Genomic DNA, 63,541 nt, shown 5'->3' with positions numbered 1-63,541 from the left:
ACACTATCTTTCTTTCTATACTTTGAATTCTTTTTCTTTTCTTCTTCCTTCAAAGTCTTTTTCTCTTTTTCTTCCTTCAGATTTCCCACTATCATCCGCTCACAAGACATGAAAGTTAGACAGATACACATTCGTTATGGCTACGTTGTCTAGCGTGATGAGACTGTCACTCTCATGTTAACGGATCGGAAGGTGTGACAGGGGTAACGAGTTACGTTCAACGAGGAAGGGGTGTGACAGAGTAACGAGTTGCGTTCAACGAGGAAGGGGGGTATGACAGGGTAACGAGTAAAGTTCAACGTTGTGTGTCTTTCACTGCAGTGTTACGAACCAGCTTTCAACTTTCAAGTGTCGTTTTTTGTGTAAATTACTCTCTCTCTCTCTCTCTCTCTCTCTCTCTCTCTCTCTCTCTCTCTCTCTCTCTCTCTCTCTCTCTTCTCTCTCGTGAATAAATGAGTTTCGGGGGTCATGTCTTTGTGTGTGTGTGTGTGTGTGTGTGTGTGTGTGTGTGTGTGTGTGTGTAGTACAATGGGTGTCGATAATGAATGGGTTCAGGTAATGGGTCAAGGGTTGCAGCATTTCGTGGTGAATAGTTTTCAAGGGCGTTTAAGTCGTGTTCATGAGGGGGTGTTGTGTGGTGTAGTGGTCATGGGGGAGAGAGGGTCTTCTGTGTTCTTTGGGTGGCTGGTCACATGAAACTCAATGTCCTCTCACTCCTGCACCCCTTCCTTCCAGGTGAGAGAGAGAGAGAGAGAGAGAGAGAGAGAGAGAGAGAGAGAGAGAGAGAGAGAGAGAGAGAGAGAGAGAGAGAGACAGACAGACAGACAGAGGAAGGGTGTGGCCTATTCCCTTCCATCAACTCATAAGACAGACAAACACTTCACATTTTCCTCAACAGTGGTTAGGTTATGACACTCTCCCATGACCTCTTGAGGCTTCATCACCACTCAGCCACCACTGCCAGCCACCACTGCCAGCTACCACTGTCAGTCACCACTGTCAACCCCCCACTGTCAACCTCAACTGTCAGCCCCCCCACACTGTCAGTCACCACGAGATCTCTTCGGTGGTCGTCCAACATTATCCTCGTACCATCTTCGCCACTCCACCACCCCCTCACCCCCTGGTCCCTTATCGGCGACGCCATCAGTAGGAGCAGCGGGCGACAATGATGATGACCTGTCAGCCCCACACAGTCTTCCTGTAAACACAATAAAGATGACCACCTGATAGGCTCTCGAAGTCAAACCCCGATACCGCGAACGTCTCCATCAACCTGAGCTAATGCTTCCTCTTTCTTTTTTTCTGTTTCTTGTTTTTCTTTTGGAGATGTGAGGAAAATCCTCGACCACGGCCGGGACGTGTGTGTTATGACTTCTTTGTTCTTCCCCGTTGAGGCCAGTTAGTGTCGGTGTCGGGAACCAGAGGCACGAAGTGATCCAATCCTGGAACTTCAAAGGCTCGTGTTGTCTTCGGGACTTCGAAGACCTGGTTGGTGGATCTGAGTGGCCACAAGATGGTGTCAACAACAGTTTCCCCGAGGATCTCATGATGAGCCATGACAATGTTTACATTTCGTGGGTGACGTCACCAACGGGAAAAAAGGGGAAAATATGGCCGAGTTTTCCTATTTGAAGAACTTCATTTGTTGATGTCTTTAGCGTCTCAAGTTCTTTCGTTGTGACGTCAGTTGAGATCATAATCACCAGAACTGTAAAGGTCAACAACCACCTGGTCGTTTGAGGGTCATCGGTATGTAGAGGTCACCAGGATCTCATGACATCACTATTGGGGAAGGAGGTTGGGAGGGGGTCACAGCTACCGAGAGGTCAACATGAGGGGTCAAAACTAACAAGAAACTAGGTCATGACTGACCTTTACCAGTAGTAACGGGGGGTCATTACGGGAGGGTCACGAACTACCCGGAATCACCAGCACTGCACGGGGGGTAGGTAAGGAGGCGGGGGGGGGGGGGGGGGGGGAGGAGGTACGAGGGAGGGGGAGGGAGGGCAGGTCACCAGTACACACAGACACACGACTGGTGATCACAGAGAGAGGTGTAGTGCTCAACCCAGGAGAGAGAGAGAGAGAGAGAGAGAGAGAGAGAGAGAGAGAGAGAGAGAGAGAGAGAGAGAGAGAGAGAGAGAGAGAGAGAGAGAGGCAGCAACCTGTTGAATTGCAATGTGTACAAATGTCTCGTGGGGGTGAGGGATTGAATTCCATCTAGTTAACTCGTAATGAACCCCGGGGACGCTCAAGGCGCCGTTGGAATCTCTTGTTTTATCCTCTTGTTGCCCCGTCCCTAACGCTGGTCTGGCGGCCTCTCGACTGAACCAGAGACACAGCGATCATTCATCTACGCCTCAAGGGCCTCGTGAGCTATGTGTGTGTGTGTGTGTGTGTGTGTACGTACGCTATATCTAAAGATAAGAAATGTAACGTGAAAAGATAAGCTGTATATCTCTTGCAATGTCCGAGGCAATATTAATGTTAGCTTTGCCCTGTCATAACTTCTGTTTACCGACGCTACATGAAAGGAATATTGATCAGGCTCTTGCCAGTACAAAGAAAAGTCTGGAAAGCTTGACAGTGACTTAAAAATAAATATATTTGTGACATGGAGAGGAGAAGGTGGCGACAGCGAATGGTTGGAGAAACAAGTACATATCGGTGTTTGGCAGCGCCGGCCCCGCCCACCCGCTGGTGACGTGAGGGGCGGAGCTTGGCCCCTAGCGCTGCCAGGCGTCCGCTCCCAACCAGCACGTACCAAATATAACCAATACTCTTTTCCCCCTGTGTTGTTATTATGCTAAAACTTTTTGGAGGTAACTTTGTCCTAACTCTAAACATGCTACTTGTGTATGTAAATAGGAAAGATTTATTTCTCCGCTGCTTCTTAGAAAACGTATATCTTTATATATTTTGGCCTGTTTCAGAGAATCATTAATATTTCTCATATACCACAGTTATCTTGAAGGACTGTTAAAGCATATCGAGCTGTGAATATTTCTTGTAGGTGAGATATACCTGAATTACCATAAAGATCTTAGGAAACCACCATAAAAATCAGTTTGATAATTTATGCATGGTACCTGCTTTGACAGCGGACGACTCTCTCTGCTCAGTGTCCTGGTAGGCGGGATTTAACCCCTCAGCCAATCAGGTTGGTGTATCTCCGCGCCAATTATCCAATGAGCGTTATCCTAGCGGGCAGATGCATCCCGCTGATTGGTCGTCGGTACATTAAAGTGCTCCATCACGCTTTGACGGGATGCCAGGAATAAAACCTTCCATCGTGTTCCCAGTACCACCGTGGCGGCCGTCGCACTAACTGCTTGTAATTGTGATAATTGTGTTGTGTCTGGGCGCCCCCAGTGAGTGAGACGTACTAGCCATGCTGGACCAGGAACTACTAGCCAAGGGGGGGTTGTCGGATGGTCAGCAGCAGCCGCCGCCGCCCCACCTGACCAACCCATACTCACAGTTCCAGCAATACCAGCAGAGTATGGCGGGGTATAACAACATGGGATACGGTTTCCCGGCCATGTACGCCCAGAACGGCTATGGCTACCCGCTCACGGGCTACCCACACGCTCCCAGCCCTCCCTCCGACGGTAAGTACTGCCCACCCACCCCTTACAACCTCCTTAGCTAACTCTTGGGCCGCTAACACGGGACAGGCCCGAGCGGTCCCGTCCCGTCCCGTCCGCGCGAGGCGTGATCTGCCACACTACCACCACCTGTCACTCTTCCCGTCCCTCGCGACCGCCACCCTGGCACAAGACGGACCAACACCTCCTCCCGCCACACCTGGAACCCACTGCTCCTCCGGTTACCAGAGGAGGTCTGGAATCACGGCATCTGGAGGGTGGAGCGTGCTGGAACAGCGGGAGCTGCCGCCAGGACGGGCGGTCAGCGCGCCCAGCCCGCGACCCGAGAGCCTCCGCGCTGTAAATCAAGGCGAGCGACACCTGCAGCCCCCAGCGGTCGTGGAGAGACGCAAGGACGCTCCTGTCGTTTTTCCTTTCTTCCCCCGCCCTTCTCTCTCTCTCTCTCTCTCTCTCTCTCTCTCTCTCTCTCCCCGGCTCTCCCTCCTCCTCCTCCTCTCTCTCTCTCCTCACCCCGGGGGGCGAGTCTTCCTCCTCATTACAATAACGGAAACATTATCATCATTATCTCTCATTGCCGTAAGTGTGGCGTAATGACCCCAGCACCCGTCTCCCCCACGTGAGTTTGTTTACACTCCGGCTCGTCATCAATACCGACTCTGGATTTACGGAGGATTTCCCTCCATCATCCAGGCATTGATGACTGTTTATCTTATCGCTGGGGAGGAGGTGGCGGCCTAGCGCAGTGTGCGCGGCCCAGGATGACGCACAGCTTCGCCCGCGACACAAGACTAATATCCCTCTCGACCTCTTGGTATATTACGTCTTTTAACCATTTTTTTCTTGGACTTTTTCTGTTTGTGATCAGTTTTTTTTCCTGTTGGACACCGAGTGCATCAGGTTGAGGCTTACCTCAAGGGTCAGCCAGTCAGTCTGGAAGTGAGACACTTGTGTAACGAGGTGGATCACAATGATTTCCATTCCTAATTCCATGAAAACCTTCCAGGAAATGGACTTGAACGCTGAAAACGACCATAGGTCGTGGCTGTCTGTATTTTCACTAACGGATGTTCTGTTTATTTTCTTGTGTGAAACGAATCACAGAGAAACAAAGACCATCTTCTGTTTGAGGATGTAAATAATTATCTAACGGTACATTAATTAGCCTTACATGACTGAGGAATACGGGAGACTTCTGCAAGGGAACCTTGAGCCGCTGTGGGGGTTCTTAAAGACATTTATTCCCTTGATGCCCTTATGAGGGAGTCTCCAGGCGGCGACGCTGCAGGGGAATGAATTCACGAGGGCATCCTGTTGCAGGAGAGGCCGACGTGGTTCCCATTACCCGTCGCAGCTCCTGATTAATGGTGGGCGACGGCAAGATGGTGGGCGGCGGGGCGCAGGGGTCCTGCGCTCCGGTGGTCGGCTTCGTCCGCCTCGCTCCTTGATGGATGCCTTGTGTCCCCAGATTCTCTCTGGTCTTAAGACGAACATTGAGAACAATGAAAGAACACTCTTCTTCATAACTGTATGCGTCTCTTTTCCCCTTTTTTCTCATCTTGAAACATACATGTTCTTCGTCATGAGGTCATGATGTGTTCCATACGGCGGGTCTGTGGCCAAGTGGGGCGCTCTGGCTCTCTCTCTCAGCGACACTTGACAAATAGGTCCTGGCTCGGTGTCTCCGCTCCCAGAGGTTCGTTATTAGTATTAGTCATGGCGTCTGTCACTTGCTATTTTATTTACGGAGCCGAAGGAGAATATTTATGGCGTCTCTTGCTAGACATGTGCGGCTGAGTTATGGCCAAGTGAGCAACCCAGGCTTGTCGGAGCTTCGGCAGTTGGCTTGTCGTCTTCTATCACGATCAGATTTAATTTCTTAATGGAGGAGAGTCTCATAAATCTCCCCAGGATAATTTTTTTTCCACGCCTCGAGTTACTTCGGAGGTTGAGGAATATCAGCGCTCTTAGTCCGACCGATTCCTAAGATTCCATTTCAATTTTTTCTCAATGATCTTTTTCTCCACCGGCTGGTCGCCTGGCCACCGAGGTGACCAAAGCGTCGTAGGTGAGTATCCATACCTTCTGCAGGATGTCACATTCCATGCTGATCTTGTCTCATCGTAATCCAAAAATGTAATAATATTTTTTTGTACAATATTTTGAAAGTTCATGATCCTCAGGTCTGCCTCTGAGCTAACACCCTGTCCTATTACCCTCGCCCACCTTGAGACCAGCGCCTCGTGAAGGAATCGTCCCCGATCTTTCACGGCCCCGCAACCTGACCCCCTCAATACAGCACGACTAAATCCCTCCTTCTCTTGCAGTGACGGAGAAGACTGAGGGAGGCGAGGTTCGCGTCACAGCCAAGGGCAAGAAGGTCAGGAAGCCCCGCACCATCTACTCCTCCCTGCAACTCCAGCAGCTCAACAAGATGTTTCAGAGGACCCAGTACCTCGCCCTGCCGGAGCGCGCTGAACTCGCCGCCAAACTCGGTCTCACACAGACACAGGTGAGGCAGGCAAGCAGGCAAGGGGACTACGTGACGCGGGGATATTCTGTAGGAAATTTTGACACATCTGGTTACTGGAAGCGTCTGGTGCCCTGGTTTCTTTGTGACCGCAATGGCGGTCCACAGGTGAGAAGCCATTGGAGATGATCAGAACATTGCTGAAGTAATGATGGATCTCAGACGAGGTGAAGACGCTTAAGTAATACGTTTTGTTTGTGTTTGTAAGAGCTGGAAGAAAAACCAGCATGGCGATAACCTGGGTGCTGTAATTAATTCATTCTAGTTTTTATAACAGACGATTAACAGTTTCCGGTATTTGAGTGAACAGATTCTCTCTCTATCGATCAACAGCGTCGGGTATTTTTTGTTTTAGCACATTACTGGAGGATCGTTCTGGCAGACAGATGTGTGCTAATTATAACAGTTATTTATTACTTGGGAAATGTATTATTTACGAATGATCTGTGTGAATGGTACCTAAATGACGACATGAATAGCCTGTGAATGGCACCTAAATGAATGATTCATGAATGACATGAGAATGGGGTATGAATGACCCGTGATTGGAACATAGATTACAAACAATAACATTAAAGATCTGGCTTTAGTAAGAAACCATCGTTGACCTCAATGACCAGACACACTGATATGTCTTAGACCTAAGCTCATCACGACCTTTGAAACATGTAACAAGAAAATGACTTTTATTGCACATTAAGGATGAATGATATACTCATGTTATATCATACACTCCTTACGTGTCTTTATAGCATATCAACGGTGCTTGATATACCCAAATTATATCATACATTCCGGTAGTATGTTTACAAAATATTAAGGTGGTTGGCATACCCACATTATATCATAAATTCTTGATGTATCCTTGTAGCAGTTTAATGGTTGTTGATATACCCACTTAGAATCATATATTCCTGGAGTATATTTTTGTCTTGAGTATACGTCATACCCAAAAGACCTTGCCTGTTGGCGCTTGATGGACCATCGGTTATATTGCAAGGGAATATAATTCTTCCTGACACAAAATTCTTGCAAATCAAAAAGTGAATTTCTTTTTTTTTTGTTTCGTCTCGACGTGCGATTTTTTTCCACCTCTAATTTTTTTGGAGAATTTAATGATACATTTTTCTTTAGCGCTGACTTGTCTTTAGAGGTGGCTTAGCAAACTGAAGTGTATGGATTTCCACACATGATGGCGTGGGTGGTTCCAAGCTATTTAGCCGATTCGAAGAACTGTTAACAGAGGAAGTAATGTGTTCATATAAATTCTGTTCCGTAATGTGTTTGTATTCCATTGCTTCGTCTTCAACAGTGCGTATGTTCACATAGAAATATATATATATATATATATATATATATATATATATATATATATATATATATATATATATATATATATATATATCTTCATACCATGTCACCTTTCCCGCATTAGCGAGGTAGCGTTAGGAATGTACGATTGAGCCTTTGACGAAAATTCCCCTCTCGGCTCCTCTCTCCGTTCCTCGTTCTAGATGATAATACAGGAGGGGTGGATATATCCAGTCCCCTCCGTCTCACTCGCTTTCTACGACACGCTTTCTCTCTCACCACACACACACACACACACACACACACACACACATATATATATATATATATATATATATATATATATATATATATATATATATATATATATATTATCATTATATATTTCTATTATACTTTGACGCTGCCTCCCGCGTTAGGGAGGTAGCGCAAGGAAACACGAAAGAATGGCCCAACCCACCCACATGCATATGTATATATATATATAAACGCACATATACATACCTATACATTTCAACGTATACATACATATACACACACAGACATATACATGTATACACATGTACATATTCATACATGCTGCCTTCATCCATTTTCGCCGCCACCCCGCCACACATGAAATGACACCTCCCTCTCCCTCTGCATGCGCGCAAGGCAGCGTTAGGAAAAGACTACAAAGGCCACATTCGGTCACACTCAGTCTCTAGCTGTCATGTGTAATCCCCCGAAACCACAGCTCCCTTTCCACATCCAGGCCCCACAAAATTTTCCATGGTTTACCCCAGACGCTTCACATGCCCTGGTTCAATCCATTGACAGCACGTCGACCCCGGTATACCACATCGTTCCAATTCACTCTATTCATTGCACGCCTTTCACCCTCCTGTATGTCCAGGCCCCGATCGCTCGAAAATATATAATATAGATATCCCAGTACCTCTTTCTCTAGGCATCTGCAGCCTAATGCTGCGCTACGTCCACTAGCATGGGTAGGTGGACTCCTTTGGTGAGATAAATTCTTTGACGAGATTTGTACTCCCAGTGATACAATCTCGGCAAAGGTGGTTTTTTGTGCCTGGTGTAACCTCCTGTAGGCGGAGTCCGGTAACACACACACACACACACACACACACACACACACACACACACACACACACTGAGCGTGGATTGCATGGTTTCGGGAGTGAGGCTCCCTGATGACAGAGCGTAGAGTGCGTGGTGGTGAGGGAACATGGAATACGTAGTGTGGAGTGCGTTGGAGGAGCGTAGAGTGTGTGGTGACGGAGCGCGTGGTGTGTGGAGTGTGTGACGGAACATAAGAGCGAGCGGTGGTGCTGAGCGAGCATTGGGTGCGCACTGGTTGTGAGGGAGCGCAGAGTGCGTGGTGGCGGCCAGGAAGCATAGAGCGCTTTGTGCTGTTGTCCATCCTCCCATAAATATGTGATTGACATTTTCCCGCGTCAGCGAGGTAGCGCCAGGGACAGACGAAGAAAGGCCGCATACGCTCACATCCATTCCCTAACTAAATGTAAGAAAACGTTGTTGATTCACGAAGCAAGGGTGAGGATTCTATACCTCCCTGGACCTTGGTGTGTGGTTATGGAGCTGTTTGCATGGGGAGGGCCGAGCGCTTTCGCAAAGAACTGAGCGCTATGCAAACTGTACTAAATGTATTCTTACTTCGTTGTGTAGGTATTCATGGTTTGTGAGCGATCTGTTTTGTGTGACTCGTTGTTTTGTTAAGTTTGGTTCTGAAAGGTCTCATGACCGGAAAGGTGAGGCGTAGTTTAGGGTGGAGTGGACGATTTGTTTGTAGAGAAAATGGTAACTAATTTTTTCATCAGATCTTGTGACTGAGTGTTGTGAGGACATTTGGTTTGTTTATGGCCGTTGTGTCTATCCTGGTGTGGGTCGTAAATGCCTTGTTTGCGTCGTATGTGATGGCCAATGCTGTATGAATGGGAGTGATTAAGCATCCAGGGCTGCAGGATGGATTCATATCTAGTTGGAGTTAAGATGGTGACACTAGGATTCTATGATGATGCAGACATAATGTTTAGGGATGAGTCAGAGTTCTGGTTGTGTGATGCAGTCTCAGTATGAAGTCATCTTCACATGAAAGAGGAATTTCAAACTGTGGTCCTCAGGAGGTGAGGGTAGGTTAAGTAGGAAGAGACTGAGTATGGTTGGAGGTAGAACTGCTCCCTGGGGAACTCCGTTGTAGAGCTTGAGTGTCAGGTCCTTGTGGGTGACTCTGGCTTGGCGGTTGTCTGTGAAATTGGTAAAACATTTTTGTTTGTCAGTGTTGTGCATGGTGGTGTCAAGTATCATCTGCTGGACGATCTGTCGCGGGACAGTGTCACATGCTTTGTTGAAATCTATTGCCACTCGTACTGTGCTAGAGGGGGACTGTGGTCGGTTGAAGCCATGCAGGATGTGGTGTGTGGTGTGTTTTTGCTGTGTCGTGATGGGGCGGCTGGGTCTAAAGCCGTGTTGTGAGTGCGGTATCTAGGTTGATTCTGCTCTCTCTCTCTCTCTCTCTCTCTCTCTCTCTCTCTCTCTCTCTCTCTCTCTCTCTCTATATATATATATATATATATATATATATATATATATGTGTGTGTGTGTGTGTGTGTGTGTGAGGGTAGTGAAGAGGCCATCATGTGCTGGCTGGTACAGCTGGTCTGACCAACACGGTAATATAACCCCAAAAAACCAGCCCGTCGAGTTACCACTCCGTACCTGGTTTATATCACTCGTGGTTTACTGGGTTTAGCTCAGGTTTATCTCCATCCCCGACGAGACTGTGTCGTGTTTTCAGTCCCGAGGGCGCTGGTTTACCCAAAACAAGTCTGTGGATAAGCTCGGGTTAGTTGGAGGGTTTTATTGGTTTAACAGGTGTGTGGGGGGGAGTAGTGGGGTGCCTGGGGTGCGGTCCGTGGAGACCCCGACCAGCTCTGACACTATCCGTCTTCCAGTGTCACTTTCACCACTACTGGTGCCTGCCTGCCTGGCTCCCCCCCACCCCTCCATCACCACTACTGCTGCCTGGCTCCCCCCCCACCCCTCCATCACCACTACTGCTGCCTGCCTGGCTCCCTCCCCTCCATCACCACTCCTGCTGGCTAGCTTCCCCTCCATCACCACTACTGCTCTGTCTCATTTCCATCATTATCAAACAGGAAATTTTTTTTTTTTTTTTTTAAAGTCCTAATGGACTTATCTTATTGCTCCTGGAAGTTCGTATCAATCATCTTTGCTCCAGTGAGAGAGAGAGAGAGAGAGAGAGAGAGAGAGAGAGAGAGAGAGAGAGAGAGAGAGAGAGAGAGAGAGAGAGAGAGAGAGTGGTCACCACCACACGTACCTCTCCTAATATCTTGTTATCAACTTAAAAGGGGCATGGGGAAGTATCCAGCAACCTTTAACAGCTAACAAGGCTGGCATTACCTAAGTTAATTAGGCCAAAACACTAATTACCATTAGTGTAATCTGAATCTCCCTCATGGATAATCACCTTAGCTTGCAAAAGACGGTCTGGAAAGACCCATCTAATTCCCGCTTTGAATTAGCAGAGAAGCTCATTGCTACAAGAAGATGAGGTGGTCTCTTAATTAATTACCCTTCTATTGTAGAAACTAATTAGGGTAATTAGCTAGACACAGCATATTATTCTCTTTTTTTCCCTCCAGTATGATTAACTCTGTAATTATTGCACTACTGAATGTCTTGTTGGTTTTCTGTGCTTAAGCCTTAGCGTTAAGCTTAATTTTCCTGCCTTGTGTTTAGGCTTTAAGTGCCTTAGTGGAGAAGGTAAGCTTGGTCTGCGGCTCCATCTTAGTTCCCGTTGCTCAGGAGCAGATTGGAAAGTCGTCAAGGCTTTACAGATGATAGGAAAAAAAAAGTTGAAGTGCGTTGTTTTCAAGGCCTTAAATCATCGTGGGAGTTGGAGGCATTTTTTTTCTTTTTTTTGTACAGGTGATCTTAAATGAGTTTCTAATATGTAAACAATTGCCATAAGACTTTGAAGGGTTACCCTTAACTCCTTTAGTTTGAGGGTGTGAGCACGACAGTACGACCCTTGAGCATGACGGTACGACCCTTGAGCATGACGGTACGACCCTTGAGCATGACGGTACGACCTTTGAGCATGACATTACGACCCTGGAGGGGATAACCCTTGAGTATGCTGGCCTAAGTTTTCATCAAACCCTTCAGGGTTTAAGGGTAACAACTGTACATACAGTGACCTTTTATCGTAACAGACTCACACACTGTGTTAGGGACTGACCTCCAGTCGCATGCGAGTGACGATTCTTGAAAGCAAAATATCATGTACGATATTTCAAAAGGCAGATCCACGTGACCTTACGTTGGCAAGACGATATGGGTCACTATCAACATAGATTGACGATGTTCACCACGTCCACGTCTTTCAGAGATGGGTAACCTTTTTTGTGTGCGGATCATTCACCCGATGACTTCGTAAGGTCTGGACACATAGGGCATTGTAGGTTAATTGACAATGATGGGAAATCATCTATTTCAGTGTCAAGATGTAGCTCTTTAGAGTTCAACGTTGCTAACAGCATTATAACCGTACTGAACTCTACAGTGGAGTCACCCAAGGAGCTGTTCTTTCTCCATCTCACTTCAATTTCTTCTCACGACGTCCCAAGACCCACCATATCTTAACTGTAACCCCCAAACTGTGTATAGGGAAGAGTAACTCCTACATTGTCTCACACTCACCTCACGTACACACACAAACACACACACACACACCACACTCTGTGATCCGTGGTCGCGCCCCTTGGATTTGGCTGGTTTCTTGAACGCTGCAGGAGCTCCATGGAATGGAACACCCTCCTATGTCGAGCACTTGGGATCACCACACAAGGCCAACACTCGGGGGACGGCGGACCTGCCAGGCCCCAGACCCCGGGGGAAGTTGACCTCCCAATTATTTCTTTCACTTACTCTCCCTGGCCGAGGTCTTCATCACCCAGGGACCGCCCACAGCGACGCGGCCCACAGCTACTGCCTCCGCTGCCCTTCCTAATGGGCTGTGAAGCCCTCAACCAGACACGTCCTCACCTAGGGAACCTGGGGACCTGTCCGGGCCCGCGGGAGGCCTTGTAGGGGTCTACAGGGGCTGTCTGGGAGAAAGAGGCTTGGGGATGTGGGAGAATAGTTAGGGGACTTGTAAGATGTATGAGAACAGTAGACTTGGGCCTTGTGAGGCGAGGGAGAGGGGATGAGGGACTTGTGAGGTGTAGATAAGTGGAGAAAGGATTTATGAGCTCTGGAGTTGACGTAGAAGAACGGCTAGGAGTGGGTGTGGGAGGATAGAGAGAGGGACTCCGCAGGGGACGGAAGGATAGGTGGATGGATAGGGGATGTTTCACTATTCACAGAAGAGATTCGAGATACTACACTACCAAGGATCTTACTGAGACTTCCGTAGAGATAGTGGTTCTCCTGTCTCTCAAAGGACAACTGTACCTTGTGTCTTTTAGAATGGTGGATCCTACGAGATACTGAGAGACTGATTGTTCCATGGGAGAAGACCTGAACTGTTGGAGATAGAGATGTGTCCAGGACGGTGAGACCCTTTACTATGCAGCAGATAGAGATGTGTCCAGGTCGGTGAGAACCTTTACTATGCAGCAGATAGAAGATACATTTTCTTTCTTTCACAAGGGCAGACGTGTGTCCAATATGGGGGACCTCATGCAGGTCTAATGAGTGTATGTGTGTGAGTGTTGTGTGAGTAGACTGTGAGGTTCACAGAGGCTCTGTACTCGGAGTTGGTGAGGGGCCCGATAAGATTTATCAATGAGTGTATGTGCTGTGTGAGAGTTGGATTATGAGGTCAACAGTGGCCTGTGTATTCCCGAGATTGTGAGTATGAGAAACAAACTCATTTTCTGGAGATTAGTTGGTAGGAGGAGGAAGATCTGTTGGCTCATGATTACCTGGAGCGGGACGGGACGGAACCCCCTCCCCCCCCATGCTAATGAAGCGTGGCCCCATGGCTGTTAAATGGGGTGGAGAAAGCAACAATTTAAAGGGAGTTCATCTGTAACTGGCTGGAACAAGGGTTCTGTCTGCCCCTGTAATTGGCTGGAATGGGATTTTAAGCTGAGGTCCTGGAAATGGATTCGTCATGGAAGAGATGTGTTCAGGGGCGAGAGAGGATGTCTGGTGGTATTAGGGATGTCTGGGGAGCCACAGCTGGACTGAGGGATTAGGAATACGCCAATGGAATAAGACAGAGGAACAGAAAAACAAAGAAACTGAAGAAGATAATTTGATGATGATAGTGAACAAGAAATCAGAAATGGTGACAGGACAAGACAGGCAAAGTGCGAAGGAATTCATGCAGAGAACGAGAATAATGAGAAGATGTAAGAGAATAGGAAAAATAAAGCATACAACAATAACTTCATTGTGAAGGGAGAAAACATACAAGAAACGGTAGGTATAAGGGATAGGAAGAGAGATGATATTAAGGAAAGATAAAGCTAGGCTGCAAAAAAAGAAATGTATAGGGAATATGGACAAAGAAACAAAGTGAGTGTCCACGGAGAGAGAGAGAGAGAGAGAGAGAGAGAGAGAGAGAGAGAGAGAGAGAGAGAGAGAGAGAGGAGTGTGTGTGGGCTCTATTAGTTACATGTTGGGGAGATTGTATTGGTAGCCGCCCAGCGGGGAGTCCAGTGGCCGCCAGCGCCACTAACCCCGTGTCCACACACCTCTTAGTGTGGGTTTCGCCCCTCCCCATGCCCTCCTTAACCGCCCCCAAGGTTGTAATCCTCCCCATTCACCCTATCGCCCCCATGATCCTCACCCCGCTCTGCTCTCTCTCTCTCTCTCTCTCTCTCTCTCTCTCTCTCTCTCTCTCTCTCTCTCTCTCTCTCTCTCTCTCTCTCTCTCCAGTTTTTATTCTTCTGTCTCTCCCCCACCTCCTCCAAGCTCTTTATCTCCCTAACTTACACAGATTCATGTCTCCCTCACATTCCCTTCTGTCCCTTCAACTCACACTCCTCTGTCTCTCCCCAGATTGCACACTTTATCTCCCCATATTCCATTCAGCCTTTTGTTCCCCCCCCCCACACACACTATCTCCCCAAGTTACAGACTTTTGTCTCCCCCACACAGTCCCTCCATCTCCCCACGTGGTCGCCATTATTGCCAACTCAGACGTCAATGCCTTACAGTCTGGTCTCACCTTTTATCGTGTCTGACACCATTGTCTTCTCCCCCTGTCTCTAGGGGTAATTTAAATATCAGTGGTTTATCGGTTTTGTAGAATTGTCTCCCAGTCTTTTATCTTTTCGCTCTAGCTGGGTCATTGTGTGTGTGTGTGTGTGTGTGTGTGTGTGTGTGTGTGTGTGTGTGTATGTGTGTGTGTGTGTGTGTGTGTGTGTGTGTGTGTGTGTGTGTGTGTGTGTGTATGTGTGTATGTGTGTGTGTGTGTATGTGTGTGTGTGGGGATAACCATATTCGCTTTTTGGAATCGTTGCCAAAACGAATCACTTCAGATGATGCTCCTTGTTGCTCACTGTCTGATTGGCACATGTGACTGGTACAGTGTCTGATTGCTGTAGGTGGTGGGCACAGTTTCGATTTTGGCATAGGTGCTGTGAGGAGACTCTGATTGGCGTAAGTGGTGGTTCGAGAATCTGATTGCCATGTGATGCGTATACATTCTGCTGATCTTCCAATCTGATAACCAAACTGTATTATACTTGGAAGTTGACATTTTCTGATGGTCATCACACCAGGGATTGGTCGTCGCTTCTGATAGGCTTACTTGTGTCTCTGATCGTGACCCACATAGCCTGTGACACAGCACTTAACCCATCCTAGGAGGAAAAACCACGAATAGATAAACTATCACAAGGAAGGGAGAGGAAGACGCGTACCTCTTGTGTCTTGGGAAAAGAAAGAAAGGAAGTTACTTGTTATGAGACGGAGGTGGAATGGTATTAGAATGTGGGGAGTATGTGGAGATGGTCGTCATATCCTTAATTGGAAGGGAATAATGGAATGGGTAGTTGGAAAATGACGGAAAAGAGTATGTATAAGAAATTAGACGACCTAAGACTAGTAATCTGAATTTAATTATTTTTTTCATTAATCACGTTCGTCAGAGTGAGATAATCGCATTATCTCACTAATTTTAGACAAGATAAGCCTGAAGTATACCTATGTATTATCTATGCTAATCACTTCATCTAAGAATTCTATATACTTTTCTATGATTATATTTCTATTTCTTTGTTTCTCAATCATTTTAGACAGACGTCCACACCTGAAATTCCTGGCCTCACGTTTCCTTCCTTTGCTCTATGACCTTTTGACCCTCGCAGTCCTCTCCTTTGTCCCAGGAGGAGTCCAGCATCTACTGGAACAGTGTCTAGCGACACGCATCTGTGGGCCCACTCCAGACGCCTCCTCAGGGGCATTTCCAGGTCTGCCACAGTGGCCATCACTGGCGGAGGGTGATGCATCTCCGGTGTTGTGACAAGTGTCATGCATGTTGTGCCATCGTTTTCTCTCATCTGGACATCAGTGTTTTTGCCTGTAACATCATCCTGTGGTAGGGTACCCATCATCCTGGGGTAGGGCAGTCATCATCCTGTGGTAGGGCAGCAGTGATCTCTTCTTACAACATCATTATGCTTGCCGTTGCAAAGAACTTTCCCCTCTCTATAAGACCACATCTATTTTCTTCAACACCACTCGCTTTTGCAACATCTCCCCCGTGATCGGCAGCACATCACCACAGCCTCCCTCCCTCACTCTCTCTCTCTGACAACAACATCTGCCAACACCCTCCTTAGTCACTGTTTCAGGGCGACATCATTAAGCGTTAATAGAGCTTTTGAAAAAAGGTAATCGAGTGTTGTGTGTTGTGTGACACAGACGTGTTGTCAGTGGAGCCATTGTCCCCCTTGACGCGAGGACCAGCACGATTTATGACACTTCCATTCACAGGAGAAAATTCCCCGTCATGGCTGAAATGCTCGAGATGTTCTCGTCTTGGATTCGCCCTCACCATAGGGAGCTCGCTGCTTGTGGGGGTTGTTCGAGGGAGTGATCGTTGTTAGAGTGGGGATAGCTAGTTTGTTATGGGGTTGTAAGAAGGGGAGGGATGTCCGCGAGTGTTTTGGGTGAAAGAGTTGTGGTTATGCAAGAAGTGGTTTGCAGTTATGTCAAGGTATAAGGGAAATGGTCACCCCTACAGAGAACCAATACAATAGGCGATGAAATGATGGGTGAATGGAAGGGGTTGTTTATTATCGTCGTGGGTGGCGTCCTGAGGTCGGGCCTGTGGTGGGTGAGGTGAGGTGGAGGTGGAGGTGGAGGTGGAGGGTGTCCAGGGTCGGGGGAGGGTTGTGGGAAGGTCGTGTGGCTGGGTTGGTGGGTGGGTGAGGGGGAGAGGGAAGGCTTTGGTGGTGGTGGGGGTGTGGGAGGAGAGGGAGACCGAGATGTGTGTGTGTGTGTGTGTGTGTAGGTGGGTGTGGATGTTTGTTGGAGAGATGGTAGTGTTGGAGACAACTGTCGAGGTTCCAGTGTTTGTTGGGGGTGGGGGGGTTCGTTGTTAATGGTAAACACCTGTTTGGTCTCTCAGAATCTGGTGGAGGAATGAATGAATCATGATAATGATGAAGGTAGGGGATGAATGAACCACCATAATGCAGGTGGGGAATGAATGAATGAATAATCTCGGTAGTGATGGTGAGAACACCGACATGAAATACTGCGAGTGGTTTCCAGCGTAGGAAATACGCAATAGAGGAAATACGCAATTGTGACAACAGTAAACGCCAGCCTCTGGTAATGACCAGGACACGAAAGACAAAACAGCTTTACCGACACACAATAAGGAGAAACTGGGCGACAATAAGCGGATGAGTGACTGTGGAAGTGAATGACGTCTTCATAATTATTCATTGTTCACGACCCTGGTGATGGGAGAGTGATAAAGTGTGTTCTGTCTGGTGTGGTGTTGGATCCCCACAACCCGCTGTGTGGTGTGGTGTTGGATCTCCACTACCCGCTGTGTGGTGTGGTGTTGGATCTCCACTACCCGCTGTGTGGTGTGGTGTTGGATCCTCTTCCCTGTCGTGTGGTGTGGTGTTGAATCCTCTTCCCTGGTGTGTGGTGTGGTGTTGGATCCTCTTCTCTGGTGTGTGGTGTGGCGTTGGATCCTCTTCCCAGATGCGAGGTGTGGTGCGACTGACAGGGGATCACCGCCTCTAACACTTGGGTTCAGAGTCCATAAAGATTTAATCAGTCCATCTGTGGAGGCGACCCTACGCAGAGAGAGAGAGAGAGAGAGAGAGAGAGAGAGAGAGAGAGAGAGAGAGAGAGAGAGAGAGAGAGAGAGAGAGAGAGAGAGAGGGGGAAGGGGGGTTCACCTAGAATGGGGAAGATTTCCTAATGACTTTAGATAACAATAATGATAATGATGACTGTAGGTACTAGCCAGGAGGATGGAAAGACTTGGTAGATCCAGAGTGAAGATGATGTTGGATGTAGATAGGAACTGTGATGTTTTCGCTATGGTACCGTCATGACGTAGATGATGATGGCTACGGTACCATCATGACGTAGATGGTGATGGTTATGGTACCATCATGACGTAGATGACGTGATGGCTCCGTATCCCACCTGGAGGCTTCTAGTACTGTGGTGAACCATAATTCCTGCTGGCAAAACACTGTCTAACTTTCTAGCAAGTCTGGAACGATCAGTCTTACAAGACGGTACTTAGTAACCAGTGTTTGCTTAACAGTGTTTGTCATTGTACTTTTGTGTGTCACACGTCACGTGATAATCATTACTGACCAGACGAATTAGGTCACTAACAAAGGACTAACCATTAACAACAGTACCCCTCAACAAAGCACAAACTATTATAGAGAGATGACGATAAATAAAACGGTCCATAACTACATACATACATACATACTTACATACATACATACATACATACTTACATACATACATACATACATACATACATACATATATACATACATACATCGTGCTAACAAACAACACGAGCCACTAACAAAGCCCACTGTCATCTAGCGAAAGAGTCTCTACTGAGAGTCCCCACCAAGACTCTCAAACAATCCACTAACCACCAAACAAAGTCTCTATGAGGGAAGGTCTCTCGCCCACACACACACAAACACACAGGACCGTCACCCGGGGGGGGGGGGAGTCCTGTGCGGCGTTGTTTGCCATTTAGTTTGCCGGGTTCCTTAGTGGCTTTTAGGAAGACAATGGGAATTGGTCAGTTACCTGTCTCATGCGTCTTGCCCCGGCTCCCTACCCATCCCCCCCCCCCACCCCACTTCCCTCTGCACACTCTTCCCCCTCCCTCCCTCCCTCCCCTTCCCCCTCCCTACTCTTCCCTCCCTCCCTATTCCTCTCCCTTGTTACTCCCATGGCTACATAAACCCCCGAAAAGTTTTCTTTCAACTTGCCGACGTCAGGTTTCAAGTTTAATTTACGACTTTATGTATTTTTTTCTTAAGTTCGCGGTATGTGTTCCTTCCGTGTTCTGTGTATGTCTGGCTACAAGGATTACAGACACATTCACTGTAAGTGTAGTGAAGACGTTACATGAAAATATGCGACATACTCGGTATGCTCCCCAAGGTATACTTTTACTGTATGAGCGTTTATACAGTAGGCGAGTTGTGAGCCTCATAATGTATTCAGCGTCTTGTATACCCATACATGAACCTCTGTCGTGGGTTGTATAACGCATACATTACAGGTATGCTGGATAAGAGCTGACACAGGGGTTACCACAGGGGCCGTATATGCTGTATTGCATGTACGATTCTTTTCATGTCTTTCATTTTCGACATCTTGATGCTGACGTGGGCTTACCGCTGGGACATGTTGCCAGACGGTGGCCCCCACGCCCTCCCGCCCACCACCCATCCCTAGGGGCTCCTCCTCCCTAATTTCATATGCGACACAGTAGCCTTTAGAGTTTAAAGGAGTTGCAGACGCTGGGGAGTTCCAGGCAGACGCTGGAGCGTTCCCGGCAGAGAGGAGAATGCCCACGTATGCAAATAACCATCTAGTCCTTGGCTCCCTCCCACCCTCCCACACTCCTTCGTCTCCCAGAGCCCAGGTTGGAGGAACACATTAGCTTCATCTTTCTCTTCCTAGTTATCTCGTGTTTCTCGTATCTCCTCTGTTTCCATACGGTGCAAGACGATACATTGTCGACCTGGATTTCCAGCTCCGCGTCTGGTCATTATTCCTTTTCCCTGGACGAAGTAGATCGTCTCTAGGGTCATCTTCAGGGGTGTTTGGGAGACTCGAGGCACTAGAAGGAGAAGCTAGAATTCTAGTCTCCGAGACCTGGAAGATTTCCAGGAAGGGCTTTCGACCGAGCCAGCGCTGGAAGACCTGCAGGAAATAACCCGGGTCGTGAGTGTAGGCAACGCTGCGCTCGCGCGCGCGCGCGCGCGCCTCTCCTGCAGCGCTACCAACCAACCGCCTGGCCACAAACCGCCAACACGTCATGGTCGAATCTTCCGTGCGAGAGCCACTGCCCTCATCTTATAGTCCCTCCTTCGATCATCTGGTGATCTATGAGAAAGTGTCTACGTCACGGGAGAGGGAAGCGGCGATCAGGTCGGCCAGGGAGGGTTTACTGTGGGGGGTATACGTAAGGGGTGGTTGTGGTGGGTGGGTGGTAGAATGGACATTGGTAGGTCTGGCATCGGCGAAGGGGCGGGGCTGGACAGACTCGCTGAAGGATAAATGGCCACAGAAACAAAAGGCGAGCGAACTGCGTCTCTGACCGCCCGCCTGGAGGGCAGAGTCTCTCTCTCTCTCTCTCTCTCTCTCTCTCTCTCTCTCTCTCTCTCTCTCTCTCTCTCTCTCTCTCCATCTATCTATCTTTTTCTCCTTTTCGTCTCCAATTGTTTCTCTCTCTCTCTCTCTCTCTCTCTCTCTCTCTCTCTCTCTCTCTCTCTCTCTCTCTCTCTCTCTCTCTCTCTCTCTCCATCTATCTATCTTTTTCTCCTTTTCGTCTCCAATTCTCTCTCTCTCTCTCTCTCTCTCTCTCTCTCTCTCTCTCTCTCTCTCTCTCTCTCTCCATCTATCTATCTTTTTCTCCTTTTCGTCTCCAATTCTCTCTCTCTCTCTCTCTCTCTCTCTCTCTCTCTCTCTCTCTCTCTCTCTCTCTCTCTCTCTACCGTCAAACAGCTGTGCTAAAACTTTTACTCCCCCTGTACAGCCACCACTGGTTACCGCTGTGAAAGTAGAAAAAAAAGAAAACTTTCTCTTGCCTCCTTTGGCACATGTGTGAAGGAGAGTCTGTGGTATGTCTGTCTGTCTGTCTGCATGACTGTTTGTCTGTCTGTCTGTCTGGGGTATGTAGGTGGCCTTCTATCATTCATGTAAAAAAAAAATAGTAATAATATCTTCTCTTACATCATCATGGTAATTGCTGTCTCTGTTGATCTATTGTTGGCGATCTCACACAGAAGTACAGCTCTAGATGTTTGATTTATCAGGAATGATGGATTTTACAATATAATGTATATGATTTATGAGAATATTGATACTGAAACTTCAGTTTCTTTCATGAGGTTACCCGTGGTTCCGGATGATCCATCTCCCTCTTCTATATTTCTTATCCACATATCTCATATCACATACTCCTCTTCCATTCTCCTTGCATTTCTCTTCCTTCCCTCTTATATCCTCCTCACTTCTTTCCCCACCTCTTGCCCCCCCCCCTTTCTCTCTCTCTCTCTCTCTCTCTCTCTCTCTCTCTCCTCCCCATTATTACTCATCCTGTTTTACTGTCTCAGCGCCCGTTTGCCATACCCACCCTCCCGACATCGGGGGAAATCCTCGCCCACTTCGTTAGTCCGACTACCGCTTTTCTCTTCCCTTCTCTGATAAAGCGAATGCATCACGTGGACGGACAGTGTTTACACTCGGAATCCCCCATTGTGGACTCTGATATAAAGATGAGATAAGGCGGTGGGCAGGAAGAGTCGTGAGGACAGGATTTAGTTTCAGACGTCTCGCGAGGGGGAACTATTTTGTTTTCTGTCGACCGTGTTCGCCTGTCGCACCCCCAACTCCAAGTTTTTTTTTTTTTTTGTATTGGTTTTATTGGCGTTTTTGCTGGACTGGCGTGACTTTCATATTGTGTTCTGTGTGTTTGTGGTCAATGAGGTGTGTATCAGGTGTTGTGTTAATGAGATACGCTGGAAAGTTGTGGTTCTAACAAGGGTTATAATCTTACGGATGGCAGCAAGTGTATGGCCGTTCATAGTGAAATATTAAGTTATCATCTAAAACTCTCAATGGAAGTTCTATACGCAGTACTCACACATTTACTGCACACAAAGTTTTACAGTTTTTTTTTTACACACATTTACACGGATATACTTTTTTACATCCACAACAATACACTGTGAGCCACCTTTATCTTCCTCCCTCTCTTTATCTGCATGCAATCTTTTTGCTTCATTAATTGCTTTAATTTCTTCTCCATGTCTACATATTCTGCTTCCTAGCTCTTCCTTAGGTTCTTTCTCATTTCTCCTTAAAGACCTACTTCCTTACACACACACACACACACACACACACACACACACACACGCGCGCGCGCGCGCACACGCACACACACACTAACATCTCTCCACCCACATCACAACATATCATCATCACTCCCACGCACCTCTCTCTCTCTCTCTCTCTCTCTCTCTCTCTCTCTCTCTCTCTCTCTCTCTCTCTCTCTCTCTCCCCACGCTCATAAACATTCTTTTCCACCACCACTCCACACTGGCGTCGACTTCATCCACCCCTACGCCACTTCCCCTCTGCACACCTCGATGTAGACCTTCTATACCCCACATCCATACATAAAACCCATCCTAATAATTTTCTTTGACCCATACATGTCTCCTTCACCCTTCCATCCACCAAAAAAACCCCACAGTCACTTGAACACTGTCGCCCCTCACACACTAACCTCGCCACCCCCTACACACTCACCTCGTCACTCCCCTACACGCTAACGACCCCCTCCACACGCTTACAAACCACCCCTCTAGATATGCCCTTCTACGTTCTCTCCCACTCCCTTCCCTATTCCGTCGCGCACGCCGTCCTCAGGTAAGGAGGGAGGGGAGATGGGAGAGGCGTGAGGGAGGGGTGGGGGGTATTAGGTACCAGGTAGTGAGTGTGTCGTCAGCACAATCTACCCTTGTATCAAGCCCTGGTATCATGCCTGGTATCACTCGACCTGTCAACCTGGGCGACTATCAACCTGTCACATCTCGACTTAACACTTGGTAGCGGCGGCCCAGGACGGCAGGAGGCGCCCGCCTCGACCAGACCCTACCTACTCTGGTAGGGCTTAGGACACACACACACACACACACACACACACACACACACACACATCCGTCGTTCGTGTTCCTTTTATTGGTGTATAATTATGTGTGGGTGTTTGAGGACGTGTTGCTGGGTGTAGTGAAGATGTGTAGGTGTTGGATCACGTGTTATTGGGTGTAGTAAGGATGTGTGGGTGTTGGATCACGTGTTATTGGGTGTAGTAAGGATGTGTGGGTGTTGGATCACGTGTTACTGAGTGTAGTAAGGGTGTGTGGGTGTTGGATCACGTGTTACTGAGTATAGTGGGGATGTGTTTGGAGATACACGACGTAACGCTGCATATCAACTGGTTTCGTAGTTTACCTCCACACCTGTGACCTCCAGCTGCTGGGGGATATGAGGGGGGGGGGGGTGTACACTGCTACTCCTCCTACTTCCCCCCTCCCTCCCCCCCAACAGTGTTATAGAAAACAACATTTGCACCTGACTTGTGCACACACACACACTGCACACCTCGGGTGATTCATCGCTTCTTCTTCCACCTACAAAAAAAAGGAAAAAAATTTAAAAAGTAATTTGCCTCTGGTTTTGGTCAGAACAGGAATTTACTCAAGGTAATTTGGGTTACATTTTTATGATCGATTTATGTTGTACTGGAGATTCCTGATTGATTACAACATAGATTGTGAGTGAAATGTGTGAGGCACTCCTCGTCCTCATTCAGCCTCTGGTGAACCAATTGAGAACCCTGGAGCCTCATATCTCTCACTATCTCTCGTGAATCGTTAGAGATAGCTCGAGACACGCGGGCTGCTCTGAATCTCTCGGCTGTCCAGTAAACTCAGAAGCAAGCACGTTCGATCGAATATATAGACGAACAAACACACAAAAAACACATGGTTGATGGATTTAATCGCTCTCATATTTCATCGCGTGTGTCCTAGTTTGTCAAATCCCAGATTCGTATCCCATTTATTCAGTCACCTCCTCGAACCATGTCTTCACCCACACACCACAGTGCTCGCTCTACACTCCTTCCCCCACTTCCTATCGCCACCCATCTGCTTCACACACACCTTCCCCCTACATGTGGTGTGTCCAACACCCTCTCTTCTTACTCTCCCTCCAGGTCTCCTTATGTCCCCTATACTCTCTCTTCCTTGACCCACCGAACTCCGTGTTCTTAATCTCCCCTTTCACCCATCACTCTTCTCTAGTCTCCCTTTCCTTCTCTCCCCCACTCCCATGCGTCCTCACCTCCCTAACATTTCACTTACTTATAAAACAAGTTCATGAGACGGTAAGAACAGAGTCATACCTTCTACGCCTTTCTAAAAAGGTCCTTCACAGAACGGTCTACCTCCCCATGGCGACTTCGTACGAGTGACAACCGTAAACTCGTACAGTAATCCGTTGGGCGAATTTAGTCAAATACAGAGCTATATACACGAGGGATCCGGCGTTCGTCTGATGACGGTAGATGAACCATGGGAGGGAAGATTGACAGAGGTGCTGTGTGTGTGTGTGTGTGTGTGTGTCACGCGTCGTGGGCGATAGGATCTGGCCGGTGTGATGTGAGGGGAAGGAGGAGCCGCTACTGTCCTTCTTGTGAATAAAATTTATGATATTTTTTTCCCCGCCATTGTTCTCGTCATTGCCAGAGATATATTCACGGTGATGTTGAACATATCCTGTTCATGTTAAGAACAATAGAAAAAAAAAGGTATCAGTTTCTACGTCAGGTAACCTTGATGTAGGCCAGGTCTCGTAGCGGGTTTCTGTATTCGTCTTTGCCTTTACTGAACTTTCTCCATCTATATGATTGAGGAACATAGGATCCTCTTGCTGATAACCCCTGTTATGGACCATCAGGTCATCTGTTTTATGACTTTCCCAAGTGCTGTCCTCCAGCAGATAATCTCGTCAAAGACCATCAGGTCTTCTGTTATATGGCTCTACCATGTACTGTCCTCCAACAGATTATCTCATCATAGACCATCAGGTTATCTGTTTTATGGCTTTCCCATGTACGACAGTGCCCACTAGCAGGTAACGTCGTCATAGACCATCAGGTCTTCCGTTATTTGGCCTGCCCATGTCCTGTCCTCCAGCAGATACCCACGTCATAGACCATTAGGTCTTCTGTTTATCAACAAGCTACGACCATGAGTCAGATCAACTGTTGTTCGTGGGTTCACAAACTGGTGATGAGAAGAGGGTTAACGACCGAATGATGAGGGTTTCGATCGTTTCCATGGGTGTGTTAAGAGGTCATCCGCTATGGGGACAAACAGAGCAGTTAGCGCTCCCACGTCACTCGGGAGGGAGGGAAGGAAGGGTAGGCCTTGATGACGGTGGTGGGGCGACGTAACGTGGGAATCTTAGGGTGTCTTTATTACATGATTTACCTACATGTTTCTACCTGTGTGTGGGGGGGGGGGGACTCCTGGTCATCCACCTCCTCGCCCCCCCACCCTGCTTCATCCCCTCCCCCTCTTGGGAGATGTGGGTGCTCACCACACGTCCCCAGGGGCTTCCCTAGCCGCTAATCCCACCCCACTACCCCCGACCCAAGGGCGTGTCTGGGTCCGGATTAAATCCTGGACGCACCGGGAGCGTCTAAATCCACAATGGGGGATTACCTGAGTAGAGGATATGTATATATATACTGGTGCTGACGGTGGGCCGGCACGCTTGGTGCTGCCCCTGTCTCTCTCTCTCTCTCTCTCTCTCTCTCTCTCTCTCTCTCTCTCTCTCTCACACACAGATATTTCTCCGTGCAGTCATACATCAAGCCTATATCATTTATCATTGTCACCATCTCATCACGTTTCTGCTTCCGTGTGGTAACTAACACGTGACCTCTGGTTGTTGCAGGTGAAGATCTGGTTCCAGAACCGACGCTCCAAGTACAAGAAGCTGTACAAAGCAGCTCAGAACGGTCAGCTACCTGGCGTGGACGCTGCAGAGATCGCCGCCGACCTCGGGGCCAACCTGTCACAGATGGTTTCGAACGGGCCGGAGTCTCCCAGCTCCCCGGCGCCCACAGAACACGGACACGACCAGCCTCCCTCGTCCGTGGGCCCAGAAGGGGCACCACTTTCTCCCTCGCCAGACGATCGTCCACAGTCGCAGCCTCCCACCGTCTCCAGCCACACAGAGATGACCTCTCCAATGATGACAGCCCCCAGGGACATGATGTCCCCCCCGGCCCATCCCTCCAAGGACATGATGGCCATGAACCAGGCCATGGCGGCCTGCGAGCAGCGGCGAGAGCAGGCCATGATGGCCCAGCATCACCAGTGGGATCCAGCCCACTACATGACCTACTGGAATCACTATGGAGACATGGCTGCCCATCAGATGAACCACCAAATCATGACCTAAGCTCCGTGTGGAGAGCCTCTGTCAGCGCCATCTGCATGACCCCGTCTGGAGGTCACACACACACACACACACACACACACACACCTTGCTTCGGCCCTCACGGCTCGTCTCAGAGCCCCAGCGTCGAGGGAAAAAGGACTATACTCATGTGATAACAGCGGCGACTTCCGACCATAAGCTAGCGAATCTGTCTGTCTGTTGTTACCCCGAAGGGAGTCATGCCCTACATTCAGTGTAGTTGTCGACGACTTCTCAGGTCGGCGAGCTCCAGGTCGTACCACCCCCTCCCCTCCCCTCCTCCTCCTCCCTTCCCCCCACAGCGCGGGGTCGTCTCCCCCTCCCCCCGTCCTCCCACCCCCAGTACAACTCTCGCCCACGCCAGCGGCCCCCCCCCCCCCCCCCACACTGCGCCAGACAACCAGCCAGTCAACACTCCTGCTGACGACCATCTCCAACATTCCACGGTGACATGGCCCCTCACGTGCACACGTCTGTGTACACACACAAACACACACATACACACACCAGTGAAACGTCACACCACGTGGTGATGTGACCTCGTCCGCCACGTGTCTCCCCAGCTGATCTTCACAGAAATGACACCCCGAGCTGACCTCCACGTGGACTAGATATTTCCACGTAACCCTGCTGACCCAAGATGACCTGGCCCTTCCTCTCTCTCTCTCTCTCTCTCTCTCTCTCTCTCTCTCTCTCTCTCTCTCTCTCTCTCTCTCAGCGTTCGGGGTCCTATAGGAAGGGAAGGCTCAGGTGGTGACCTTGTATATTTCTTACAATGTATGGTTAGTGTATATGTGACTTCGCCATGCCCTTGGCCCATGATGATAAATGCATGTATGTTGTACCAGTGTCTGTGCAATAATAACCTGTGGACCACCACTCCTCAGATGTGTTAAATGTGGTTAGACCATTTAGTAAGTTCATAAAGGCGAATATCCACCAGTTATACGTATAATGTTGCACCTCAGTGGCTTTGGCGTCCCTGTTTGTTTTCAAAAGACGATAGTCCAGAATAAGAGGGAATGGGTCTCTCTCTCTCTCTCTCTCTCTCTCTCTCTCTCTCTCTCTCTCTCTCTCTCTCTATCTCTATCTCTCTCTCCCATGACCCCCATTATTTTCTTTCCCTTTCTCTCTCTCATCATCATCATTATTACCCTTCTCCCTATTACGTCTGTTCAATCCGTACTCAGAAACCAATCAATATTTTGTACCTTTTTAATCAGAAACCCAATTTTTGAAGGTTTTCCATTTTTTATGTAATCATATCCATTTTTCAGTGTTTTGATGAGAAGACGTTTTGTTCACCTGTTCATACTGGAGAGAGTGACCATTTGTTCACCGGCTTACAACGGATAGAGTGGAAGAAATTTGTTCACTACTTCATGATGAACAGAGTGAACAAAAGGTCTTTATATATATATATTTTTTACTTTTTATTTATTTTTTCAATGATGTAACAGTGAGGAATGCTCTACCCTTTGTATATACTGTAACATATGTATGTGTAAATAAATACCCTATAACTTAATTGTGCTTTTGGCTCTACATGTTCACGAAGACTATGGTTTGGTATACATCAGTCTACATCTTAGTTTACTACACTGTAGTCTACATCCTAGTTTACCACACCGTAGTCTACACCATGTTCTAGGGTAAGGTGTGGCTTATGACTGTACTTCTACCTTAATCCTTGAGAGGCTGGGTCATGGCAGACGGGTTAGGAACTGTCTGCTGGGTGATAACACACACACACACACACACACACACACACACACACAGTAAAGCTGTCTTCCGGTAATGTGCAAATAAATATGTAACTACATTAATGCATGCATGTATCATGAACACACACACACACACACACACACACACACATATATATATATATATATATATATATATATATATATATATATATATATATATATATATATATATATATATATATATACAGGCACACATAGGTACATATGCGTACAGACGCACACAGAACACATAAAGCAAACAGGTAACAGAATACTTATTGGTCTGCTAGAAGTTTATGTGCAAATATAAACACATATACGTGCATGATTACACAGACAAACAGTAACACGCATATAAACACAGAAGATGGGGCTCGTGAGTGTAGAGTACTCTCTCTCTCTCTCTCTCTCTCTCTCTCTCTCTCTCTCTCTCTCTCTCTCTCTCCTCGTGCTGCATAAATAGGTAAATGCAAATAAGCAATTATAGACGGAGAGATAAAGAATAATAAAAAACCTTCAGTTTTGCATGACAATGATATGAGACCAGAATTTCCAACACACACACACACACACACACACACACACACACACACACACACACTCCATGTAGTTCAGCTACAGACACTGAATTCGATGATACTTGACCTCTGACCTCGTTAGGTTAGAAGGAAAAGCTAGATCTAAAACCAGGAGAAAGAACAGTAATATAAAAGGTAAATTTAGCGTCTGAGAGTAAAATAAAGTAAAAGAATGAGAAAACGGTGAGCAGTTTGAGAGGCAAGAAAGAAAAACATGATAAATAGTTGATATACAGATGTCTTCCAACTGGCCAGCACTATTAACGCAACGACTGAAGCGCAATCCACGTGAGGGGAAAATTAGAAATAATGAAATAACTTTTTCCTGATCGGGTAAGCTCATGGTGTCGATAAAGGCTTCACTTATGGAGACGAAGGAGAGGATCGTGTCTCCTTGGCATAGACTACAGAGAGACAGATTCAATCTTCCTATCTTGACAAAGACGGTGAGAGACAGACTCAGGCCTCTGTCTATACACAGACAGGGAAACACTCTCTCTCTCTCTCTCTCTCTCTCTCTCTCTCTCTCTCTCTCTCTCTCTCAGAGAAAGGGAGAGAGAGGGGGGAGGGGGGTAACACAAACACGAGGTAATAGACACACACAAGGTGGTGAGAGAAACAGACATGTACACCTAATAGACACACACACACACACACACACACACTCACACACACACACACACACACACACACACACACACACACACACACACATACACACACACACACACACATACACACTGCACATACAACACAGACAGACCCAAGACAACAGCCACGCCAGACAAGAAAATGGTGATAATAAAAATGAACTGGAGAAAACGTGATGTTAGATAAGACTTATCATTGTTCAGATCTCGTGCGATACAAGTTGGTTATACATCATTCACTCCCCTGCATGCAATGAAGGATCATGGGTCAGGGTGATTCTTTCTTCTTTCATTCCTTCCTATCTTGCTTACTTGCTTGTTTGCTTCCATTCTTTATTACTGATTTTAGTATTTCATTCCCCAGTAGTGCTTTATTCCCTGACTTCTTCCCTCCTTCCTTCATTCATTACTTACTTCGTCCCTTCATTTCCCAACTCCTTCAACACTACATTCACAAGTGATCCTACCATCAGAAGTCTGTCCCTATGTTTCCCTCTTCCATTTATCATTCAATGCAATATTTCATTCCTTAGAATCTCTCCTCTTCTCCCCTTCTTCATTCTTTCCTTTCATTACTTCATTCATCTATTCATTTCTCAAGGAAGGATCACAGAGCCGCTTGTGTCAAGCGATGAAGGAAACACGTCCAGGTGCAGACAGACCCGTGGTTCATCTCACTGTCATGCAACTCTGACAGCAGAGTGTCACAACTGATACACTATCTCTTGATAAGGCAAGAAAGGCGAATCATATATACATACAATCAGTCACAAAAATCACATAGAACGGTAAGGAAAAAAAATGTTTTCAGGGAAGGGTTAGGAAATGCCAGCGTTCAACCAGCTATCAGCTGCTCAGCAACGTTAACCATTTCAACCACAACAACTCTTAAACAACAACCCTCATTGTAATAACCTCAACCTAGGGGAAAAGTTTGAGTAAGAAATTCTCTTTATACAGATCGAAAAGGAAAAACAGATTCTGTAACCGTTTTCAGTTATTATGGTGGAGTTCCAAAAGTATCTGGTCTCTGTTCCTTCTATAAAACAATGACTTTAGTGGTGAAAATTATATTGTCTTTTTGTGAATGATGCAGTGGACAGGGTATTTTGACAAGAGGAATGGTAGGTTATTATTATTATTATTATCATTATTATCATTATTATTATTACTATTATTATTATTATCATTATTGTTTGCCAGGTCATATGTAATGATCAGGTGAAAGTACAGCAAGGTCTGTGGTGCCTGACTGTGAATAATTTGACTCTGGTTTCGGTGCGTTATGTACGACAACAAGAGAGTGGCCGTGTGGGAATGAGGTCTGCTCCTGACGCTACATGGCTGACTTGGGAAACGGCGAATAATCACAGAAAATAACGTTTTTCTTCTTCTTTTTATTATTATTATTATTATCATTATTATTATTATCATTATTATTATTATTATTATTATCATTATTATTATCATTATCATTATTATTATTATCATTATTATCATTATTATTATCACTATCGTTATCAATTTCATATCTACTGCATCTGTCTGTCTACCAATCTATCTATCTATCTATCTGTACATATGAAGATAATGAGAGTTGATTCGTTCAGTGTAAGAGAGGAACCCAGCACCATATTGACACACACGTCATCAACATGTCCCTCTGTACCATGAGCACAACATTCTTGGCGAGCGAGAGAGGGGAGGGAGGGCCAGCCCGTGTTAGGATCGCCTCACTCCAACGGGGATTGGATCCCATTGCCCTGACGCTAATCCTACAAATCTGACTCTCATCCTATGATAAAAAGTTCTCGATCCCCTTCGTCGCAGGCGCGGGTCTCGCCCTTATGCATCTCAAACCAGATGGGTCAGAATGCTCGCCTTGCGGGATCTATCAGTGGAAAACATCGTAACGTAAGGGAGATTTAGCCTTATGATCTATAGGCGATAGAGGCGAGAATAGGACGAGGATGTAAGTGCATATGGAGTCTGTTTTGACTGTCCAACGCTGGGAAAATAGACTCAACAAGGTCCACGCCCATCGCCCAGCACCCCCTCTCGTCCCTTCTCCTACCCAGGGAACATTTCACCCCTGAACGACTGCGGGGCTATAAGCCCTCCTGAAGGCGCACCTGCAGGTAACGGACGGACGCAGAGAGTCCTGTAAATGGGGAGGAGTCCGACCTACTGACGAGTGAGCGGAAGGAGGAGGCGTCTCCCTCCTGCAGGATGTGCCGACCGTAGGAGAGAAGGGAGATGGTCTGTGGTGCTAGATTATAACATTATTGTCTAACTACATTAGATTGTCTAACTTGCATTCATGATATATATGGTTCAGGGTTCCTATAAGACTCTCGGACTATAGTATCTGTAGATTCCTATCAGCATAAATCCAAGATCAACTAACTATAGTATTTATTGAATACTATCAAGGTGGAATCCAATACCATGTATCTATAGGATTTCAAGAATTCTATTATCAGCGAATCCACAGACATCAACAATACCGTTGATTCCTCAAGACAGAGGGAACCACCTCCTGTTCACCGTTAATATACGGGAAGTTAACAGAAGGCAAGGTTGTCTCAACGGAGTGAGAGATTTGCACACAAGAGCAGCGTTCACAGCCTCCAGATTCCCTTTGATTATATTGTCATCAAATTATATCGTTACCAAGATCTGTTTCTGGATGACACAAATGTAAAACGAGTGAAATGTAGAATTCTTTGATGAATTAGTTGAATGGGAGTTGATGAGTTAGATGCATGACAGGTGATGATGAACTGGTTGTCTTTTAACTCAAAAGATATGATGACTTCTAAGTGAAGGTGAAACTCCTGGTAAGTCAAGAGATATGATGACTTCTACGTCAAAGGTAAGTGCCTTTCCCGTCACAATGTATCATGGTATCTATGTCAGAGTGAAGTGAGTTCTTGTCTGGTTAGTGACTGGAGTGTGTAAGATGGCGTGGAGGCCAACATGGCTGTGAGGCAAAATGGTGATTACGATGAATTTTCCTGTCAGGAGAGAGGAAAGGAGGGAAAGGGGGGGGGGTGAATGCTTGCGGGTAGAGGGTGCGTGAAGGAAGAGGGGGGGGGGGGGTAGGGTTGAGTGAGTGTGTGTAGTGAGACGGGACTTTAAGCCAACGCACTCTTCAACGCGCCCACCTCCCCCTCGTGCGTCATGAATCATGCAGCCGCTAGCGTAGCACATAGGGCCTGATTGCTTCCTGATATGCAAATGAAGGTGAATAATGCTATATCCTTGTCTCTACTGCTTATGAACGGGTCGATAGATACTTGCATGACGCTACGCTACTCTCTTTCTCTCTTTGGCTGTTTGAGTTCATGTGTGTGTGCGTGTCTGTCTGTCTGTCTTCAGTTTACGTTTAGCTGTTTATCTCAGCTTCTGTGTCTTAACTGAGGTGAGGGACTTCGTCCTCATCGAGACCAGGTCTCGGAGGAGCAACACCTGTGACGCCCACAGTTGTCGGAGGAGAGGCCAGAATGGGGAGGAAAACTAGGTGGAAAATATCAAACAACATCTGTATTAAGTTCAATGGCCGAAGGTGGGATTTTCTTCAAGTTTTGAATTAGTTTAAGTTCCAGGTTAAAACTTCTCTCCTATCACGGGCATAACTTAGAATAATCCACAGTAGATATTATGGGTCTTTAGCCATTCGAGTCTTTAGCTGTTGGGAAACACCTGGATGGTTCTTCAAGAGAACCAGATTCAGAGGTTTCAAGTTATGACCCACGTTATGTTGCAGGTCCAACCTACTGCCATGGAGGGTGTAAGATGGTTCAGGGGGGCAGTTAGTACCTCTTCTATCGATTCTCTATCAATCTATTCATCTATCTCCATATCTATCGGTCTTTATTTGTTATCTGCGTCCACTTAGATGTCTGTCTGCCTCTCTATTTAACCAGAGGTCATCCTATGTTTCCCAATACCTATATAAAGATATAGTTTGCCACTCTGTATTTAGCTACTATTATGTTGCTCATCCGATCTATTTGTGTGTGTGTGTGTGTGTGTGTGTGTGTGTGTGTGTGTGTGTGTGTGTATAATGATGATAATAATGATAAACATATATCTATCTTAGCTGGAAATTCATGAAAACAACTAAGCTAAGAATATGAAAACTACCTCAGGTCACCATCACTATGCAAGACTCACTATCGCGCCCTCATCTTCACTCCCTCCTCCGCCTCACTATCGCGCCCTCATCTTCACTCCCTCCTCCGCCTCACTATCGCGCCCTCATCTTCACTCCTTCCTCCGCCACACGTTCAATGCCAGTCGTCAGCGGGCCAGATAGAATGACTATCCAAGCGACCACACCATCAATATCAAATTGAAGTTTATAAAATTGAAATGTTGAAAGTTATCAGATGAAAGAATAAAGACAGACGCTCGCTTTAAGGGGGTAAGTACTTGGGCAGTGAATTCAGCAAAGGTCAGATTGGACATATCTAGACAAACATTGTTTAACTCCGGGGGAAAAAAAAGTATATATGTATATAAAAGAAATGTCGACTCCATCTGTTCAAGGATGATCTTTAACTGACTGATGCATTATCTTATGCAGGTGGTAACACAGATGGTGTCTTCTGGTCTATGGTTAATGTTAGCCAAAGCTTACAAATGATGACTTATCTTTTCTATCAATGTATCAATGTATCAATGTGTCAATGTATGATTGTATTCTTAATGTATATGCTACTGTATTCCACAGAGACCTCTGCATATCATCAATGCTTCCCCTGTATCAATGCTTCCCCTACATCAATGCCTCCCCTTCATCGTACTCTCCCCCTACGTCAATGGTCTCACTACATCAATGGCTCCCCTACATCAATAGCAACATCAGTGAAATATTACATGAAGAGTGACAGAGGCTTCAGATAAAACATAAACCAAATAAACCACTACAAACCATCCAACCAATAAACAAAAATAATCTCGAAAATCAAGTTGAACAATAATGCCAAAATTTTCGTATCAAAAATATAATGCATAGACCCGAAGCGTATCCAGATAGAACCAGAGGGCGTTCCTGTAGAACCAAAAATGTAGACGTATATAGAATTGCACGTGTTCGGACAGCACCAAAACGTATCCTGATAGATTCGAAACCACCCGATGGAACCGGAACGTATTCGGATACATTCTGAACGTCTCTAGATGGAATCAAAATTATCCGAAGAGAAGCAAATCCTATCCAGAAGAACCGGAATTCATTATCCGGAATGAAGATAAACGAATCCGAAGAAAACCGAAACGGAACAGTAAGAACCGGTTATAGTGCCACGATAACTGAATTACGGATAATCAGATAATTATCATCAGATAATATGCCTCATAATTCGTAATCTATGAGTGACATAACTGGCAGGCAGTAGCCATTATGAACAAACTCATTAAAACTTAATGTGGAACATTTGGTAATTGGCAGTGATAAAGACTTGTGATCATTTACAAGATTGTCAAAGAAATTCGGTAAAGTGAACACGAAAATATGATGATAACGAAAAAGATACGTAATACGATTATCTATCTTTTGTCTATCTAGTTATCTGTCGACTTCCTTAAGTCATATATATATATATATATATATATATATATATATATATATATATATATATATATATATATATATAGAGAGAGAGAGAGAGAGAGAGAGAGAGAGAGAGAGTTGAAAGATCTCTTTAAACACATTCTTTAAAAAGACTTGTATGATGTTTTCGTAAGGAACCAACGTCAACAAAGTGTCAAACGTCAGACGATTATCATAATTCAGGATGAAATAGATTAACTTCAAGAAAGAAAAGAGGCACTCGAAAAAAAAACCCCCTCCCCCTCCCTCACTTAAAAAAAAAAAAGTTGACAAAGCAATCATTGAATACGTTGCCATTTATAGTCGAGAGAAAATATACCGAAAAGGATATAATGATACGAGATTAAATCTTTATCGTAGCGTGAAAAAGATCGACGATTTATGTACTGGAATCTGAGGGGCGAGAGGGTTACATGGCGGGCGCAAACCCCAGTGATCGTGTGATTTGAATCTCTTCAACTCAAACAGAAATTATCTGTCGATTAATTATTACCTCGATGGTTGTTGCCGAGAGAGAGAGAGAGAGAGAGAGAGAGAGAGAGAGAGAGAGAGAGAGAGAGAGAGAGAGAGAGAGAGAGAGAGAGAGAATATCTTGCTGGACTGAGTGATGACAGTTTACATGGGTCTTCCTTGATAATATCCCTGTGTGGCTGATGTCCAACAGTGAATCTATATTTCCACGCCGTTGATGTGTGTGTGTATGTGTGTGTGTGTGTGTGTGTGTGTGTGTGTGTGTGTGTGTGTGTGTGTGTGTGTGTGTGTGTGTGTGTGCGTACTCCCGATCATGTGGGTATGTAGGTGTTGTGTATGATGTTAACGATATGTGGTAGACCGTGGCGTGTGTATGTGTCACCGTCTGCAGACTCCAAAGTGGTGCACGTTTCTGAAAAGTGTTTGCTGGTGGACCGCTTACACATGGAAGTGGTTGGCAGTAGATAGATCTCACCGTGGTGTGTGTGTGGTGACCAAAATCCTAAAGTGGTGAGAATTGTATACACAGGCACACACACATCCTCCACTGGTGATTATGTGGTGGGCACATTACAGACGAAGGGCAAATACAGTGTATGAGAGATGGATGTATATCATCAGATGAAGACATGAGGCGGTTTGTGTTGCAGGATAAACAGTGAAATACAATAATCACGTGTATGTTGGAGGAAGCAGCGCAGCGTTAGTGGAATCGTCGTAAAAGTGATTTTGAACCGTCATGTTGGTGATACCAACAGGAATTTTGCTATTCTTTTTGCTGAGAGAGGTGGTGTGTAGTGATGATCTGGGAATTATGTATTCCCTGGCTATTGAAGGATTGTCCCCCTCTTCCCCCTTGCCCTTGCTCACGGTTCCCCGTAATACAAGAACAGTGAGGACAGAACCCTCCCCCCTTTAACCCGTTCCCCTGCCATGGTAAGGTTCCTTTAGTCCCTGAGGGAAAAGGGGGTGACTTTAATAGCAAAGAGGGGGTGGACAGGGTACCATGTATTGCCCCTATCCCCCATGTCAGAGGATGAGAGTGAGAGAGAGAGAGAGAGAGAGAGAGAGAGAGAGAGAGAGAGAGAGAGAGAGAGAGAGAGAGAGAGAGAGAGAGAGAGAGAGAGAGGTAAACATAAGCATGCAACAGATACTCTCTCTCTCGACAAACTCGCTCCTTCCTCATCAATAAGCCACACCTGGACTTGACTAAAGATAATCCACATAATAAAGATTAGTTCTGGTTTTGGTCAAACCTGACATTTTACTCTGTCTGACTAATTTTTGGTATGCATTTCTTGATGGCGAAATTACAGCCCATTGGCCGACGAGGTGGGGCTGTCACAAGTTTAAATCCCAGAAAAAATGTAATTTGGACTACATCTGACCAAGAAGTCAAGGGTGGCGAGGCCAAAGTCAGCTGACCGTCACCTGACCTTTTGGCCGACGTCAGCTGTCAGCAGGACCCCTGACCAGCCTCGTGTCGACCACACACTCTCTCTTAAGTCTGGGTTAACAGTTGGGTCTGTACTTACGGCCTGAGTGCCAACGTTTACAAACTCTCTCTCTCTCTCTCTCTCTCTCTCTCTCTCTCTCTCTCTCTCTCTCTCTCTCTCTCTCTCTCTCTCTCTCTCTCTCTCTCTTCCGGGTAGACGTGAGGATGTGTCTGTATTTGTGCACTCAAGTAAGAATGTGCACAGGAGAACCTGCGCATGCAAACATACGTATCTATAGGCACACGCATCTTACATATATATATATATATATATATATATATATATATATATATATATATATATATATATATATATATATATATATATATATCATTATGTATGAGTATCCTCTACAAACATATCGTTCGCTCCACCCTAAATCACGCCTCACCTGCTTAGTCACCCACACCTGTGGAAGACAAACATGGCAAAGGTTCTGAAGCAGAGCCATGGCAACAATCACCGGCTGCCCAGCAACCACACACATCCAACATTTCCACAGTAACTAAAACACTTTCAACACCACCTCACCTCAGTACGCCTGACGCTCAGATCTCCGCAGCAACAGTGCACAACCCTCCCTTCCTTCTCATTCCAATCACTCCAAAACTAACCACAAACTTCAAAGCAGAAATAGAAAGCTTAACTCTGCTTTACATGGCAAAAACCAATCTGAAAGATTCCCCCCCCCCCTCCTCCAACAAACACAACACTGACAACACACACACACACACACACACACACACACACACACACACACACACACACACACACACACACACACACTAAGGTTTTCTCACCAATATTCTGAGCGTGTTCCCGGCCTCCCATTACTGACCATCCTTCCTAACTGCATTATTCTGGATGGTTGGCTCTCTCACGTGAGATGCCCATCCTCCACTCTCAACCAACCCCCCCCCTCTAACCCCCTCTCCAACCCCACCCCTTCAACTTTCCCCCCTACCTAGTACCACCACCCCAGAGATATACCCCTTCAACTTTACCCCCTACCCAGTTCTACCCCCAGAGGAACTACCTCTTCAACTCCTCCAAACCCGCTGTCCCCTAGTGAGCTACCCCTTCAACTAACCTCCTCGTCAACCTCAAGTTCTACCTTGGGCATCGTACCTTAACCTCAATCTCCAATTTGGTCATCGAGGCCCAGCCAAGCCTTGCTGGGCCTGTTACTCCTTGCCTGCCCTATCCTTGACCTATGACCTCACCAAGCCCCACATCTACCTCCCCTTGGCCTAAATGGCCTACGGATGGCAACAAATCTACCTCCATACATGTGCACGTCGCTTCCTTAAACACCAACCCAAAAGGCGATTCCCTCTGACACGTTTCGGTCACAGAAAAACAAGAAAAAAATATGACTAAAGTTAGAATAGACAGATCTATTCTTCTATCGTATATTCCGTAATAACCATCTGTCCAGTCTCTAAGCAAAAATGTTTTCCTGAGTGTGCAATGTTTCACATCCTCCATAAACTTAAGACTAGAATATGCTTCACAGGTTTGGCCACCGCGATTCAAGAAGCACAAAGAGCTAATAGAGAAAGTCCAGAGGAGGTAGGGTGGGAGAGAGAAAAAGATGGCATGCCTAAGCGTTCTCTGTAGCCAGCTAAGCTTTCTTTGTGTACAAGAAGTGGTAGCCAAGACATGTAACCTGAGTACATATTCTCTCACGGGGTAGACTGAAGCATCTGTGTCTACCCTTCAGGTGTATGTAGCTATGAATGACCCATCGAAAACTCAGGTTGATACACTCGCTCGTTGTGTAGAGAGCCACGAGCATTTCACAGACCAATACACATCATGTGCTGCTGGACACTACATTGAAGATTTGATAGAATATGTATTTCAGTCATTGAGGAATATGTGCATTCATTGTTCCACTTCAGTTTCCCATGAGTCTGTGTTGTGCTTCGTTGCTATTAACGAAAGTCGTCCTCACCTTGGTGGAGTAGACACTACGTAAGTAGAGGCGCACACGAACGTCAACGAAATCACGAAGGTTTTAACGAAATCTTGAACTTTATGGAATATTCGTCTGCCAGTTTATGGTATTCTTCTCAATCTTTGAGATTATCTAATATCATGTGGTGAGAATCCTCTCTCTCTCTCTCTCTCTCTCTCTCTCTCTCTCTCTCTCTCTCTCTCTCTCTCTCTCTCTCTCCTCGTGCTCCCGCAGCCGGCCACTCCTCTCCCCTGACCTTTGACCTGGCTGAAAATACCCTTCTACATACCCCCCTTACACGACCCATTCCCTCCATCCTCACCGAACCAGCATGACCCAAGCTCAGCATGACCCAAGTCAGTCCAGAACCACCCAGGTCAGTCCAGTGACCCCCAGGTCCACCTAAAAACCCCCTAGACCCAACCACCAGACCTCTCCTAGAACCACGCACCCTCATCTGGAACCAGAGAACCCGCTCTTACACCACACGTAGAACCGCAGCAGACCAGCTACAGTTATCGTCCACCACCTCAGGACACCAAATCTGAATGAATAGAGAAAAAATGAAATAAGTTAAGACTGCGAACGTCTACCCTGGGATAGAGGATCGAACGAGGGTTCTCCATTTGCCGGGTGTTCCGCACGAGCACCTCTCTACCCGCGGCGCTGGTTGGGTGGCACCCTGGCGGTGGGTGTGGGAATCGCTCTTCAGTGAAGTGATGCGGGTTGTGCACTGAAATGTATTGAGAGAGGAGTGGGGGGGGGGGACCCCATGGGGTCGTGTTGAGACTTTGGGAGTGTAACGGAGGACAACAATGGGGGGAGGGGGGTGATGGGAGGGGACTGGGAAGTAAAAGATGGGAGGACAGGAGGGAGGAAGACAGAGGAGATGAAGGAATGGACTGAAGAGGGAAATGGGAAATAGATAATAAAAGGGAGGGGATGGTGTAGGCAATGTCTGAGGGGGGTAAACGGGAAGGGGTAAGAAATGGTAGAGATGGGAAGGGAGGGGTGTGAAGGGAAGAATGAGACGGAAAGAGAAGTGGCTGGGAAAGATGAGGACATAAGTGATTGATTCAGTCAGGCGAAGGTCAGGTCAGGTCAGGAACACTGTGAGAGGCATGTCAGAACAGGATGTGAGTAGGAATGGGTAGATTAGGTCATGGGGCGGGAATGGGGGAAGGGAAAGAAGCTAGAACATGAGGAAGGGGTAGGGGATGGAATATGGTACTCGAGTTCCCATGTTACGAAAGATTTGGGTGTGGACACTGATGGAAACTCTTCACTCCTTCCTTCATTCTTCCTTCGTCGTAACTTCTTTTCTTCCTTCATTCTTTCCTTCCCTCCTCCCATCACATCCGTGAAAATCCCATCCCCTGGTGACCCCCATCTCTAACCTCTTCACCAGCCTCCCTCACCTCCCCTCCCCTTCTCCCCGTACCCCTTATCTGTCTCCCCCTTGTGCCCCCTGCTGACACCGGCACGTGACGCCACAGGCAGGGGGTAAACATCAACAAAAGCCATCCACGTCTAACCCCCCCATATTAATCCCCTAATTTAACCCATAACCAATATTTAGTTACTCTCACCAGACTGCCCTAACCCCCTGCAGTGCTATTAGCCAATCCCTAATCCCATTCCCGGGCGACTGAACCCTCTCGACAAATCCCACTCAGAGGGTTGGATCCCACTCGTGGGGTTGGAACCCCTCGGTGGTGCTTGTGGGGGATCAGATCGCTTTTCACTCTCCTCCCCCGTGGTTAGGTTGAACCCATGGAATCAGCCCCATGGGGCGCCCACGTGCCTCAGGACGAGGGACAGAGATATATATATAGATAGATAGATAGATAGATAGACAGATAGATGGAGAGAGAGAGAGAGAGAGAGAGAGAGAGAGAGAGAGAGAGAGAGAGAGAGAGAGAGAGAGAGAGAGAGAGAGAGAGAGAGAGAGAGAGACACGTGTACCCAGTCAATAGTCACAATTAGTGAGGCAGTGGGGTTGGGGGTGGGGGACCAAAGAGCAAAATGGGATATGGACTCGAGGGAAAAAGGTAAATGAATGACGGAGGACGAGGTGTAGATAGAGATGTGAACCATCCGAGAGGAGAGTAGATAAAGATACTAGACAGTAGATAAAGATACTAGAAAGATCGGCAGATACTGGAAAGCTCTTTTGTCTCTATCGTACTGAGTGATGCATGATCTATTTATCTATTTATCTATCTATCTATGTACCAGTGGGGACATAGATGGATAGATAGATAGTCAGATATATAAATAGGTCGGTAGACAGACAAATGCATATACAACAAAGGTTGGGATTCGAACCCTAGGGAGGGTTTTTACATGTGTCCCATATATATATATATATATATATATATATATATATATATATATATATATATATATATATATATATATATATATATATGGATAGATAGATAGATAAATAGATAGATAGACAGATAGATAGATAGATCATTCGGTTCTCTTAACACAGACAAAAGAGAGTCGTATGTATGTCTCGTTAGTCTTCCTGACGTAAGGTGTGTCGCATCGTAGCGTCGTAGTGGGCACGGCAAAACCCGACCCGACTCGACCCCCGACGCCCGTTCTTTCTGTCGCTCCCTTCACGCTCGACCGACCACAGAAAATGGGAACATAAGTTTACACCCTCCCGTCCTTCCTCCCCACCCACCCCAGGAGCGCATCATCATCAATTAGTTAGTATTTCACCATCAACCTACATCAATTATCCCGCTCCAAGACCTTCCGACCGTGACACGTGCCGGGAAGAGGGGAGAGAGTTGATGGGGGAGAGGAGGTGAGGCAGGACCGGGGGGGGGGGGAGGCGTAGAAAAAGGGAGACGGAAATAAGGAAATAGCAGGGAGAGAGAGGAAATAAGGGCGATATGATGCTAGAGGTAAAGGGAGACGATAGAGGGAATTAAGGGGATGAAAGGGAAGGATGCTGTGTGATATCAAAGGTAGAGAGAGAGAGAGAGAGAGAGAGAGAGAGAGAGAGAGAGAGAGAGAGAGAGAGAGAGAGAGAGAGAGAGAGAGAGAGGAAACATGTAGTTGATAAGGGCGAGAATGGACGATGAAGGAAGGGGTGTAGGTAGGAGGGAATTGATGGAGAGGGTGTTCTCGGGAAGCAGAATGATGGAGGAGGGTTCGAAAGTAATGGAAGTAAATAGATAGATGGAGTAAGGGTTAGAATAATGGAGGAGATTAGGATGAGATGGAGTGCTGAAGGAGATAAGAAGGAGAGGTGATGTTAGAACATACAAAATCGTATCGTGATGGAGGTGAACAGGAAGATGGAAAGAAACTCAATATGATATATTGTAGCTGGAAAGAAAGGAGAGTATATATATATATATATATATATATATATATATATATATATATATATATATATATATATATATATATATATATATATATATATATATGAAAGAAAAATATTGATAGAGGAAAAGAGAAAATAATAATGAACAGACGATAAATCAGGAACAAAGAAAGGGATCTAGATAATGAACGGAAGTTAAAGATAAGATAAGATAAACAAAGAAGACTTGACAAGACTGAAAATTGAAAGACGATTTTGGAGAAAACTGCAACAAAGGAAGGGATTCGGAGTGAATAATACAAGGAAAAAAATCATAAAGTTACAAACTATAAAAGGCCTCTATTGCTACTACTACTAATACTACTACGACTACTACTACTACTATTACTGCTATTGCTACTAACATTAATGACAAGCTTGAACTTAGTGCATTTCAGTCAGCCTTGTGACACTATATTAATAGATTTTCAATCAATTTGCAAAACTTTTCAGTCTGTTTATATGTTTAATCTATTTGCACAGAGGACAACTATGGCTTTCATTTATAAACTGTAACAAAATTCATCTATGCGACTGTGCTTCTTAAATCAACGTTATGCTTGAGGTTGTACTTCGGCGGCCAGGAAATTATCTGAGTATTTGTAAACAAAGACTAATGGTTGGACGTGACAAGTGTCGTGCCACATGGACCACACTCAGGACCGGTTCTGTTTCCCTCATATATATAAATGATATTGACACGAGCTGCATTGTAAGATATCAAAATTCACTTGAAATCCTAAATTAAGTTTCAGTACCCTCAGACTGACACTGGCCAACGGATGGATAGCGTTCACAGTCGGCAAACAGATATTGACAACGATAAGTGAAAAGGCTTACATATCGGCAGGAATGAGAAGGTAAACTTCAAAGTAAGACTTGGGTGTGATAATCTCTGGTGATCTAAAGGCAAGTAAACATAACTCAGCGGCGAGGACGAACAAAAATCTTACGTTTGAAGGTAAGGCTTTCGAACTTAATGTAAGAAACTTATCCACACACTTTATAAGTCATTGCTGCGTCCTCACACTGAATACAACGTTTAGTTTTGGTTGTCCTACTTGAAGGAAAGATAAAACAGAAGGGTAAGAGTACAAACGGCAGTCACCAAGATGATTTCCGAACTGAGAGAACAAATCCCATGAAAACCAACTAAACGATATAGGTTTACTGAGCTTAAAAAAGAGAAGATTAAGAGTGGAATCTAGAGCAGGTGTTCTAAATTATCACTTTATGAATCTCAATACAACAAGGTATTTTAAGCTACATTTATTCAGTTTCCCTTACGGTAGCGAATACCATCTCGAGGGCAAACGTTCTACTTCAAATGAGGCGAAATACTTTTTACTTACCAGATTTCTTAAACATACACAATGATCTAGCAATTAGACTGGTAGAAAGCAGCACCAATGACACGTTTAAGAATAAACTTGATAAATACATCGCGTCAAGTCCATGACTGACATCATATGCGCTTTCTTAGTTGAGTTGAAAAATGTATTGTTTCTCGTTGCAATACTTAAGTACCTCTCTACTCTTTGCCACACAAATTTACGAGTCCCTGATCTCTTCCGCTATCACAGTCTCGAGACGACCCAATGGTCAGTTGCTCTCTGTCTGTTGAGTTCCTCTGTGTTCCTTTCACCTACAATATAACAAGAGACACTTCATTGTCTTTGTTATATTTGCCTACACTCTGTGTCTATTTGACGTACAGACATACTCTATGTCGCTCTCTCTCTCTCTCTCTCTCTCTCTCTCTCTCTCTCTCTCTCTCTCTCTCTCTCTCTCTCTCTCTCCCTATCGTCCATGGAGAGGTACATCCTCTGTCTTCCATACAGGAAACGTACGAGGCAAGAATTCTCCTCAATTCTCTTCCCCTCAAAAATAAGCCGTAGTCCCAAACATTTTGTTCGTCTAGACCCGAGGTGGCCGTAAACACCCCGATCTGAGCGTGGTAAGGTGTTCTCCACATGCAAGCTGCGGCGTGGGTTTAATTAGAGCGAGAATTAACATCATCTTATTAAGACCTGATCGAAGGCCTAAGTATACCATGATAATTTTCGAAGCTTAGCATTAAAGACGCCGTGAAGGCCTTCTGTGTCAGGGGGGGACCACGGGTGAGTATTTTACATTTTTGATTATAATGTTTCCAGAACCCATCAGCAATATGTTGTTGTAACGACCACAGGGGCCAACGGTATATCTCCACTCCCCCTCCCCCTCCCCCCCCTCCCTCCCTCTCACTCCACCTCCCTTCCTTCATACACCCCTCACCCTCCTCCCCCACCTGTACAATACCCCAATCCTCTACACACACTCCCTCTCCCCAGATAGCGCCCCATCGCCCCACCAATCACCCCAAATCCTCCTCCCCCCTCCTCCCCTGCCCCTCCTCTTTCTCCTCCTCCTCCTCCTCCTCCTCCTCTTCCAGCCTCTTCTCGACCAAATATTAATTTAGACTAAAATTTCCCTCATTAACCCTAGTTTGATGGAGAAGGGCACATTTTTCTCCCGAGATAATGAGATAATTATTTTGGGCGTGTTTCGTAGTACTATAGCGGAAGTAGTAGTAGTAGTAGTAGTAGTAGTAGTAGTAGTAGTAGTAGTAGTAGTAGTAGTAGTAGTAATAGTTATAGCAATAGTTATAGCAAAAGTCGTAGTAATTCCCCTGCCTACCACCAGAAGCAGGGGTATACCATCACCAGTAGCAGGGGTATACCATCACCAGTAGCAGGGGTATACCATCACCAGTAGCAGGGGTATACCATCACCAGTAGCAGGGGTATACCATCACCAGTAGCAGGGGTATACCATCACCAGTAGCAGGGGTATACCATCACCAGTAGCAGGGGTATACCATCACCAGTAGCAGGGGTATACCATCACCAGTAGCAGGGGTATACCATCACCAGTAGCAGGGGTATACCATCACCAGTAGCAGGGGTAGGTACAGAAGGTAGGTACAGATGGGCGGCAGGGATGTGAAAGGCAGAGGAAGCACAAGGAACACCAAGTAGCGCCCACCTGCCATGTAAGGTGTGACAGCTGCAGTAACAACAGTAACAACGGAACTATCCACTACAGCAGCGGGAACAACAACAACAGTGTAGTAGTGTAGTCGTAGTATAGTGTAGTAGTAGTAAGGTATATTACTCATTCATTCACAAGTAATGAGGGGGCCAGCTGGCCCATTCATTAAGCTGGGATGAGTCTCCCATCCTCGGCCGTGTTTACACCAGCCACGATGACAAATAATCTTTTTTTTTTTCTTTCTTTCATTCAGGGAATCACCCCCAAGTCCCCCCCACTACCCCCTCTCCCCCTCCATCTGATTAAATTTTTGGCCACAAATTTCTGAAAATTCTCAAAATTGTTAATGAGATGCGGTTTGTTACCTTAGAGGAAGATGAACAGGAAGATTGACATATTATCTCGCCATAGATAAGTAATAAATGCTCGGCTCTAGAAAATAGCTTCCATAATTAGCCAAGATGACAGGAGCAATTAGGAACTAATTAAAAGACGTGGCAAGGGTTAGAGAGTACTACTACTACTACTACTACTAGTAGTAGTAGTAGTATTATAGTAGTAGTAGTAGTAGTAGTTACAGCAGTTGTTATTGTTGTTCATCAGCAACACCTGCAACACCCCAGTGATATCAGAGGCACCTTCAACTCACTAGTAACATATCTATCCTACACACCTTTCACTCCTTACACACACACACACACACACATACACACACACACGAGTGAACAATTCTTCGAGAGATGTAGGGATAGAACAACTAGGAAACATAACATGAATCTAAGCAAAGAACCAGTTCAGAAAAGATACAAAGAAGTTGTACAGTACAAGGTTAGTGGCGGAATGGAATCTACCAGGTTATGAAAGCATGGATGTGGACAACATTCAGAAGTTTAATGAGCTGTATGAGAGTAGAGAGCGTTCAAGACATGGGGCTCCACGAGTGTAGAACTCCCTCCCCGTACAGTACATTAAATGGGGCCCCACGAGTGTAGAACTCCCTCCCAGTAAATGTAGGTTTCCTTTATGTTTTTTGTTATTAGTGATGTGATAGATATGAGGTAGATATGGCAATGTGCCTTAGATCTCATTTAGGTATAGTAATAAGCGTGGTGCTAGAGTGGAGTAATGTAAACACGAATGAGTACAAAAGATGGGGCCCCATGAGTGTACAACTCCCTCCCCGTACAGTACATTAGATGGGGCCCCACGAGTGTAGAACTCTCTCCCCGTACAGTACAATAGATGGGGCGCCACGAGTGTAGAACTCCCTCCCCGTACAGTACATTAGATGGGGCGCCATGAGTGTAGAACTCTCTCCCCGTACAGTCGAAACAGGTAATCATGCACTATATTCACATTCCTCGGTGTAACACACATAATACGCTCTCGCCCCTTCCCACACTCTCCTACACACCCTCTCCCACTCCACACACTCTTCACACACTCTTTATGCTTCATCCAACGCACCGTTGAGCCCTCCATCCCCCTCCTCCACATGATATACACTCCCATCTTGCCAGTTTACCCCAATCAACCCATTACTAACACCCCCCCACCTTACACATACAAGCCAATGCCCCAACCTCCCCTCACCACAACACACGGTGTTTGCCCATAACACATCTTTATCCTTTCTATCCCTTATCCTTTACATCTTTGAGCTCTTCTCTACCCCTCTGTCCTTTTCTCTATCCCTCTGGCCATTCTCCTACCCCCTCTGACATTTCTTCTACCCCTTTGGCCTATCAATCTACCCTTCTGACCTTTCCTCTGACCCCATGACCTTATTTTCTACCACGTACTCCTTCATCTTCACCTTCGTGTTGCCAGCTCATGTGTAGCAGTGTTACCAGCGCTGGTGAAGCAGTACAGCCAGCCTGGGCGCAGCACCTCATCGCGTGCCTCTAACAGGGTTGTTTGACGAAGTAATTGTTGTTTGTTCTGTTTAACTGCCGTCGTATTTTACGTCGAGATCCATATTTTCTTTGTACTCAAGTATCGAGTAAATCAAGGAAGGATCTTTGAGACTTATTACATAACATAAAAAAGTAATACAGTCTAATATATAAATATATATATATATACATATATATACTTTCCCCTCATTTGTTCCAAGGCTAAAAGTTCGCCTTATGGCTTCGTTCAAAGAACTTATTGAGATAAACAATATCAAGTTAATTCCGTTTGACGTAAATGGTGCTATTTATTAGCCAGGAAAAAGAAATAAAAGAGCCAACAAAAGCCAGACTCAAGTAAGCCATTATATCAACTTGTAAAAAAATCTGGACAGACAAGTATTACATCCAGTAATGAAGACGTAATGAGTCATGGAGAATACCTGTCGAAACTGTGCATGACTACAGTGCATGTTACCTCATATGGTAACATATACTCATTGCATGGAACCTCCTCAACCCCCCTCTCCAACCCTCCGCCAGTCAATGGTGCTACCTTACCCTCGAGTCAATGGTGCTTCCTCACCCCACCAGTCCATTGTTTCACCTAACCCCCATTGCATGGTGCCTCCTCATCCCCCTACCCATTGCATGGTGCCTCCTCATCCCCCCACCCATTGCATGGTGCCTCCTCATCCCCCTACCCATTGCATGGTGCCTCCTCATCCCCCTACCCATTGCATGGTGCCTCCTCATCCCCCTACCAATTGCATGGTGCCTCCTCATCCCCCTACCCATTGCATGGTGCCTCCTCATCCCCCCACCCAGTGCATGGTGCCTCCTCATCCCCCCACCCAGTGTGTACTTCCTTTTCCACCAGTGCGCGTCCCTCAGTACACACTTCACAAGACTCCATCCGCACACCTTTCATTTGCATATGATTCGACTTGTTGGCCCAATAAACTGAATTTACTAGCCAGTCTGACCAATAAACAATATTAAATAGAGATGACCACAACCCGATTTCTAACTCTTGTCTAGAATATCAAAGAATATAAGGGCTATTTGCTTTGCCTCCCTACCACTCTGGCCATTTGAACTCCTCCTAAACCTGTTAACCATTGATACTTAAGCAAACGATTTTACTCCAGATACAAAACAATTCGAGTCATGTTAACACGGCTGAATGAAGTACTCCCAACCACCTTGTTAAATGACGTAGCCCCAGTCTTATTACCACAATCCATGACCTCTGACCCTAGTAATGTCTTTCATCCTTGCCAGCAGTAATGTCTTCCACTACACACGAGTCTTATTTCTGAGGTTGGGTCATGTCTGTGTCTTCCTCCTGCCCGAATAAGGTGTGATGATAAAGTCATTTTCTTTTATGAGGAACATTCATGTGGAACATGACATCTGGATCGCCATGCACACCTCGTGCATGACAATTGATGTGTTCATGCAAGAGTGTATACGAGAACAGTTTGAGACTAGTGGTCATGTGAAGAAAGTGTGTGTGAACAAAATAAGTGATGATTCAGTTGACTGTATTACAGAGGAAGAATAACAATGGAACAAGAATATAAGACTGAGAAGAAAGAATGATAATTCATCGGTACTTCAGTATAATGAAAAAATAATTGATGAAATTTTGAGTGAAAAAGTAAACTAGCGTTTACTGAATGTGCTTGAAGAATATATATATATTCTCTCAGATGGTAACGGATTTGTCTCAGTATAAAGAATATTTCTCGTGCTAAAAACGGCTCTGGCGTTGAACTATAGATACGCCACTGTACCGTCATGATCAAGGATCGTACCGTCGTGGTCAAGGGTCGTACCGTCATGATCAAGGATCGTACCGTCGTGGTCAAGGGTCGTACCGTCATGATCAAGGATCGTACCGTCGTGGTCAAGGGTCGTACCGTCATGATCAAGGATCGTACCGTCGTGGTCAAGGGTCGTACCGTCATGATCAAGGATCGTACCGTCGTGGTCAAGGGTCGTACCATCGTGATCAAATGAGTTGTTAAGGTACACACATCATGTGTTAGGAAAATGTAAGAGAAAGTTCTCTTTGTTTTCCAGTGAAAGACGTAAGAAGATAAAAGAAATATTGTTAAAACTTCAATAGAATTAGAGAGAGAGAGGGAGTGTGGCTTCCCTCTGTAATACTCTATGGAAATATCTATCCAATAATAGCAAAATACAAGGAAAAAAAAAATCACGAGCAAATACAGCGCCACCAACAGGAGGATCAACAGTGCCACCAACAGGAGGATCAACAGTGCCGTTAACAGGAGGATCAACAGTGCCGTTAACAGGAGTAGGAGCAGAGACAGTACCACCAACAACAGCGGAAGTAGAAACAGCGCTACCAGCAGCAGATGGAGCAGTAAGTACGCACCAGCGGCAGCAGAAGCAGGTACAACACTCCCTCCCTCCCTTCTCCCTCATCAATGCCTCCACCCTCCACCACATACGTCCCCTTTCCCCACTCCAACACCTCGTTAGCCAATCAATTAATCAGCCCAGCCAGCCAATCAGCCAATCACTCAGCCCGCTTAACGATCCAATGATCCAGTTAGTGACCCAATCAAACAATGAACGGTCGAATAGACCAATCACAGAATTAACCAATCGCTCAGCCACCCCGATTAACCAGACTGTGAACCAATCACCAATCGAATCGACAAGTCAGTTTGTCATAATCCCAGTCAACTGACATCAAACTCTTATATTGTGAGCGTCAGCCGTCAGGAGGGAGTCCCAGGTAGTCAAGATTGAACGTCAGCTGTCAGCAGAGAACGTCAACCGTCATGACTGAGCGTCAGCCCGTAGGAGAAACCGCCCACCAGGCAGGGAGACCGTCAGCCATCAGGACCTTGGAGAGAAAGCCCTTGTGATATATAGGAACAATTAAAGGCAATAAAATTCTACTCATTCCTCATAAACCAGCCAACTGCCTGACATTAACAGGCTATATTGTTCATAGTGTGTGTGTGTGTGTGTGTGTGTGTGTGTGTGTGTGTGTGTGTGTGTGTGTGTGTGTTTATCTTTTTCTTTATTGGGTCAACAACACATATTGTTCACATGTTCCTCATATTTCTCAAATTCCTTCACCGCTGAATAAGAAGACGTGAGTAGAAATCCTCATCTTGAGATAAGAAAATATAGGTTACATTCATCATTCACAAGTATGAATAATGAAAAATAATGAAAGGGAAGTTGACTGAAGAAAACACTGATGTAATCCTGAGTTATTACCTTCATTTGTTCAATCTCATTCATTCTTTCATTTGCTGTTTACCACATACCACTGTCTTGCCCACGGCAGACCACGGCAAGGTAATTCAAGCTTAATGAACACAGACGTTTGAGACGAATGAGACAGTGAGAAATTTGAAATATACCTGCTTGAAATAATATATATATATATATATATATATATATATATATATATATATATATATATATATATATATATATATATATATATATATATCTAATGTACATCATTAGATGTGTATGTTACGTCACCACGTATCTTAGACACACTTCAGTGTGGTGTTCAGAGCTGCTGTATACATAAGGTACAGTCGAGAACTCAGTCATTCTAACAGAAAAAAGCAATGATTACTGAAAGATCTACAACCTACACATCTGTACATACACACACACACACACACACACACACACACACACACACACACACACACACACACACCAAATGGCTACCAACATCCAGTCAATCTCTATCTATTTATATATTTGTTTATTCATTTATTTACACAGATGAGACCACACGAATGTAGAGCTTCCTCCCAGCACAGTACATTTATGTAATTACACACACACACACACACACACACACACACACACACACACACACACACACACACACACACCAGAAAGAAAGCCATGCAGAGGAACACATACTATAGAGACAGACAGACAGACAGACAGACAGACAGATGGACAAACGAACCCATCTCTAATCATCCTCCATCTTTATTATCCTCATCTTCCACCAAAATACCCAACTATTTATCTGATAATCTCCGTTTTCAACCTACCATTGTCATTTGTTTTAGCTCTGACATGTGGACAGTTGCATAATCTTTAGCTGTAGCTTTACGTACGCTAATGCCCCTGTGACCAGAGACCATTACAGCTGATTGGATGAACTGTGCAAATTTTTGCGTCCATATGTCTGGTTTTATCAGGCTGCGTCAACGGGAATGAACACTGTTTGACACTGCCTTTGCATCAGCTCCAATTATACTGGAGCATAGTTGTGTGTGTCTGTATGAATGATTGGGGGACTTAGAGGCGTTCTCATGTTGGGGGTTCGAGAGAGAGAGAGAGAGAGAGAGAGAGAGAGAGAGAGAGAGAGAGAGAGAGAGAGAGAGAGAGAGAGAGAGAGAGAGAGAGAGAGGACTTTACATGTTAAAATTATTCAATACTACAATTGGATGGAGTCTGATTCAAAGAATAAATTCACTAGTCAACATTCTACTAGTTAGAGGCGTACTGAACGTTAGGTTAGAAACTGGCATTTGTGGTGTCCGAAAACTTATGAAAAAAATCATAACGAACACTTGTTTACATTTGATGCGTTTAGTGTTGTCAAACCGATACCTTTGTCTACTTTTGTAAGCGTAATTAACTACATATTGGTAGATTCTGTATGCTGGTAGATTCTGTATGCTGGTAGATTCTGTATACTGGTAGATTCTGTATGCTGTGCACATTCACAATCCAATCACTCGTTTTACTCCACTCATTAACGATTCTTATAGTATTACTTCTGACACCATAAAACCGGTTTAAAAACTTAAGAAATGCTTTGATCGAAGCAACCCTTACTCCTCTCTCTTCCAAATTTCTGGCCTACCAACCTGGTGCTGTAACTCTGTACTTCTAGCACCGTCTTTATTGCCTTCCAAGACTCTCTGTATTCCATGAACCAGTGTTGTCCTCTCAGTAAGACAGTACACTTCGACCTGTGAAGGAGGTCATCCATTTTACTTCCTGATTATCTTTTCCAGTATCTTTCTGACCACGATCCTAGGAGAGACTCGCGCGTACCATTCCCCCATCATCCCTTCCCGTTACCCCCATTTCCTCATCATCCCTTCCCATTACCCCCTTCCCCATCATCCCCTCCCATTACCCCCTTTCCCCATCACAGTGCCACCCGAGGCTGTCTGCCTCATTAGGCAACCCACTCCGAGATATATGACGTGCAATCGCTGTGATACGTCACTTCACCTCCCCTTATTGATAACCATTAATGAGCTTACTAATGGTCATGACGTGTCCCGTACCATTAAATCATAAAGAAATTGTATCAGAACACCAATTGATCAATATTCATATATCTAATGATTTATTTTGCATTTCCTGCGGGCATTGTAATTCTCAATGCTCTGCACGCACACCCAGAGGGAGAGAAATTAGTACACTGAGATGAAATTGGCTTCGACCTGTATTTCCTATATTGGATGAAAGAAAAAGTTTATATATACCAGTTTCTCTAGATCTCTCTATCGAAAATACCTCATAACTTTCCTCTCTCCTTCGTACTTTTCTGTAATTCCGCTCTTACCTCAATGAACATATTCGGTGTTGCAGTAATATCTACTCTATATTGCAAACCCAACATTATGGAAATAGCTAAGTCTGCTTCTAAGAAACTAGAAGTCCTGTTTAGATGTCGAAATTTCCCTGTTTCTTAACAGATCACTAGGTCCTTCTTCCTTCTTCTCCGTGTGTATGTCTAGCTTAATTTGTCTTTGGTCCTCTCATTCTGTAACTGTCCTCTGATGTGCTAATACACGAAAGCGCTCAAGGTCTCGTGTTTCCTTTTGCACGTTTTTTTCCAGCATATTTGATCTTTAATAAACATCGCCATCCACTCCAACAATACAGCTAGATCTCCACTCACTCTCAGCAGAACTTCTTGACTGAACATCTTCACATGCTAATTACATGCCTGAGTCACTTCTTCAAGGGGAGGCAATTGAGTCATCTATGTTCACATGAACCTCACACTTGACCCTCATTATCCTGAAGTGTGAGGCAGATGCCTCTAGGGCACCGTCTCGTACCATCCCAGTCGACTTGGTGTTGACCATCGTCCAGCCTCACGGTCCGCGTCCGTCCTGGCTGTCTCGTGTGTCATACACTGCCTCACTCAAGGCCCTCATTCGAGAGGAAATCATGAGGGAAAATGAGGGAGTGGAGTGCCGACAAGTACACCCAGGCACAGCATCCACACATCTTGTTTCATATATATATATATATATATATATATATATATATATATATATATATATATATATATATATATATAAGGAGAGTAATCTAGTCCTATTCCTCCAAAAACCATCTCTGAAGCCAATGTTTCAAGCCAGCGGCGTATAATTACCTCAATTGTCTTTTTATTTATGGTGGAGGTAAATTCTCTAAGAGGGTACGTTTTGTGGTAATTAGCCTCAATTACAAATCAACAGCAATTTCCTAAATGTGGGTTACCAATTAATGGGCCGTCGTAACTGTCGTCCGGATGGTTGCGGGGCGTAAGCGAGATTAGCCCCTAATGGAGAGTTTCTGTTGAGGGTTATTGATAAAGTTGATCAAGACAAATCACCAGCTGACAATTGAGCTTCGTAAATCACGTGGTTGTCCAGTTAGATGACGTACACAAGGCGCCCCCAAGTGGTCTAATTGCTCTTTTATGGTCAATATGGTCGACGGCCAACGGTATGTGGTATAACCACATGATGACTGCTGGAGAATACTGCTCTACCAATATTGTTCTACCAACAACGATAACAGTATCAATAACAATAAAGATAATGACAATAACAATAATGAAGATAATGTTGTTGATAATAATGACGATAATGTGAATAATGATAATAATGATGATGATAATGATAATGATGATAATGATAATAATAGGAAATTATTCCTTAATAGGATGTATTTTATACTCAATGGAAATTCTTTCTTTTCTCTCTCTCTCTCTCTCTCTCTCTCTCTCTCTCTCTCTCTCTCTCTCTCTCTCTCTCTCCCTCATGATTTTTACAAAAAAACTCACAACCATATAACGAAGTTCTCTCGCTCCACATAATGTAATAAAATTTGTAAGCAGGGATTACTAGTGTGACGTGCCATGATATGGTTCGCTCTGTTAAGTTGGTTTCGACCAGGTTAGGATGCATTAGAGCTATGTTAAATGAAATTAGTACTATGTTGGGTCATTTTTTGATCAAAGTCATTTTGATCACTCATGAATTACCCAACTCCCTCCTACGCCACGCCTCACGACTTTATCTTTGCCGTGACTCATGAGATGAGGTATGAGGGTGGGGGGAGGGGGGGGGGGGAGGAATGGGTCTATGGGTCATCATCTCCAGCGCCACCTGGACCCACACAAGGATTTCCTGGAGTCGAGATAACACAGGTGTTAGGGGCCTTGCCACGCCCCCTTCCTCCTCCAACCACGCCCCCCTCTCCTCCTGCCACACCCCTTTCCCCTTCATGTTACCGACTCAAGGTCACCCTTCATTCGTAAGTTATTACCACCCGCATATCAACATTTCTTAAGGAATTCTATTGCCAAAAGAATGTCAACTTTTGTCTAATGGCAGACTCAGGTCAGGAGCTCAGTATATCTCATGTCGCCTGAGGTATGGCATTCCTATGTCATCCAGTCGCCATGTGTTGCAAGTCAGTCATTCCCATCGAGGCAAGTCTGTTTACAGCCCCAGGTACCATCTGTTTACAGCCCCAAGCACCGTCTGTTTACAGCCCCAGGTACCATCTGTTTACAGCCCCAGGTACCATCTGTTTACAGCCCCAGGTACCATCTGTTTACAGCCCCAGGTACCATCTGTTTACAGCCCCAGGTACCATCTGTTTACAGCCCCAGGTACCATCTGTTTACAGCCCCAAGCACCGTCTGTTTACAGCCCCAGGTACCATCTGTTTACAGCCCCAGGTACCATCTGTTTACAGCCCCAGGTACCATCTGTTTACAGCCCCAAGCACCGTCTGTTTACAGCCCCAGGTACCATCTGTTTACAGCCCCAGGTACCATCTGTTTACAGCCCCAGGTACCATCTGTTTACAGCCCCAGGTACCATCTGTTTACAGCCCCAGGTACCATCTGTTTACAGCCCCAGGTACCATCTGTTTACAGCCCCAGGTACCATCTGTTTACAGCCCCAAGCACCGTCTGTTTACAGCCCCAAGCACCGTCTGTTTACAGCCCCAGGTACCATCTGTTTACAGCCCCAGGTACCATCTGTTTACAGCCCCAAGCACCGTCTGTTTACAGCCCCAGGTACCATCTGTTTACAGCCCCAGGTACCATCTGTTTACAGCCCCAGGTACCATCTGTTTACAGCCCCAGGTACCATCTGTTTACAGCCCCAGGTACCATCTGTTTACAGCCCCAGGTACCATCTGTTTACAGCCCCAGGTACCATCTGTTTACAGCCCCAGGTACCATCTGTTTACAGCCCCAGGTACCATCTGTTTACAGCCCCAAGCACCGTCTGTTTACAGCCCCAAGCACCGTCTGTTTACAGCCCCAGGTACCATCTGTTTACAGCCCCAGGTACCATCTGTTTACAGCCCCAGGTACCATCTGTTTACAGCCCCAGGTACCATCTGTTTACAGCCCCAGGTACCATCTGTTTACAGCCCCAGGTACCATCTGTTTACAGCCCCAGGTACCATCTGTTTACAGCCCCAAGCACCGTCTGTTTACAGCCCCAGGTACCATCTGTTTACAGCCCCAGGTACCATCTGTTTACAGCCCCAGGTACCATCTGTTTACAGCCCCAGGTACCATCTGTTTACAGCCCCAAGCACCGTCTGTTTACAGCCCCAGGTACCATCTGTTTACAGCCCCAGGTACCATCTGTTTACAGCCCCAGGTACCATCTGTTTACAGCCCCAGGTACCATCTGTTTACAGCCCCAGGTACCATCTGTTTACAGCCCCAGGTACCATCTGTTTACAGCCCCAGGTACCATCTGTTTACAGCCCCAGGTACCATCTGTTTACAGCCCCAGGTACCATCTGTTTACAGCCCCAGGTACCATCTGTTTACAGCCCCAGGTACCATCTGTTTACAGCCCCAGGTACCATCTGTTTACAGCCCCAGGTACCATCTGTTTACAGCCCCAAGCACCGTCTGTTTACAGCCCCAGGTACCATCTGTTTACAGCCCCAGGTACCATCTGTTTACAGCCCCAAGCACCGTCTGTTTACAGCCCCAGGTACCATCTGTTTACAGCCCCAGGTACCATCTGTTTACAGCCCCAGGTACCATCTGTTTACAGCCCCAGGTACCATCTGTTTACAGCCCCAGGTACCATCTGTTTACAGCCCCAGGTACCATCTGTTTACAGCCCCAGGTACCATCTGTTTACAGCCCCAGGTACCATCTGTTTACAGCCCCAGGTACCATCTGTTTACAGCCCCAGGTACCATCTGTTTACAGCCCCAGGTACCATCTGTTTACAGCCCCAGGTACCATCTGTTTACAGCCCCAGGTACCATCTGTTTACAGCCCCAGGTACCATCTGTTTACAGCCCCAGGTACCATCTGTTTACAGCCCCAGGTACCATCTGTTTACAGCCCCAAGCACCGTCTGTTTACAGCCCCAGGTACCATCTGTTTACAGCCCCAAGCACCGTCTGTTTACAGCCCCAGGTACCATCTGTTTACAGCCCCAGGTACCATCTGTTTACAGCCCCAGGTACCATCTGTTTACAGCCCCAGGTACCATCTGTTTACAGCCCCAGGTACCATCTGTTTACAGCCCCAGGTACCATCTGTTTACAGCCCCAAGCACCGTCTGTTTACAGCCCCAGGTACCATCTGTTTACAGCCCCAGGTACCATCTGTTTACAGCCCCAGGTACCATCTGTTTACAGCCCCAGGTACCATCTGTTTACAGCCCCAGGTACCATCTGTTTACAGCCCCAGGTACCATCTGTTTACAGCCCCAGGTACCATCTGTTTACAGCCCCAGGTACCATCTGTTTACAGCCCCAGGTACCATCTGTTTACAGCCCCAGGTACCATCTGTTTACAGCCCCAGGTACCATCTGTTTACAGCCCCAAGCACCGTCTGTTTACAGCCCCAGGTACCATCTGTTTACAGCCCCAGGTACCATCTGTTTACAGCCCCAAGCACCGTCTGTTTACAGCCCCAAGCACCGTCTGTTTACAGCCCCAAGCACCGTCTGTTTACAGCCCCAGGTACCATCTGTTTACAGCCCCAAGCACCGTCTGTTTACAGCCCCAGGTACCATCTGTTTACAGCCCCAGGTACCATCTGTTTACAGCCCCAGGTACCATCTGTTTACAGCCCCAGGTACCATCTGTTTACAGCCCCAGGTACCATCTGTTTACAGCCCCAGGTACCATCTGTTTACAGCCCCAGGTACCATCTGTTTACAGCCCCAGGTACCATCTGTTTACAGCCCCAGGTACCATCTGTTTACAGCCCCAAGCACCGTCTGTTTACAGCCCCAGGTACCATCTGTTTACAGCCCCAGGTACCATCTGTTTACAGCCCCAGGTACCATCTGTTTACAGCCCCAGGTACCATCTGTTTACAGCCCCAGGTACCATCTGTTTACAGCCCCAGGTACCATCTGTTTACAGCCCCAGGTACCATCTGTTTACAGCCCCAGGTACCATCTGTTTACAGCCCCAGGTACCATCTGTTTACAGCCCCAGGTACCATCTGTTTACAGCCCCAGGTACCATCTGTTTACAGCCCCAGGTACCATCTGTTTACAGCCCCAGGTACCATCTGTTTACAGCCCCAGGTACCATCTGTTTACAGCCCCAGGTACCATCTGTTTACAGCCCCAGGTACCATCTGTTTACAGCCCCAGGTACCATCTGTTTACAGCCCCAGGTACCATCTGTTTACAGCCCCAGGTACCATCTGTTTACAGCCCCAGGTACCATCTGTTTACAGCCCCAGGTACCATCTGTTTACAGCCCCAGGTACCATCTGTTTACAGCCCCAAGCACCGTCTGTTTACAGCCCCAGGTACCATCTGTTTACAGCCCCAGGTACCATCTGTTTACAGCCCCAGGTACCATCTGTTTACAGCCCCAGGTACCATCTGTTTACAGCCCCAGGTACCATCTGTTTACAGCCCCAGGTACCATCTGTTTACAGCCCCAGGTACCATCTGTTTACAGCCCCAGGTACCATCTGTTTACAGCCCCAGGTACCATCTGTTTACAGCCCCAGGTACCATCTGTTTACAGCCCCAGGTACCATCTGTTTACAGCCCCAAGCACCGTCTGTTTACAGCCCCAGGTACCATCTGTTTACAGCCCCAGGTACCATCTGTTTACAGCCCCAGGTACCATCTGTTTACAGCCCCAGGTACCATCTGTTTACAGCCCCAGGTACCATCTGTTTACAGCCCCAAGCACCGTCTGTTTACAGCCCCAGGTACCATCTGTTTACAGCCCCAAGCACCGTCTGTTTACAGCCCCAAGCACCGTCTGTTTACAGCCCCAGGTACCATCTGTTTACAGCCCCAGGTACCATCTGTTTACAGCCCCAGGTACCATCTGTTTACAGCCCCAAGCACCGTCTGTTTAAAGCCCCAGGTTCCGTCTGTTTAAAGTCCTAGGTACCCTCTGTTTACAGCCCCAGGTACCATCTGTTTACAGCCCCAGGTACCATCTGTTTACAGCCTCAGGTACCGTCTGTTTACAGCCCCAGGTACCATCTGTTTACAGCCCCAGGAACCATCTGTTTATAGCCCCAAGTACCGTCTGTTTACAGCCCTAGGTACCATCTGTTTACAGCCCCAAGCACCGTCTGTTTACAGCCCCAGGTACCGTTTACCAAGGCCCCAAGTAGCGCTTAACCGAGCTCCCTAGTACAGACTGAATTACTTGCTATGAGGGTCGTTGACATCCACAACAAACACTCCTTAAAGAATGTAAATAAACTGATGATCATGTCCACAAATCCATAACCTTCATTGATTCACAAGTTAAGAGTCAGGGCATAACTGCCAGGCTCTCTCTCTCTCTCTCTCTCTCTCTCTCTCTCTCTCTCTCTATATATATATATATATATATATATATATATATATATATATATATATATATATATATATATATATATACACATAAGACGTTTCAACTCACAAGAGAAAGAATTCGATTTAAGGATGAAACGTCTAGACTTACGAACGAACTGTCTCGACTCAAGAAAGAATGGAACTGTCTCGACTCAAGACCATCAAGGAAGGAAGGTTCAGGTTTGGGGGGGTTCGAAGGATGTCATACGTAGTGTGTGTGTTGTGCTTTATAGCCTGGAACCAGGCGGCCAACCAGCGAAGCTCTTGTCATTGATTGCCAATATGCCGGACGTACTATGGCCCTACACAAGAGCAAGTACCTGGTCTTTACTAGGTATGTCTGCCTGACTTCTATTGCACGTCTGGCGGGGTCTATGTCCCTCGATACATCTGCCTTCTGTTCTCCGTCTGATTGAGTGTATGTCCCTGGCTATATCTACCTTCTGCTATATATTTGGTCCGGTCTATGTCCCAGAATATGCACTGCCTTCACAACTGGTTGTTTCTATGCCTCTGTTGCTATGATGTCTCCTTCTTCTGCTTCAATATCTTTGTCTGTGTCTTCTTTTTAGTTTTAAGTCTAGTGTGGGAGGGTCTCTCTCTCTCTCTCTCTCTCTCTCTCTCTCTCTCTCTCTCTCTCTCTCTCTCTCTCTCTCTCTGCTTCAGCACATATTCCAGGGTCTCTATGACTGGACTGATCCGGTGGTATGGTCTCTGCCGATCGTACCACCTCCAGGTTCGGGTGGTCCTTCCCTTGTGCCTCCAACAGTGTGGTGCGTGACGCCCCTTCTCCAGGCAGGTCCTCGTGACTCGTGGTGTTGTAGGTCTGACCTCGTGACTTTCTGACTGACAACCTCAAATGACTGACAAGATGACTGAATACCTGACCCACTCACTCTCTCTCTCACTCTCTCTCTCTCACGCACTCACTCTCCTACTCTCTCTCTCCCCCCCCACACACCTCCCCTCCCTCCGGCCCCCCACCATGCATCACAGCCCTCCAAGTGCCAGGAAAGACCCTCTTTGCCGCAGAAATATCGGAAAATACTTAACACGCAACTTGACCAACGATAGCAGACCCTCCCCTCCCCACCCACCCCCCACCAACCACTCCTCCTCCTTAAGAGACTTTCCGGTCGATCTTCCCGTCCAGCTGTGATGGCCAGGGCGAACTTAATGCCCTCCCCACACCCCCTGCAGGGCTTGCCACTACCTTGCCCCGAGTCCCATCACGGTTGAAGGACTCCAGCAAAACACACACACGAGTAAGAGGGTTGCCAATGCTATAATACACACGACTTAAAGAACGAAAGAAATTAATGGTTTCTTGGTCCTATGAGAGGAGTCAGTGATGGGACCTGGTGGTGGTGGTGGGGGTTTAAGGGGGTAGAGAAATGTAGTCGAGAGGGGAGGGGCGGAGAGAGGAAGGGGAAACTGGATACGAAGGAGAAGGAGGAAGAGGAGGAGGAGGAGAAGGAGGAGGAGAAGGAGGAATAGTAATAATAATGATAATAATAATAATAATAATAATAATAATAATATAATAATGATAAGAAGAAGAAGAAGAAGAAGGAGAAGGAGAAGAAGAAGAAGAGAAGAAGAAGAAAAGTAAGAAGAGGGAGAAGAAGAAGAAAAGTAGGAAGAGGAAGAAGAAGAAGAAAAGCAAGAAGAGGAAGAAGAAGAAGAAAAGCAAGAAGAGGAAGAAGAAGAAGAAGGAGAAGGAGAAGAAGAAGAAGAAGAAGAAGAAGAAGAAGAAAAGTAAGAAGAGGGAGAAGAAGAAGAAAAGCAAGAAGAGGAAGAAGAAGAAGAAAAGCAAGAAGAGGAAGAAGAAGAAGAAAAGCAAGAAGAGGAAGAAGAAGGAGGAGGAAGAGAAGAAGAAGAAGAAGACGAAGAAGACTGAGGACATGATGACGTCACAGGGGGTAGCGTGCTTCAAGGCAATCTTTTTTCCTTTGATGTCTCTTACGTCACTCTGGCCCGGAGAGACTTGATGGTTATGGCTATGGTTGTGCTTATAGCTCTCTCTCTCTCTCTCTCTCTCTCTCTCTCTCTCTCTCTCTCTCTCTCTCTCTCTCTCTCTCTCTCTCTCTCTCGCTTCGAGCTTCCATTATAACACAGGCTCTCATTTCCGTCACCTCATGACCTTTGACCTCCCCCCCCCCCCCCCCCGCAATTCCCTTCCACCTCTCTAACATCATTTACCCCTCCCACCTACCCACCTCCCCATTCCCCCACACTTCCCATGAACCATTGCCTTCCTCATGTCCTCATATTCTCATACATGAGAATCCTCTCGACTCAACTCTGATAAAATCAGGAAAAATACTTTATAGTTTTCTTGGTCTGGTACAGGAAAGGTGTATACTAAGTGTAAACTCCACCAAATTCAAAAGTTTACTGTAAACCCAAGCTTTACTGAGTGTGTAAACCTCTCCTTCACTCACACATTACCATATTTCAGATGTTTAAACCTCATTCATTAAGGTATTGAGTATTTTTGTCAAAGGTAATCTAAAGATATTGAATACCTTTAATAAGAGTATTGAACACATTTGATAAATGCATTAAATACCTTTCATAAAGGTACTGCGTACCTCTCATATAGTTATTGGGTAACTTTGATAAAGATATTGAATACCTTTCATAAAGGTATCGAAAACCTTTAATACCATATATGGATTCTTTAAAAAGAAGATATATGTTGTGATTTTGTAGGAACTAACTTGATGTTCTAGATATTAAGAAAACATATCATTTCCTGTTAACCTCACGTGGTAATTGCTATGTTAATAGTATCAGTGTTTATGTAGAAGCATAATGAAGCTAATTCATACTTGCAAGTGGCGATACATAGATACATACATACATACATACATACATACATACATACATACATACATACATACATACATACATACATACATACATACAGACATACATACATACATCTGTGTCGTGCTGAGCTTCAGATCTTCGCCCATGAGTTGAGAATCATCTAAACAAACCTCATTAGTAAACTGGAAATTGAATTCCTTCTGAATGGTACCAGTGAGCCAGTCTGTCTGAGCCATTATACACCCCAGTTGTGGTGTCCCGTAGCCGAAATAACTCTCACCGTGGTACCCCTTAGCCATGGTACCCCTTACTTGTGGTACCCCTTAAGACGTGGTACCCCTTAGCCATGGTACCTCTTACTTGTGGTACCCCTTAAGGCGTGGTACCTCTTAACCATGGTAGCCCTTGCTTGTGGTATCTCTTAGCCCTGATACCACTTAGCTGTTGGTACCCTCTTCCCCTTCCCTGGTATCTCTTGATCTAACGAAGGGACACACGCTTGGTCACCTTAACCCCCCACCCCCACCCCACCTCTACCCCCACGTGTCGCGCGAGACAGATACCATATGATGATGTCAACAGATCAATGAACCAAGTGGCGATTGTAGGGGGGAAGGGAGGGGGAGCAGGTGGTGGGAAAGTGGGGGAAAAAGGGGAAGAGGGAAGGCTGTGGACGGAGTAGAGGATGGGGGAATGGTAGAGGAGGAAGGGAGTTTTCTGCTCACTACTATTATTATTATCATTATCATTATTACTAGTATTATTACAGTACACACAACCCTCACACTTACGACATGAGGCTAGTGTGAATAAATGTGACGTAATGCAACCCTCACACTAGCGTGATGGCAGCAAGAAGGAAGGAGGATACGGTATGGAGAGGGAAGGATCATACCTCCTCCTTCACACTTACGACATGGAGAAGCAAGGGTGACGTAACCTCGCACACTTACGACAGGAAGGTTGGTATGGGGGAAGATGACTCATGGCCCAAGATAAACATGACATGATGGCATTTCATGATTACCCTAATTTCCATTACCTTAAAAAAAAGGGAGGGAGGGAGGGGGGAGGGGTAGAGGGAAGGGGTGAGAAAGGGGGAGGGAGGGAAGGGGCGAGGCACGTTCATCCATCCCTTTGAATATATTTGCTTCACCCCCTTGATTACCGTGGTTTATTAACTCTTTGAGTACGATGGTTTAACCCCGGTTTTACCGTTTGATTACCGTGGCTCTACCCAGAGACACTATTAATATTAAACCCTTCAATGTGACTGCCTAACTTAACCCCTTGTTTACCATGGTTTAACCCATTCAATACCGCTATTAACCCCAGCGTGATCGCCTCACATATAAACCCTCGCTGTGGTATGGTTTAATAGGTTTTATAAGGAAAGAGAAACATATAATTCCACACGTACTTCGCTGTATAATTCTAATAATTGATTACTTTTTCATGTTA

The 63,541-nt window shown here is 46.0% G+C and overlaps 1 protein-coding gene and 1 long non-coding RNA gene across 2 annotated transcripts; one reads left to right on the top strand and one right to left on the bottom strand.

The window, feature by feature from the left end:
- The first annotated feature begins 3,291 nt into the window (after positions 1 to 3,291).
- LOC139747470 (homeobox protein DLX-3-like) lies at positions 3,292 to 27,784 on the top strand. Its single transcript, XM_071659833.1, has 3 exons — positions 3,292 to 3,614; positions 5,936 to 6,120; positions 25,729 to 27,784. Exons 1-3 carry the CDS (start codon positions 3,395 to 3,397, stop codon positions 26,236 to 26,238), a joined length of 915 nt encoding a protein of 304 aa, XP_071515934.1. The 5' UTR covers positions 3,292 to 3,394; the 3' UTR covers positions 26,239 to 27,784.
- On the bottom strand, positions 10,733 to 16,782 carry LOC139747471 (uncharacterized). Its single transcript, XR_011712400.1, has 2 exons — positions 13,104 to 16,782; positions 10,733 to 13,059 (listed from the first exon to the last, which is right to left on the bottom strand). It is a non-coding gene; the product is annotated as an uncharacterized lncRNA (long non-coding RNA).
- Positions 27,785 to 63,541: the final 35,757 nt, after the last annotated feature.

This window comes from Panulirus ornatus, chromosome 68 (assembly GCF_036320965.1).
Source record: "Panulirus ornatus isolate Po-2019 chromosome 68, ASM3632096v1, whole genome shotgun sequence".
Lineage (NCBI taxonomy): Eukaryota > Metazoa > Arthropoda > Malacostraca > Decapoda > Palinuridae > Panulirus > Panulirus ornatus.
The sequence above is the reverse complement of the archived record's forward strand: the minus strand, read 5'-3'. Positions and strand labels throughout refer to the sequence as shown.

Bases quoted from the DNA above. Each gene is read 5' to 3' on its own strand.
- LOC139747470 (XM_071659833.1), top strand. From the start codon at position 3,395: ATGCTGGACCAGGAACTACTAGCCAAGGGGGGGTTGTCGGATGGTCAG. The intron at 3,615-5,935 runs GTAAGTACTGCC...CTTCTCTTGCAG, and splicing joins TCCCAGCCCTCCCTCCGACG to TGACGGAGAAGACTGAGGGA. The intron at 6,121-25,728 runs GTGAGGCAGGCA...TGGTTGTTGCAG, and splicing joins TCGGTCTCACACAGACACAG to GTGAAGATCTGGTTCCAGAA.